This window comes from Rhinatrema bivittatum, chromosome 2, assembly GCF_901001135.1.
Source record: "Rhinatrema bivittatum chromosome 2, aRhiBiv1.1, whole genome shotgun sequence".
In the NCBI taxonomy this organism is placed as follows: Eukaryota; Metazoa; Chordata; class Amphibia; order Gymnophiona; family Rhinatrematidae; genus Rhinatrema; species Rhinatrema bivittatum.
Genome location: NC_042616.1, coordinates 457,285,323 through 457,357,078, shown reverse-complemented (window position 1 = coordinate 457,357,078; position 71,756 = coordinate 457,285,323). Strand labels below are relative to the sequence as shown.

The 71,756-nt window shown below is 47.2% G+C and overlaps 2 protein-coding genes across 2 annotated transcripts in view; both read right to left on the bottom strand.

The window, feature by feature from the left end:
• The window catches only part of NDUFA6 (NADH:ubiquinone oxidoreductase subunit A6), a 16,783-nt gene extending 3,791 nt beyond the window's left edge, over nt 1-12,992 (bottom strand). The window contains exons 1-2 of the mRNA XM_029590420.1: nt 12,803-12,992; nt 10,584-10,699 (exon numbers count right to left, since the gene is read on the bottom strand). Coding sequence (XP_029446280.1) covers nt 10,584-10,699; nt 12,803-12,932 — 246 coding nt within the window. The 5' untranslated portion in view covers nt 12,933-12,992. The remainder of the gene's footprint in view (nt 1-10,583; nt 10,700-12,802) is intronic.
• Nucleotides 12,993-25,173: 12,181 nt separating this feature from the next.
• MCM5 (minichromosome maintenance complex component 5) lies at nt 25,174-69,424 on the bottom strand. The gene is made up of 16 exons (XM_029590419.1): nt 69,079-69,424; nt 67,825-67,951; nt 67,601-67,729; nt 66,733-66,905; nt 64,347-64,502; nt 60,789-60,955; nt 57,070-57,241; nt 48,316-48,427; nt 35,372-35,515; nt 31,883-31,948; nt 31,537-31,713; nt 30,388-30,500; nt 30,096-30,224; nt 29,656-29,798; nt 27,968-28,095; nt 25,174-27,093 (listed from the first exon to the last, which is right to left on the bottom strand). Exons 1-16 carry the CDS (start codon nt 69,249-69,251, stop codon nt 26,992-26,994), a joined length of 2,211 nt encoding a protein of 736 aa, XP_029446279.1. The 5' UTR covers nt 69,252-69,424; the 3' UTR covers nt 25,174-26,991.
• Nucleotides 69,425-71,756: the final 2,332 nt, after the last annotated feature.

Below are 71,756 nucleotides of genomic sequence, written 5' to 3'. Positions count from 1 at the left end.
ATTATGAATGAAATCATATGTAATAAGGACCAATCATATCTAACATGAGTGAGGTAATCTACGAGACTTTTCTGAACAGAGCAAATCACACCGTGCTAGCCACTAACACATTGATCCTGGTTTCTTTGCCATGTATTCATGTTTCTGCTGGAAAGGTTTTTCAAATTTTGAGCACTCAAGATCACAAATTATTGCAACACCACGGGTATTAAACAGCAGTTACCGTATTTTTCACTCCATAAGGCGCACTTTCTTTCCCCCCAAAAGTGGGGGGAAATGTCTGTGCGTCTTATGGAGCGAATATAAAAAAAAAACACCTGCCAAAAGTCCCTGGTGGTCCAGGAGCAATCTCCTGCACTTGGGCCATCGGCTGCCAGTAATCAAAATGGCGCAGACAGCCCTTTGCCCTTACTATGTCACAGGGGCCAACCAATGGCACCGGTAGCCCCTGTGACATAGTAAGGGCAAAGGGCTGTCTGCGCCATTTTGATTACTGGCAGCAGATGGCCCAAGTGCAGGAGATCGCTCCCGGACCCCCGCTGGACCACCAGGGACTTTTGGCAGGGGGGGGGGGGGGGTCAGGAGGGTGGGGGGTTGTAGTTAATTAAATTTAAAGGGTTGGGATGGGGTTTCCCATAGAAAGCGAATGATAAAAGTTTTCTGATCTGGGGAGTGGACTGAAATGGCCCTCCCCAGACCCAAAAACAGAAATGGGGACAAAAAAAAATTTTTTTTATGCACCCCCCTAATTTGCTCCATAAGATGTACATACGCCTGGGAACAGAGCCGGTTTAGTACACCCCCCCTTTTTTTTCCCATTTCTCCCCCTCTGAATGCTATATACTGTCAACAAGCAACCAAACATTGTTAAACATCAAACAAGAGAAAGGAAAATTGGTTCTTACCTAATTTTCGTTCCTGCAGTACCACAGATCAGTCCAGACTCCTGGGTTTTGCCTCCCTTCCAGCAGAAGGAAAAACATTGAAAGTTTCACTGACACTGGCATATAACCTGGTGTGCCACCTGCAGTCCGTCAGTCGTGACCTGTACCCAAGCCAAGGGTGCTACTGTACCTAAACCAATATGCCTACACTTAACATCTCTCATGAACGAGCAGCAAGATATGGAAAAACCTCTTAATGGAAATGTCCCTGACCAACCTTTAGATCAAAAGGAAACCAAAAAGACAACCTGTGCCAACCTTCTGCGGACAGATCGAACGGACTCTCCGAATTTCTCACCCCAAATTGGGTGGGTATCTGGACTGATCTGTGGTACTACAGGAACGAAAATTAGCAGTTAAGAACCAAATTTTCCTTTCCCTGTATGTACCCAGATCAGTCCAGAATCCTGGGATGTACCAAAGCTTCCGTATACAGCGAGGGACTGTGACCACTCGAAGTCGACTTTCACCAAAGCCCATGGTATCTGGAGCATGGACACCCAAACAGTAACGTCTAGCGAAAGTGTGCAACGATTTCCATGCAGCCGTCCTAGAAAACTCTTGTGGCAACACCTGCTGACATTCAGCCCAGGATGCCACTTGTGACTGAGTAGAGTGAGGCCTCAAGCCGATAGGAATCACGTGGCTCTGACATATATATGCTGAACTTATTACCTCTCTCAACCACTGCGCAATGGTGGCATCTGAAGCCATCCGACCCTTCTTTGTGCCACTCCATTGCACAAAAATATGATCAGACAGCCTAAAGCCGCCTGATCTGAAAATACGGGACCTTGGAGCAAGAGGTTGAGGAGATGAATGAGCCACTGTGAGATTGAACAAATCTGCAAATCAGGCCACTCTGGCACTACCAGAATCACTTTCCCTGGATGAATCTCTACCTGCTGTTAGAATTTGCCCACCAGTGGCCACAGCAGAAAAAAATATACAGGAAAATATCTTGCGGCCAAAGGAGTACTGTTTCTGTCCTCAGGAACAAGGTAGAAGAATGACCATTGCCTTGCCTCCTACTCCGCTCCCCCTCCAGAGACACCATAGGCCAAGGGGATGTCACAACATGGGCAAAAGCTGTAGTAGTCAAATCGCTGACCCAAACAAAGAGTGAGGACTGAATTGCTATCAGATGGCAAGTCTTACAGATAGCAAGTTCGCTTGGAGCTGTTAATCCCCTGCACCTAGCTCCCTTGAACTTCAGCTCTAGGTGGCCTCCTGTGCACACACCAATGCCACTTGGGTGTACCCGCACACACATCCAGGATGTGCACAAATACGCGCTCAAGACTAGATCATGGTCATACGCGCACAAGTACATGCGCAAATACGCGCTTGTATAGTCCATGCCCGCATGCACACAAGTAGCTGCGCAAATACCCGCTCTAGTCTAGGTTGCGGCTTTTCGCACACAAGTACCTATACGAATATTTGCTCAAGTACCCGCGTCAATACATGCTCAAGACTAGGTCGCAGACGAATGCGCGTAAATCTAGGCTAAGACCTTATGCACACACGTGCCTATGCATGCGGAAAAAGAACCGCTGCCGTGGACTACCACATGGCTAAGTAAAGCCTGCCTGCACTTTCCTCGCGTTTAGACCCAGATGTTTATTTTATTTATTTGAAGTTTTTTATATACCGATCCTCGTTAAGAAACATTGCATCGGTTTCCATACAACGTGAACTTGGCCAACAGGGCCTTACAATGTAACTGATAACATAACTGAGGGGAGGGAGAGGAAAGGGGAAGAGGGACAGGTAAACAAGGGTTTGGAGTACATGCAATAAACACGAAAACAAGCTTAGATACATATATACAAGTTATATACAATCAAAGAACAAGGATGAGCAGGGGGGAGGGGTGTAACGGGACTGAGGATGGAGGAGATGTTTAACATCCAGCATGAAAAATCATCGGCCTGAAAAGCTTCTTAACAGCTTAGGCCTCTTGACTGGCTGAGAATCCATGGAGACTGAGGAGCATCCCGCTAAACACACTTTGTGCATAAGCCAGTTAAAACCAGAAGATCTCTACCAGAACCAGAGACTCCTCCTCAGTGCAAGTGCCTCTCTGCATGACAGGGAATCATCATCTATATTTGAGGAGGGGATTCCCCTGCCTCTCTTGCCAAAGCTGCTAGGGTATCAAAAATGTCCACCATTTCCGCACTGATGAGGAAAGCTTCGGCGCTTGGTCTACCAGTGTTAGATGCAGACTTCTGCATGCACACACTGTTCCTGCACCTGCGGCACCATCAGCACCTCAAAGGCAAGCAAGGGGACAGACCCTCAGCACCACAGAGCCAAATCTGGCCTCCTCCGCAGGCAGAGAAGCTGCTAAACAAAAAGCCCATCACTGAGCTCCCTGAGCTGCTGAGGTAGCTTCCCCCTCTAGAACCTCGCTGCTGCAGATTCCTCTAACTGGTTCCTTGTTCTCTCTCTTTTTTTTTTTGGTTTACTAAGAACAAAGATATATAATCTCCTTTGGTGTTCCAGGAGCGCAGGCCACATGGCAGAACAGAAAGGAGCCAAACCAATGGCTATATCAGTTGCTTTTTGCCAAACTTTAACAAACAAGCCCAGGCCAAACTGTATAAAAGGGATAATTCCCTGCTCCACTGGGCTTGCAGTGCAGAACTGCCAGCAGATTCCACCGCTGTCTCATGGGGATGAGGGATTTGGACCACCAGATGTCCACCCCACGGACTTCCGGACCGGAAGGGTTATGAATCCCCTACTCGTCTGACTCAAAATGGGGGGGGAGGAAATGGCCCCTCCAGGACCTCACAACCCCCTGGGAGTTCTTGCTCAGCTGCTTTACCAGGTTTTCACCAAAAAGCAGCTTCCCCTTAGAAGGGTAACGCCCCAAGCTGAGACTTCGACCAAATATCCTCAAACTAGTCTGGAAACAAAAGGAGCCGCCTGGCCAAGACTGCAGACATCCTAGCCCTGGAGGAAGTGTGGAGGTGGTCACACAATGCATCTGGTCCATAGGCCACCACAGCTTCCAGCCGCTCAGCCTGCTTGGACCCTGCCGCTGACATTCCATTACCAAACTGTAATTGCCACACCCAGCGCAACCCAGCCCAAAGCATAAAGCTGCTGCATACTGCGCTCTAATGCCCAGGGCAGACACCTCAAAAATCATTTTGCATATCCTTAAGCGCAGCAGAACCAGTCACAGGAATAGTCGTCTTTTTCACCGAAAAAGGAGGCATCCACCTTCCGTAGCCGCAATTAAATCCAATGTGTCCTCTGGCAAGGGATACAGCTTATCCATAGCTCTGCCCATCTTTAAGCCTGCCTGTGGAGTCTCACACTCCCGAAACACCAGCTTCTTCACAGACTTATGAAAAGGAAAGGCCTTTGTCGGATCTCTTAGGTGAACGAGTTCACTTCCTCATGGTCAGATCCATCCTGCAGTGCCTTTATTCCACGCTCCTGCAGGACAAGGATTTAGTGGCCATAGCTCTTCTCTGTGAAACAGACAAACCACCATCGGATTGTCTCTTTCCACAGTAGGGGTTTGACCCCCTGAAGTACCTCCATCAGAGGCTCCCGACCATCCGACTCTCCCAACGGCTCATGTGTGTCCATGGAGTGGGTGGTCTGACTTAGGACTCACTGAACAGTGGTTTACCCATCCGGTTGCATTTTTTGGACCGTTTGCTAGGACCCTGAAGCTTCGGACTCCCGCTCCTGGAAAATCTGCATCCCCTGGCCTTCCTGGTGAGGTACGCGTGTGAAGAAGCAGCTCGAAGTCAGGAGAAAAAGCAGCAGTATCCTCAGAATCCTGACCTAGGAGGTCCTCGGGACCCCTGGGCCTCTGCTGGTCTTCTGTCGACCAGGGAGAGCGGTGAGGGAAGGGCTCCTCCTTCTCCCGCCTTAACAGCAGCTGCAGAGAAGGAAACCAAGATGGCTGCTGAAAACGGGAAGACACCAATCACCTGCATCGGCAACCCTCGCAGACAGAGAGGGAGCCCGATGCCTTTCCGCTGGTCCCTCAGAGCAGCATCAGAAACAGATTCTGCTTTGAGAGAGATGCGTGCGCACCTCTCCACAGGCTGCACCATAACTGCCTCGTGGCATGGCCCCCATCAGTCTGCTACCACGTGAAAACGGCCGCCGCTGCAAAAAGAAACATGAAGAGGAACAGATCCCTCACCGAGCTGCCTGCAACTCCCCCAGCCACACTGCTAACGAGCTCCGATCACAAAAAGAAAGGGAAGCACTTTGCACTTTACTTTTTTTTTTTTTTTTTTTTTAAATCAAACTTTAAAAGATAAACAAAACACTTCCCTGAAGCAGGTCTGCAGTGCTAGTCATCCTCTTAGCGGGGCGGGGGTGAGGGTACCAGCACCACCGGTTATCCCGCCCCTTGGCGGCGAAAGGACTGAAGCAAAGAAGGGGCTTCCAATTCCTTGCTTGTCCAAGCCTCAACCAGAAGGGATGGTCCCACCAGGACCTACTAACTTTCTGGGAGGCACTCTTCCAGTTTTAAAAAAAAAAGAGGATTACAATTTAAAACTACTCAGACTGCAGGTTTTGCACCACCATCTGCTGGAGACAGAAATACTGGCGGTCTGCAAGTGGCACACCAGGTTATATAATACATATATGTCATAGGGTTCAATCGCAGGTATGTTCATACATGAAACACAAATAACACATACCTATATATCTACATTTTAATCAGGTTTATTTATATCAAACATTTAGAAAGTTCTTATATTCACCATGATACAATAAACATGTATATTTTTAACCTCAAAAACACTCACTCATCACATTCATTCTGCATATATATATATATAGAATACATAAAACATTTTTCAGTTTTATCTCAAAATGTGCATTGTACATTTATCAAAGAGAGTATAGACTTTCCCACAACTATTAAATTCTTAAACCACTTCCTCCAAGTTCCTATGGTGTAATCCTTATATTTTTATTTTATCACTCCTCTTCCAAGTGATTCCTCATATCATTCTTCTCTTCCCGACAAGAGACTCCTGTTTCACCTACGGATTCATCAGGGGATTCAGAAACTTATCTAGACTGATCACCACTCTTAAGTAGGAGCCACTTTCCCCAAATGTTTCGCCATCTTTGAAAATCTTTTATAAAAAACAATTACTAATTACTCCCACAATAATATCTCAAATATATGCACATCATCTCAAAATTATTCCAATCACGAATTACCTTGCCACACTATTAACAAAAAACATATACTCTCATACCACAAATAACTCTCCTCCCAAAGTAAACATAATCCCTATGACTACTCACCTGGAAGCTCAACTCTGAACCTTCTTCACCATCATAAGTCCAAAAGTACAGCACCCTGGGATTGTGGCTCTTGTCTGTGGCTGAAGAACTTGGGAACTTGGGCGTTGGACCGTGTTGCCAGAAGATCCATGGCTGGTGCTCCCCAGTGGTTTACTATCAACCGGAAGGCTGAGGTCGACAGCATCCATTCCCCTGGGTCTAGACTATCTCTGCTGAGGAAATCCGCAGTGACGTTGTCTTTTCTCGCGATGTGGGTGGCCAAGATCCCTTGTAGGTTTGCTTCCACCCACGCCATTAGGGGGTCTATTTCCAGGGACACCTGTTGGCTTCTGGTTCCTCCCTGGCTGTTGATGTAGGCCACTGTTGTGGCATTATTTGACATGACTGACAGATTCGCCCCGGAGTCTGTGACTGAATCATAGGCAGGCAAGTCTGACTGCCCGGGCTTCGAGTCAGTTGATGTTCCATCCCGACTCTTCCTTGTCCCATTGACCCTGGGCCGTCAGTTCCTGGCAGTGAGTTCCCCACCCTCGTAGGCTCGCATCTGTGGTGAGCAAGACCCAGGTTGGTGGGGATAGCTTTACTCCCTTGCTCAGATGGTCTTCTTGTAACCACCATTGGAGCTGGGTCCGCACCTCTGCCGGTAGCTGGAGGCGAGCGGCGTAGTTCTGGGACATCTGGTTCCATCCTTGCCCATGGGACGACTTCTAGGGTCGATGTCATGAGGCTGAGGACTTGGAGGTTAGTACCATACCTTGGGGCAAGCACCGTTCAACAGTTCTCTCAAGTCGTCCAATTTCCTTCGCCTTGTAAGAGGAAGAACAACCTTGTCTTGTTTGGTGTCGAACTGGACTCAAGTATTCTAGTGATTGGGAGGGCTGCAGGCAGCTCTTGGTTGTGTTGATGACCCATCCGAGATACTGCAGTAAATTCTTGACTCTGGGGGTCGCTTGATGACTTTCCTCTGGAGATTTTGCCCTGATCAGCCAATCGTCCAGGTACGGGTGTACGAGGATTCCTTCTTTCCTCAGTGTCGCCGCCACTACCACCATGATTTTGGTGATCGTCCAAGGGGCAGTAGCTAGTCCGAAGGGTAGTGCCCAGAACTGGTAGTGATGGTCCAGGATGGCGAAGCGTAGAAAGCGCTTATGGTCGTGATGGACCGGGATGTGGAGATAGGCTTCTGACAGATCCAGAGAGGTCAGAAATTCTCCCGGCTGTACTGCCCTTATGACTGAGCGTAGGGTTTCCATGCAGAAGTGTGGTACCCTCAGGTAGCGGTTGACGGACTTGAGGTCCAGGATGGGCCGGAACTTTCCCTCTTTCTTGGGGATGATAAAATAGATGGAATAGTGTCCAGTATTTTGTTGGTGCCTGGGCACTGGTGTTATAGCCTTTAGGGCGAGTAATTTTGTCAGTGTGGTTTCCACTGCTGTCCTCTTGGAGAGGGGGTGGCAGGGGGATTTCACAAATTTGTCCGGAGGGATGCTGTGGAAGTCCAGGTAGTATCCCTCTCGAATGATGGTTAGGACCCAATTTTCCGGCGTTATCTTGAACCATCTTTAGTAGAATAGGGCAAGCCTGCCCCCTGTGGCTTCTTCCTGTGGATGGGTCTGTTGATTCTCAATGTGAGGTGTGGCTAGGGCCTGGACCTGCGCCGGCTCCCATCTTGTCGTGTCTGTTCCAAAAGGACTGGCCCCTGCCTGCAGGGTGAGGTGCTTGGTACGTGTTTTTGTATGGTCTAAAACGCTGTGATCCTCTGCCCTTGGATGTTCGGGGAGAGGGGCATTGGCTTCTTTTGTTCTTGTCCTCATGTAGCCGCGGTACTGGGGATTCGCCCCATTTGTCAGCTAACTTCTCCAGTTCGCTTCCGAACAGGAGGGCTCCTTTAAAAGGCATTCTCGTGAGTTTCGTCTTGGAAGTTGCATCAGCTGACCAGTTTCGGAGCCAGGGTTGCCTTCTGGCTGCCACAATGGATGAGATGCCCCTGGCTGAGGTGTGCACCAGGTCGGACGTCGCATCCGTGAGGAAGGATATTGCTGGTTCTAATGTTTCGACAGGTGTGGTAGCGTTCCTGGCAAGTGATAAGCAGGCACGTGTCACCACGGTGCAGCAGGCAGCAATCTGTAGTGACATAGCTGCTGCATCAAATGACTGTTTAAGGATGGATTCCTGACGTCTGTCCTGGGCATCCTTGAGTGCTGCTCCTCCTCCGACTGGAACGGTAGTGCGCTTTGTGACAGCGCAGACCATGGCGTCCACTTTGAGGAACACCAGGAATTCTTTGGCTGAAGGTTCCAGTGGGTATAGGGCTTCTAGGGCCAGTCCTCCTATGAAACTGGCCTCCGGAGCATTCCATTCCAGATCGATCAGTTGTTGTACGGCTTGTAGCAATGGGAAATGGCGTGAGGCCTGACGGCGCCCGACCAGAAGAGGGTTCATCTTTGGCTCTGCTCTGGCGCTGGGATAGCCAGCTCCTTCAGAGGTCTGGTAGCTCGTCTTTGGAGAAGAAGCGCATCATGGTTCGGTATGGCTCCGTTCCTGGAGGGATTTCCCCTTCCTTCGAGGTGTCCGTGTCCCCTAGGGTGAGGCTTTTGTCCGGGGAAGGCACGTCTCTGGGAGGCTGAGAGGGGCCTGGGAGGTTTGGGTCCTCTGGTGGAGGCTGTGGCTGTGTCACCGGTGGCGCAGATTGCACCTGGACGAAGGTTTGTAGACCTTTAAAGAATTCCACCCAAGAAAAGGTTCCTGAGTCTATACTGAACCCAGCGGCGTTCCCAGAGGGCCCTGTCTGAGGGAGTGCCAGCTGGGGCTGGAGAGGTCCGGGGTACTATCGGTACTCCTGTACTGGCTGGGGGGGGGGGGGAAGACGACCTTGCCCGGGTTCTCCCAGAGCCATCTCACACTGTAGGCACAGGGCAATAACCTCTTTATGTTGCGCAGCTCTTATGTGGCAGGCTGGGCAGAGGGCTTGTGCTTTGGTTTTCTTGGCCGGAGGTGTCATGGTTTGTGCATGTAGGGGCGTTCAAACCCAGTCTGTGCGTCTTTATGCGTGCGCCAGGAGGTTTAGATATGCACTCCGGGTGCGCAGAGGATGTGCGTGCAAGCTGCGAAGATATGTGTGCCGGCATGTGCGCTTACGGAGATGTGCGCGCAGCCGAACTTGTGTGCCCGGCTCTGATGAGCGTGTCGCTATGCGCCCGGCACCCTCCTGCGCCTTGCTGGGCACACAAGTATGTTATGCGCCCGGCTCAGTTAGGCAGATAGTACGGTGATCGGGTGTGGGGGGGGGGGGAATGGCACTGGCGACCACGCGAGCAAGGTGGCAACCCCCCCCCCCCCCCCCCAACAGGGTCTCCATGTGGGAGGACCCTCGAGCTGGATCGGGGTCTAGCCCGGGCTGGGCTGATCAAACTGATGGGACAGACACCGGCTGGCGATCTGTACAGATATCCGAGCCTCGGAGACCGGAGACTTAAGAAAGTTTTCTACCTTACCTTGGCGCTTCCCGGTCTCGTGCCGGGCAGTCTCCGGCTGCGGGGGGGGGGAGGGGAGAGGGAATACCTTCACCTTCACCGTCACACTTGGTATTGCACCCGCTGCCTCTCAGCCTCTCCTATTCCTGGGGGCTAAGTCCAAGCCGGGAACCGGCTACCGGACAGAGATTTACCTCTGAGGGATCTCGGAAATCACCTCAGGAATTCTCGACTGGGGGAGGGACCCTTAGGTATCACCTCAGGAGAGCGGGGGATCATCTGCAGAGGTAAGATTATTTCTTCTTTGTTTTGGAATTTTCTAGCGCTGAGCAAGTGTGTGTAGAGTCCCAAACTGCATTGGAGACAGAGAAATACTGAAGAGCAGAGCATCCTGCACGGGTATATGTAGTGCTGACATCAGATTGAAATCTGACTCCGTCTCCAACTGCTATCAGTACACTATACCCATTGGTCCTGAGTCCATCTGCTACACACTAGGAAATACCACATTTAGATTGACCTCTATACACAATACCACCACTCTCCTCCCTCATCACTGTTGATGTAAGCATATCCCGCAACGAACGATTTTTAAATGCAAAAATGGGAAATTGTTGAAATGCACTTTCATTATTTTTAGTATAGACCAATGATTAGTTTTAATATCAGCCATCAAATACACCAGGTTATATGCCAGTGTCAGCAAAACTTTCTCTGTCTCCATCTGCTGGAAGGGAGGCAAAACCCGTTAGTCTAGACTGATCTGGGTACATACAGGGAATGGTCTAAGTTGAGGACCCATAGGGTCTGTACGATGGCTGCCAGTGATATAAAATTCAGAGCGAAAGGGAAAGGTTACCTTAATGACAAGCATATCAATCACCCGGGGATCTGTGACATGAGCATTTTTCATAAACAGCTCCCGCACTTTGTCCCGGCCCTGCTTTATTGTGATATCCAGCTGGTACATGTGAACTGCATTCAAAACAGGAAACAAGAAAGCAAAGGAAAGAAAGGGTCAATGCTTTGCATTAGATGATATAAAATTTCCCTTCTCCAATCCCAATGTAAGTCAGCATGGTCATACCGTGTGGCTCAGTCTCCCAGTCTTTAGGCAGAGTTATAGTGAGAGTACAGTACTGCATCAGTCCTCCTGAGTTCTAGCTCAAGATGTGTTATGTCATGTTGCGATAGTCACCTTGGCTCCCTGGGGAAAAAATAGCCTGTTCCCTTATGTCCCGTTATCAAAGTCCACCCTTCATTTTTCTGAGAGTCTCACATGGAAAATAGAAAGGTCAAAGGGACAATCAGCTGGTAAAATGATAGAAACTAAGAATTACAGGCTCCTCCATTCCAAATAAACATGCTTGCCTTTGTGCATCCCCACTTTAAGTAATGCATTAGAAGGACAATATTCAAGCCATTTACAGAAGTAAATAGCAAGACACAAATAAAATGGCATTTCTAAGAATTGCCTTCCTGTATCTGACTGAAAGTATACATGGGCTTCCATAGTGGGAATTCGTATGGCCGGGCTACAAGGAGGCACTCCTAGAGGTGTGTTTACATTTGGAGTCGAAAATGGCATTTTCACAAATATACGTGCTATCCCCCCACCCCCCAACTGCTCGCAAAAAAACAAACAAAAAAAACAAACCTGGCATAAAGTACACGGGAGCTTTAAACACATGTACTTTATGCAGGGCCAGATTTAAGATTCTGCTGCTCATAGACAGCCACAGAATTCCCTTTTCAAGCTACGGTATATTGGCACATAGCCCTAAAGAATGCAGAGATAGGCTTAGCTGTCTTCTGCATATTTAACACCTTCAAATTTCGGCACCCTAGGCAATTGCCTATGCCTTAATCCGGGCCTGACTTTATGCTAAATTCTAGAGAAACCACGCGCATACTTTTGCTTTAAAAAATCAGTGTAGTGTAAAGTTCACAAGCTAAGTATTCAATCTACGAGCTCACTATACCTTGCAGAAAGGGGAACAATATCTTTCACTTTGGGAATAAAATGGGGAAACATATGGCCAACCTGGTGCGTATGACTAAATCCAACCCTTTATTACACGCATGAGAAGACATAATGGCGACTTAGAATCTCATAAGTGGGATATATGCACGATCTTTTGAGTCATTTATGAAACCCTATATACAGCTGATCCTAGTGAGGGGAAGAAAGCAGAGGATTCCTTTTTTAAGGACCTACCTCTCCCAACCCTTTCAGCATCTTGAAATTCCCCACCCCTACGAGACAAGAAAATTCAGCCAAGCCTTCCCGGACACGTAATCTTCACTTGCAACTTCTCACTCTCAAGTAATCTTTCCTTGCAGACACCTTGTCTAGTTTACTATCCCCAATGTTTTATACAGTTTTCATCTCATCCTTTCTGAGTTGATTAGCATTGAATTATCTAATAAGGTTTATGTGATGTTATGACCTGTTTTACTGTTAATAACCACCTCTGTTATGACCTGTTTTACTGTTAATAACCACCTCTGTTCTCTGTATCGCCCTGAGCGAACGTTGTTGTTTCATTGTAAACCGTTGTGATATGTATATTTTACAGGAACATCGGTATAGAAAAGCTATTAAATAAATAAATAAATAAATAAATAAATAAAAGCAAGTACGCAGGCTATGCAAAGTGCGAACACTGTCCCCTCGCAGACCCTGGTCCAGACGTCTAATGCAGATGAAAATCCTGCATCACTACTTTCTGGTACAATCGTGCACTCCTGGTCTCCCAGATACGAGAATCCAGCGACAGTCTGGCAATGTACAGCGTGCAGTCACAAAGATCTGAGCTTAGCCTCTGCGCCTCGCACGTCACTGCCGCACGCTGCTTCCAATGGAGTCAATGAAAAGAAACTCGCAGGAGAGCAGGTGGCGACTAAGAACAGTGTCAGAGCGCAAGGAAGGGAAGGCAGAGCTGGCGATCAAGGTCTGCGGCGCACAACAGGAAGGGAGAGAGGCCGGACCGGCTGAAGCCTGCATCCTCTCGTGCGGATTTCGCGAGCCGGCGATAAGCAGTGGTGCCGGATCTCCTCGCCCCCAGCTCCGCTCACCAGTGTTGGGCACCTCGCGGTAGAAGGCGCGATACAGCTCCCGCACGCGCCGCTTCGCCTCGCCTAGGTCCCGGCTAAAGATAGGCTTCACCATAGTGGTGGTAGCCCGAGCTGCTGCCGTCGTTGCCATCTTGCATGAAGTTGTCCCGCTCAACCTTGTCCACGGCCCGCCCCCATGCTCTCTCACTCCTCCAATCAGAGCTGAGCGGAAGGTCCCTAAAGCAGCTCCGCCCTCTCACCAGCTTGTGGTATGATTGGGTCGAGCAATACTGCCCCGCCCCTTTCTATCAGGCAACCAATCAACTCTCTCCTACGATGCAGGCGAGTGAGGCTTGGAGCGCAAATACCGGAAAAGTAAGAATTTACCTTGTTTGGCTGTACTGGGTTGAACAAGTTTGACCTTTGTTTTGGGTTTCGTTCAGTGAATTAAATGATTACAGAAGGCTGGGGCAGCGCTTGATTATAACGTAATACCTGTTCCGAAGCAATTGCATTGGCTGCCTGTTTCTCAGAGGGCTGAATGGCCCTCTTATTTAGCAGACATGCGCCTAGCATATAAGTCTGCTCGGCCATTGCAGTCTACTGTAAAGTTGCTGCTGTGTGTACTGGTTTTTCTTGAAGTACAGCTCCATGTTATAGGCCGGCAAGCCATCGTTGTGGAATCAATTGCCTGTTGGGTTGCGGGAGATCAGTGACTATACGGCATTTCATAAGAAATTAAAGGCTCAGCTATTCTAGCAAGCTTTTGTTTAATATTGTAGACATAACTTGCCATTTTATGAACTTTGAAGTCACATTTTAATTGTATTGGGTTTTGTTTCTTCGTTTGTTGTTATTTTTGTTTTATATTTTAATAGGGAGATCTTCACACTTAAAACAAAATGTGCATTTAAGTCTGGTGGTCATACGAGAGACTCAGAGTGGAGGAGGCCTGGAGAATTTCAGGGTTGCCTTGTTTGGAAAAATGTTAAATGCTTTATGTATGTGGTATACTAAAAACCCTGTGGATAGCATTTTATATGAATGAGCAATATATTTAAGGGGTAAGGTGTTTGTGGGAAAATGATGTGTATATTCTAAAGAGTTGGAGTTTTTTGAGTGGGCCACCTAAGGGTCGATGTAATAAAACCCATGCTAAAATCAGAGTTAGATTTTACGGTGGGTTTTATTTTATGCACATGTAAAATGAGTGGCCCTCTCAGGATGCAGTAAGCCAATGACATGCTAATAGACCATGCATGGACAGTTTTTGTTCATAAGCTTAAAACCATGCAATCCCACACTTAATAAATTCACTCAACCTGTGATATGTAAGTGCAGTTGTTTCTTAGTGAAAATTAATAAAAATACTTAATCATAATATATTCACTCCTTCACTGTTTGCTGATTGGTCCTCCATTGTCAGCTGTCAGTGAACAGACCAATCCCCTTTTGCAAGTCTGTCCTTTCAGAATTCTGAAAGGGGATTGGTCCTTTAACTGACATTTCACAGTTGGAGGGGCCAATTGGTTATCAGTTGAGAGAGCAGCCTGCTGGAGGAGGTAGGGCTTTCTGGGGCAGGGAGATGTGGAGGCCTCCAATGGATAGAAGGGGATTCAGGAGGGTGAGGTTAATCTCAGGCTGATTTATTTTTTTAAGATGAGAGGGCTAGGAGAGCTCAATGGATCAGACCAATTTGTCTTTTTTTTTTTTTTATTAAGGTGAGAAGTTTGGCATGCTGAAGCCCCAGCTGTTTTAAGATGGGAGCAGGAGCAACCTATTTGGGAGGGAGGATGTGTGGGAGTGGGGTTTGGTGATGCAAGACGTTTAATGGCTGTCTTTGAGAAGGTGTTAGATTTCCCTTAGTAAAACGAGACACGCTAGTTAGCCTCCCCATTAGCACACCTCCTCGCATTGCAGGATAATAGCTAATAGAGCTGATTACTCTGCACTCTGCTCCAAAAACCCCACACTAAAACTCAGTAAGATCACTATGACTTATTATATCAGCCCCCAAGGTTGTTGCAGGAGCTATAAAGGTGATAACATTTCTCAGGTTTTTGCGCTTTGGTTCCTGCCTTATCGAATAAGGGCAGTTAACAGGGATTTCTAGACCAGCGATTCTTAATCGGTGAGTTGTGACACACCAGTGTGTTGCCAAGCACCTGCCCCAGTTGTGCTCTTTTTTTTTTTTTTTTTTTTTCCTGCCACCACTACCCAATGGGAAGCCTCCTCCCTTCTTCCTGCCAGTGGGAGTAAGAAGAAGGGAGGAAGCCTCTGAGTGACTGGTGGGGCAGGAAGAAGGAGCATCACATAGCCTGGAGGGGGGGTGGTTTGAGGGGAGGTGGGAGGAGTGGCAGTGATCAGGCCAGTGGCGGCGAAGAAGCCCAACTCCACCGAAGCAAGGCCACCATGGGTGCTCAACCACGTGGCAGCGAAGAAGAAACCCGACCCCGCCAAAGCAATGCTCCCATGGGAGCCCATCCCCATTATGGCGAAAAAGAAGGCCTGCTGGAGTAAAACCATGGTGGAACTGGAGTCCATCCATGCAGCGAAGGAAGAAGAGGTTTGTTGGTGAGGCCCAGTGCATGCATGTGAGAATGGGAGCCTGGTTGTGGGTGTTTGTGTGTGTTTGTGTGTGTGAACAGGAGCCTAGGTGCGTGAGTGAGAGCTTGTGTGCACGTGTGTGGTAGAGTAGCTGCGTGACAGAGAGGTTGTATGTAAGTGAGAAAGCGTGTGTGAGACAGAAACAGGTCAGGGAGGTGACTGGTGTGTGTGTGAGACAGATGGGTCAGGGAGGTGACTGGTGTGTGTGTGAGACAGATGGGTCAGGGAGGTGACTGGTGTGTGTGTGTGAGACAGACATGTCAGGGAGGTGACTGGTGTGTGTGTGTGTGTGAGACAGACATGTCAGGGAGGTGACTGGTGTGTGTGTGAGACAGACGGGTCAGGGAGGTGACTGGTGTGTGTGTGTGAGACAGATGGGTCAGGGAGGTGACTGGTGTGTGTGTGAGACATGTCAGGGAGGTGACTGGTGTGTGTGTGAGACAGACGGGTCAGGGAGGTGACTGATGTGTGTGTGTGAGACAGACGGGTCAGGGAGGTGACTGGTGTGTGTGTGAGACAGACATGTCAGGGAGGTGACGTGTGTGTGTGTGAGACAGACATGTCAGGGAGGTGACTGGTGTGTGTGTGAGACAGACATGTCAGGGAGGTGATGTGTGTGTGTGTGAGAGAGAGACAGATGGGTCAGGGAGGTGACTGGTGTGTGTGTGTGTGTGTGTGAGAGAGACAGACGGGTCAGGGAGGTGACTGGTGTGTATGTGTGAGAGAGATGGGTCAGGGAGGTGACTGGTGTGTGAGAGACAGATGGGTCAGGGAGGTGACTGGTGTGTGAGAGACAGATGGGTCAGGGAGGTGACTGGTGTGTATGTGTGTGTGAGACAGAGACAGATCAGGGAGGTGACTGGTGTGTATGTGTGTGTGAGACAGAGACGGGTCAGGGAGGTGACTGGTGTGTGTGTAAGAGACAGACATAGGTCAGGGTGGTGACTGGTGTATGTGTGTGAGAGAATCAGAGACATGTTGAAGGTGACGTGTGAGAGAGACAGACATCAGGGAGGTGACTGATGTGTGTGAGAGACAAACAGGTCAGGGAGGTGACTGGTGAATGTGTGAGAGAGACAGGTCAGGGAGGTGACTGGTGTGTGTGAGAGACACAGGTCAGGGAGGTGACTGGTGAATGTGTGAGAGAGACGGGTCAGGGAGGTGACTGGTGTGTGTGTGTGTGTGAGTGAGAGACAGGTCAGGGAGGTGACTGGTGTGTGTAAGACAGAGACGGGTCAGGGAAGTGACTGGTGTGTGTAAGACAGAGACGGGTCAGGGAAGTGACTGGTTTGTGTGGTGTGAGACAGAGATGGGTCAGGGAGGTGACTGTGGTGATTCTGCCCCGTTGGGCAGTATCTCACTTCCTTTTTCTCCTTTCCCGCAGCCCGGAGACCACCGACACTCTCTTCACACAGCTGAGCCACACTGCTGCTACACCTATGTGACCCGGAGGCCGCCAACGTGATCCTCATGCGGCTGGAGCCGCGCTACTACACCCAGCATGGTCTGGCCGTCACCGACCCGCTCCTCACGCGGCTGGAGCCATACTGCTTCACCTCACGCGGCCCAGAGTCCGCTGACCTGCTCCTTACACAGCTGGAGCCACGTTGCTTCACCTCTTGCAGCCAGGAGGCCGCCGTATGCAAATTCTATGCGGCATGGAGCCGCCAGCCGTTCTTCTTTAGCGGCCTAGACGTTGCTGCTCATTTCGAGGCCTGTCCTGCAGCTTGTTTCCTGCTCTGTGTCGCTGTGATAGTCGGTCTCCAAGGTCCTGCCCCTTCTTCCTAAGGGGCGAAGCTGCGCCTCCTCTCCTTTCTTAAAGGAACAGCCAGGGAGTGGTGCACCTCTGATGTCATCAAGGGAGTCTCCTCTTCAGCCCTATAAAAAGGGCCTGGCTTCACTTCCACCTTTCCTTCGCAAGAAGCCAGTCCTCCTTAGGACTTCTCTTCATTTCCAGCTTCTCGTTGGCACTCTGTTCTTCGTGGGATCCCGTGTCTTCGTCTAGATGTTCTTTGTCCATGGTCCTTGTCTTGTCTTCATCATGGTCTCTCGTCTCATCAGTTCCAGTTGTCCTGATGTCTCCTTCATCCGTCTCATTGGATCTGCTGATATGTTGTTCGGCAGATCTCCTGGACTTCTCTTCATCTTTCAATGTCCTCATTTTCTCAATGGACAATTTTCTCAGTGGAAGGGAGTGGACAGTGGAGTGCCTCAGGGATCTGTATTGGGACCCTTACTTTTCAATATATTTATAAATGATCTGGAAAGAAATACGACAAGTGAGATAATCAAATTTGCAGATGACACAAAATTGTTCAGAGTAGTTAAATCACAAGTAGATTGTGATAAATTGCAGGAAGACCTTGTGAGACTGGAAAATTGGGCATTCAAATGGCAGATGAAATTTAATGTGGATAAGTGCAAGTGATGCATATAGGGAAAAATAACCCATGCTATAATTACACAATGTTGGGTTCCATATTAGGTGCTACAACCCAAGAAAGAGATCTAGGTGTCATAGTGGATAACACATTGAAATCGTCGGTTCAGTGTGCTGCGGCAGTCAAAAAAGCAAACAGAATGTTGGGAATTATTAGAAAGGGAATGGTGAATAAAACGGAAAATGTCATAATGCCTCTGTATCGCTCCATGGTGAGACCGCACCTTGAATACTGTGTACAATTCTGGTCGCCGCATCTCAAAAAAGATATAATTGCGATGGAGAAGGTACAGAGAAGGGCTACCAAAATGATAAGGGGAATGGAACAACTCCCCTATGAGGAAAGACTAAAGAGGTTAGGACTTTTCAGCTTGGAGAAGAGACGACTGAGGGGGCATATGATAGAGGTGTTTAAAATCATGAGAGGTCTAGAACGGGTAGATGTGAATCGGTTATTTAATCTTTCGGATAGTAGAAAGACTAGGGCGCATTCCATGAAGTTAGCATGGGGCACATTTAAAACTAATCGGAGAAAGTTCTTTTTTACTCAACGCACAATTAAACTCTGGAATTTGTTGCCAGAGGATGTGGTTAGTGCAGTTAGTATAGCTGTGTTTAAAAAAGGATTGGATAAGTTCTTGGAGGAGAAGTCCATTACCTGCTATTAAGTTCACTTAGAGAATAGCCACTGCCATTAGCAATGGTAACATGGAATAGACTTAGATTTTGGGTACTTGCCAGGTTCTTTTGGCCTGGATTGGCCACTGTTGGAAACAGGATGCTGGGCGTGATGGACCCTTGGTCTGACCCAGTATGGCATTTTCTTATGTTCTTATCTCCAGGTATCTTTATCCTTGTTCCGTGGACATCTCCCATGCCTGGCCTTGCTTGGCTGTGCATGGCGCACCTCGGTGCAGGCCTCATCTGAGTCTTCGTTGGATTCTTCTATCAACCTGTGTGGGGAACCACTGCATGGTCTGCAGCCAGCCCTCCTCGGCTGATTAGGGTGCGTGATGTGGCAGTACCTATTCAGTATGGTGGTTTGTGACTCTGTTGGAGTCCTTCTCTTCTAGCAACTCTGAGTTCGTCTCAGTCCTTCTTCATTAACTCTATGTATTGATTCAGTTTCTTCAATCAACCTGCATCTCGTCACAATCTCCGTGAAGCCCTCACGTATCCTGTCTTCGTTTGATGTTTTCGTCCTTCAACCACTATCCGTCCTGTCGCAGTTGCTGCTCCCGTGCGGCAGGTCTGAAAGGGCTATCGAGTGGTCGGAGGACTACTTCAGAGACCAACATTGCATTGTTGGGTCTCTTTTACTGTGTACAGGTTCGGTACAGGCCAGGGCTCTACTTCCAGTACTTCTAGGAACACCAGCCTACACTTGGACATTCTTCACCTGCCTCGGCGCTCCTCTGCAGCTGTGTCGTGGCCCAGGGGCACACAATTTCTCAGAAATAGAACCACCTCCAGCGTTTCCACAACAGTGACTGGTGTGTGTGTGTGTGTATGTGTGTGTGTGTGTGTGAGAGACAGAGACATGTCAGGGAGGTGACTAGTGTGTGTGTGTGAAAGATAAAGACTGGTCGTGGGGTCCAATTGGGGGGTGTATATGTGTGAGTGAGTAACTGGTTGTAGGCCCTAAGGAAGAGGACTGTGAGGACAGAGCTTCAGCAGCAACTGCTGCTTCTGGGGTATGCTTTTGGCCTGTAAGGGAAAGGAGTAGGAGAGCTGCTGGAGAAGATAAGTAAAGGTGGCTCGATCAATAAAACAGTTGAAACATAAATTAATTTTTCTTGATTGACTGCCATTTTAATTATTGGGGATTATGTGATGGGTCTGCTATTTTGAAATATTTTATTGATATTTGCATAATTTTTATGAGTTTTTAATTGTTGGGTGTTTTTTCATCAGCTGTTTTCTAACATTTATTAGTATAGCTTTACAATTATTTCTGTGTGTGTTCTATAGCAGCTTGGCTTATTGGTGTTTAGGACCTGATTTAATATTTGTAGTGTTACCTTTTCATAGATAGGGTTGTTACTGTTTGCGTGTGTTCCACAATACAGGTGTAACTTTGTGCAGGTTAGTTTGTGTGCATTATTGCAGATCCTGAGAGTCTGTTAGGTGCTATATTTCTCTTTTCATTTCTCCAGGTTTGCACTGCATGCAGAGTGGCTTTTTTGATTTTCCATTCTAGTTTCTGTCTCCATACTTATAATTTGTGGTTTTTCTGTATTTGGTGAAGGTCAGTTCAGCGTGTGTGACAGAGATGAGGTATTTTACTAGCATGTAGGCATTTGAATCAATCTTATTTATTGTGATTTCTTAATAGGACATGCATTAGTAGTAAATTACTGCCTTTTCATAAGGAGGGGTATTGTGCCTGGCAGTAATGGGAGTTTTTGCTTTTACTGAAACGTAATCAGAACCAGAATATTTTTTTTGTAGGGTGCGTTGTATGGGTAATGCCCATTTCTGCTCTGCACATATTGTTGGGGGTCAAGGGGGTTCCTGTGGATGCAGAGTGTATGTTTACATTTAGCCCCATGACGGTCACATGTTCAGTGTGTCACACATGTGAGAAGCATCAGTCAGGGGTGTCCTAGCCAAAAAAAAGGTTGAGAACCACTGCTATAGTATGTGAACGGCTGGAGTACTTAGCATGTAGACTGGCAGGGCCCAGGGACCCTCCCAAGTGAAGTAGGACCTTAAGGTGCTCTTCTCCTCCTCATGGAGCAAGGCTTTTGGCCATGGAGTGTCATTTAGTGGGTTTCTGCCTCCTCCCAAGGAATTAACCAAAACGTTGAAGGAGAGACAGAATCAGGAGGCAAAAGGAAAACACGATCATTCCTTCCTCTGAGGAAGTGGGCCAGTTCAGAAGAGGGCAAGTCCTGGAAGAGGATTGCTCCAGTGTCCCTTACTGTGTAGTGATCAGTGGAACCTGTACTAGGAGAAAGGTGTGAGTAAAACATGTAAACAGAAATTGCATTTGGTCCCCATTGGATGTTAATGTTCATATGGGTATGCTACAGATCAAACACCTGTCCTTAACAGGGTTGGGAGTGTGATATTGTTTGAGAGGGTAGACCATCCATTCAGGTTGTCCCATGGAGTTATGTGAGAAAACAAAGAGAAGGAATGTACCCTTATGTTCCTAAATAAATTGGCATTTTATGTGATTCTGTTTGGAAGCCTGTGAATTTCAGATATATTCATTTAACAAAAACATTATCTTGTTTCACATCCATATACATAGTTGACTGACTGATTCATCCAGAGAATAAAGTTAAATGTTTGGAAGTTTGAAACTCTGAATTGTCTACACTGATTTAGCCAGCCAATAGAGATAAATTAGGGATTAGAGTTTATGGAGGGGTATTGAAAGCTATCCTCCCTGTCCAGTCAGTCAAAAAAGAGACATGGTGTTATACTCTACTCTTGCTGTTACGTATAAGGTCAAATTCTCCATCTGCATGACCTAACTCAGAATTCACCAAATAAATTTGGAAAGGATAACCTTTAAAACAGTGGAGGAAACCCCATTTCATGATTTTATGTACCTTGACTGGAGTTACAGTTGTATTTATTATATGTATTTTATGGATTCCAGTTGTTGGGTTTGTGGCATAGTGTAGACTCTTAGTCACGGTGGAGATGACTCCTCCCTCAGGGAGGGGCCCCGTGGGAATAACTGCGATAGGCTAGACTCAGAGACAGACTCTGTAGATGGAAAGCTTTATTGTACTGCTGTAGAAAGATGGTAATATGGCAGGAAGAGAGGGCACTGTACTCCAGCAAGATGCCAATACTTTCAGACAGCCTCAGATGGAGAATCTCACCCAGATGCACAAGGTTGGTAGTGTTCCGCTGAGCGGGATAAGCCGAACCTGGTGGGTGGAAATGGAGAGCTGGATCACAGAGGTACTCACTGAAGAGTAGTGCAGGAATCCTCCTGGTGGGTGATGAAGGTGGGACCCAAGGTATGTATTGTAGGATATGCGGAGCTGAATAGGCCCTCGAGGCGCGAGTACCCGGTTGCACAGATGATCCTGTAAGAGAAGAGAGAGAACCCGAGGAGCAGTTGTCTAGTTAGAGAGAGAAACCCCCGAGGAGCGGGTGCCCAGAGCTTCTTCAGGAGCGAGATACCTTGGAAGGTAGCGAGAATTCTAAGCGAGCAGCTTAGAAGTGGTCAGAGTAACTAAACTGAAGTCCTTGCTAACTTGTTCATTAGTGGTAAAGAGGAGGCTTAAATACCCAGAGGTATTGACGTCATGCAGTGGGGATGCCCCCAAGGTTCTTGCCATGATGTGTAGATAAGCGTAGGCAACATGCGCGCGCGCACACGCACGCACGCCCTAGGAGGCCACGGGAAGGAGCATGGCGGACGGGGACGCCCATGTTGAGAGTTGGAGACGCCAAGGGTTTCAGCATCAGAGGTAGCCATCTTACCCATGGAGGAGGAGAAAGGCAAAAAAGAGTTGAGGCAGAGTGGTCGCAGCCATCTGTGACCGACGGATGCAACAGTACCCCCTTTCAAAGGGCCCCTTCCAGGTCCCTGGTGGTCTGGGTTTACGTGGGTGTGGAAGGTAGAATTGGCTTACCATGTCCTTGTCCATGATGTTGGCCAGCGGCTCCCATGAGTTTTCTTCTGGTCCATAGCATATTTGATATTGTCCTCATTATCCAGATCTTTTTCAAGAACTCAGAGAGTATCAATGGTTTTAACAGAGAGACATGGAAGGCATTGTGTATCTTCATTGATGAAGGTAGCTTCAAACTGTATGTCAGATTACCCAGTCGCCAAAGGATAGCAAAGAGTCCCACATAGTGAGGTGCAGAAGGTAGTTTAAGACGGAGAAACTTGGTACTCAACCAGACTTTGTCTCCAGGCTGAAACTGTGGTGCCTGTTGATGGTGAACATCATAGATGATCTTTGCTTTTTGTCCTGCTTTAAGGAGTAGCTCCTTTGTTTGCTTCCAAAGTTGAGATAACTCTGCTACAGTAGCCTGGGGGGCAGGACAAGCCCCTGATATTGGAATTGGCAGAGGAGGAAGCTGTTGTCGTTCATAGACGTGTTGGAAGGGAGATGACCCCATGGGAGTAGCAGGATATGAGTTGATAGCAAATTCTGCCCACGGCAGTAGTACAGCCCAGTCGCTCTGCCTTGAGTTGACATAAGATCGCAGAAATTGTTTCAGTGTTCTATTCATCCTCTCAGTCTGTCCATTAGACTGAGGGTGGTAAGCAGAGGTTAAGTCCAATGCAATGTCAAATATTTTAGATAAAGCTCTCCAAAATTTAGTAGTGAATTGTATTCCTCTGTCGGATAGAATGTGCTTAGGCATCCCATGCAGGCGAAAGATGTGTTTAATAAAGAGTTTCGCTAACTCCACAGCGGAGGGTAATCCTGGTAATGCTACAAAATGTGCCATTTTGGAAAAGCGGTCAACTGTGACCCAAATAATGGTGTTTCCATTGGATGGTGGCAAGTCTGCCACAAAGTCAGCTGCTATATGTGTCCAGGGTTCATCCGGAGCTAGTAGAGGTTGTAACAAACCCCAAGGATGTCCGGGGGGCGGCTTTTGCTTGCCGCAAACAGCACATGAACTCGCATAAGCTTGAACGTCTTTTTTCATGGTTGGCCACCAATAGTACCGCTGTAGCATTGCCAAAGTACGACTCTGTCCCGGATGGCCAGCCAGACAGGAATCGTGTACCCACTTTAACAGTTTCTTCCTTTGGTTTCTGGCCACAACCTTCTTCCCAGCAGGTACCGCATAAGTGGCTGCAAGAACCACTCTCCTGGGGTCAATGTTGTGACGGGGCTCATCTGGTACATCCCGAGGGGAGAAGGATCGTGAGAAGGCATCAGCCCGAGTGTTCTTCTCTCCCAGACGATACTTCAAAAGAAAGTCAAATCTGTTGAAAAACAGAGACCCTCTGGCTTGATGGTGATTGAGTCGTTGAGCATTTCTGAGGAACTCGAAATTTTTGTGATCGGTGTACACTACAATTTGGTGTTGTGCACCTTCTAGCCAAGGACGCCACTCCTCAAAGGCCAGCTTGATTGCGAGTAATTCTTTGTCTCCGATTCCATAATTTCTTTCAGCAGACGAGAACAGTCTTGAGAAGGAGCAAGGATGGAGCACATTAGATCCACTATACTGGCTTAAAACTGCTCCCACGCCAACATCCGATGCGTCGACCTCAACGATGAATGGGCGATGTGGGTCAGGATGACAGAGGCACGGCTTATTTTGAAAAGCCTCTTTGAGCACCAGAAAGGCTGATATGGCTTCTGGAGACCAGTTGGTGGGATTGGCTCCTTTTTTTGGTCATAGCAGTTAGAGGGACTGTCAATGATGAGTAGTTTTTGATAAAGGAACAATAGTAATTGGTGAAGCCCAAATTTTGAGGATTCTGCCTCAGATTTCTTGCTGTGGCTGCTCCTTCAGTCTGATGTGCCTGCAGTACTAACCTTAAGGCTGGCTATCTTTGCTGCCCTGAACATGATATGACCACAGGGACATGTCTTGAAGCCACTGGTTGACTTGCTAGACATCCTAAGAAAGATCTCTCATTTTTTGTGGGTAGCACTGAAAAGTGCTGTTGTGGGCGACTGAAAATAGAAAAAAAAAATGAACACTTCTTCCTATCTAAGAAGACTAAAACGTTTATGCAAAGTGCAGACAAAAAGACCAAAGAGATACACAGCAGCCTGCACACAGAACTCCCACACTTACTCAGTACAGCAAAATCTCTACTAGCTTGGAGAGAGAGATCCATTCGATGCTGCTACCCACAGATCAGGTCTAATTCAGCCCTGCTTATCGACAGAAAAGGGTTTTCTTTCACTGTTTGAAACTTCGACCCTAACACCAATGGTTAAACATCTTTTATAAAGTCACTGAAGATGAAAGGTAGGAGCCAGATGTAAAGGTTGATAGAAATTTGTCATAAATAAAATAAATCCAAAGACAGATCTGTGACAATAACTCTTTCCTTGGCTGCTGACTTTATGAAATCATCACTGCCGGGAAGTGCCAGTGGGCAAGTTTTGAAAATGGTCATTGCACAGGCATAGACACTTGAAGAGTGACCAGCAGCAGACCACTCACTTATAAAGCTATATACACCAGTGTCAAGCAAGCCAGTCAGGCCCAGAAAGAGTTGGTAGGGAGCACTTTCCCCTCTTACCATCGCTGTACTGCTTCCTTAGATGTCTGCTTACCATTTCATTGAAGTCTTCCAGTACCCCAATATGATCTTGTAACAGAAGGCAGACAGAGGCCTGTGCTGGTGTTCATGAAAGTCAACACTTGTCAAATCAAACATACAAAGTCTCCCTCAAATTTTTATTTATTTATTTTTAAACATAAAATGTACAGTTTCACCCCATCCAGTTTAGATAGCCACCAAACTGTCGATCTATACTTTCTACACACCCTCCCACCAGAGTGGGAAAACCTCGTTTAGTCATCAGGTTGATATGACCTGGGTTGCACCACCATGATCAGAAGACAGCAGAGATCACCAATCACAGGCCTGTCACTGTCAAGTAGAGTGTGTTCTGATACATTGGTCACTTACATTACCTTAGGTTTTTAAATCAGGGTAAACAGAGAATGTCTTATAACAGAGGTGCTCAATCTGGGTCTATGAGGCAGGCCCCCCCCAAGCCGGTAAGGTTTTCAGGATATTCCTAATGAGATTTGCATGCAAATATTTCTCATGCATATTCATTAGGGATATCCTAAAAGCCTGACTTGCTGGGAAGGAGCCCATAGGACCAGTTTGAGCACCCCTGCCTTTTAATACATATTAAAATAAACTTTTGTTTCTATCAAATGGTTGCAACAGGTAGGGTGGGGGAGGGGGGGGGGCAGGTCACAGAACAGATTTCCTCCTCTAGCAACATGCAGAGAGAAGAGCACTGGGTAGGACTGCAGTCTATGGCAGGGACAGAGGTCATGCAAGTGGCTCAGCTGGACTTCACAATAAAACATCCTGTACAGGCAGGAGCAGGCGACACTGCTCTGCTACACAGAGGTCCTGGGTACCCCCTGACATCACTATGGGATGCCTGTTTTAGAGGCTGGGGAAAGATTAGAGGCAACTCTTCCTAGCACTGGCCTAGGTCCCGGTGGAGGAACAGACATCAGAGCCAAAAAAAAAAAAGCTCACAGCCAGGTGGGGTGAAGGAAGAAGCACTAAGGAAACAAGGCCAAAGTCACAAAAATGGTCAGAGGGAAATGGCTTCTTTCTTCCCGACCTGTGGACAGTGTTTATGAAGGCATGCCCCAGGGAGGTGTGGAGCCTGAGGAAAGAATGGAAAGGGGGCAGCTGCCAACACACCAGGATGTCACCGCCCACTTGCAGGCCCCACTGCCTGACAGAAATGAGGCTGCACACAACAGCCGATTAAAAAAAAAGCAGGACCAGGGAACCAGTCCATGTGGGGCCTGGGGTAATTGTCCTGTTTTCCACCCATTCTATTTACCTAATCCAAGATCTTTGAAGGTCCCTCTCCTGCCATGATGAAGCAGACCCTTTCCTCCCATAAAAGAGCAGGCAGAAACACACATGCCACTTCCAAACAAGTAACTACCACCATCACACGTTTCTTGAATGAAGGGAGGGGTGCAGAGTCTCTACCCTCTCCTTCAGCTTTGGCAGGATTTACTAGAAGGGAGCTCTTTACACACTACACTACAATCATGTGGCAGATTTTGGACTTTCGAGACGTGCTGTACACCCCTGCTAGGGAGCTCCTGACAGTCACAGCCAAAGAGCATCAGAAGAGCTGCAAATCTCCGTAGCAAGGTTTGCGATCCTCCACACACCCAGAGGAGCAAGCTGCACCTGTGGGAACATTCAAATTCTACCACATGACAATCCTCCTCTAAGATCAGATCTTTGCGACTGATCTCAGAGGAGAAACACAAGGGGGGGAGGAAACATTAGAAAAGCAGTAAACAGAAAAGCAAACGAGCTAAGTCACGTTACAGTGTGGGAGTTTCAGCAAGCAGTGCTGCAGGAATTCCGCTGTGACCAGGCATCTTGGCGCTGTCGCCGGGCCTTCCCTGGTAAAGCAGTGCAGCTGCTGGCGCTCCACCTATGCCAGCCGGTCTCGCTCTGGGGCTGGGAGCGTTGCGCCCCTTATTTGATACGGTACAGGACTTTGCGCTGCATGCGGTGCTGGATCTCTCCCCGACGCATCATGAGGTGCAGCACTTTGTAGATGGCATGCTCAGGGTATTTCTGCAGCCACAGGCGAGAGGAGGAAAAGTCACAGAGTCAGAAGCTGGCACAGCTGTAGGCCTCAGTGCAGACAGCCAGCTGGACCAGAAGGCACATCCAAAGCCTTTTCACATCTCAGGCACCAGTGAGAGGCACAGAAAGAAACCGCTTCTAGAAGGCCCCCTTCCACCACCACAAGTACCAGGCCAGACTTCAGTACTGTGTGGTTTCCCCATTGTCTCCATTAAAAAATGGAATTTGTACACACACCCACCCCTGACTCAGCAGCAGCAGCAGCACATACCACTGCCATGAGAAGGTTCCTGGGTTGGCTGATGATGCAGAGGTAGCACGCTCAGCCCCTTGAGGGGACGAGTTGGGGATGGCTAAAGCCATCACACGATGGTGACATTTAACATCTGGATTTAGGGCTGACAGGTGCAGGGTTCTATAAGGAGTCCTGCTGCGTGGCTCCCAGCTGGGGACTGGGTATGCTGAGAAAAGACACGGGAGGAGTGGGGAATGCAAGTGAAGGTTCATGTGCTAGATCCCAGCTCTGGTTCTGTACTACACTGGAAACCCAAAAAGCACAAGAAGGTGGGAGATAGGGGGGAAAGGGCATGGAACAGAGTACAGTAGCACTGTTGTATGCTTTTATCTTAAATTTCAACGAATACTGGGGCTTGTAGTCCCAGTTTCTCTGCAGGAACAGCAAACCTACATTCCCGGTATGCTTTCAGATAAGAAAAGGGGTGGAAACAATATTTAAAAAAAATAAAATAAAAATAAAAGCATAGAAACTTACAAAAAAAAAGCTCTGGTAATCTTGGAAACCTATGGTTGCTTTGAATCCCAAGCAGACCTCCTACTGGCACCCCCTTTCCCTTGCTCTCACCTGCTTGAGAAAGTCCTGGACAATGCTGTGCTCAGACACCTGCGAGCCAATGGCAAAGCGCCTCTTCACCTGCTTCTCTATGCGAGAGAGCATTTCCTGGTCCTCCTGAGTCGTGAAGCCTTCCACCCCTGAAAAGGAAAAAAAAAAAAGACAGGGCCAGGTCAGACTTAAGCACGCAACAGACCCCCATTCACATCCCCAAGCTCCACCCTCCTCCCACCCCAATACAGATTCCATTCCCTTTCCCAACAGAAGGGCTCCTCGCCCTGTCCTCATTCCAAAGAAACTAAAATAAAGACAGAAAAACGAGAGGCCTAAAATAAAATCAAAAAGGTGGCAGCACTTGAGCCAAGGAAGCTGTCTTTTGAAGGCTCTAAACAGCTACCGCTCTTCTGTGGCTAGACTGCCCAGGATGATTTCCTGGCCAAGGAAACCAAAGCTTTGTCCTTCCCCTGCAGCTCAGATCTGAGCAGAAGCAAAGGGATCCTGCGCCCGAGCTGCTTTTTCCTCGATGCTCACAGCCATGGAGTGATAGCTTGCGACGTCCACTGGTAAACTGGGCCTGCAGTAAATGGACTTTAGCAAGCAAACAAGATGGAGGTCCCCGCCCCCCTGCTGTGCACACTGCCAACAGCTAGTGTACCTATTGGCAAAACGGGGGTTTTGCATGCTTTTTGTTGTATTGTTCTGCCTGTGACTTTTCCCCAGAGTTCATTTCCTAAACTGGCCTGCAGGTGGTGTTTGATCTCTGCAGTGCAGTTTAAACAGAGGCTTTGAGGCTGCTTTGACTCAGCAGGAAGCTTGAACAGCCTATGCATCCCTGAGGACATGTAAGATTGAAACATCCTGCAGTGTCATTGGCCAAAAATCTATTACTAGTCAGGCAGCCATTGGTGATAAAGCCATTCTTAATACTGTGTGCACTGATTGGCTCTACAGAGAACTAGCCCTGAGGGGGATAGAACCCTCTAATCTTGGCTGGGAGTACAGAGAGAGCAGATCTCTGTGCTGAGGCCACTGCTGGAGGGGAGGCATAACCAGCAGTCTGGACTGATCCTAGTACGTACAGGAAATGAAGCGCTTAGATAATTTTTGCAGTTCAATCCTTGTTCTTTTACCCGTTTGTTTGCAAACTCACTGTACCTACATTTTGTTAATAAACTTGTTAGTGTGTTAGCTCTTCTTGACTTGGACAGACTAGCGATCCTGGTATTATATGTTTTTGGTCTATGGGTGTTTTCCTAGGAGCTCTGTAACCCTTGGGTCGTGTGGAGTCCTAGTGTCCCTAGAAACCACCAGGGAATAGCTTGTGGGCAGGAAAATTGCCAGAGGCAAGCAGGAACCCAATCGGTGGGCAAGAGGTGGCCAGTTAAAAAGCACGTGTGTAGGTGCAGGCGGGTCTGTGAGGTGCTTGGGCAGGACCCTCCGAGTGGCCCCAGGGTTACCCTGCATGGGAGTGGCTCTGCGGCATTATGCAATAGTACCACATTAGTGTGTAGGTGTCTGTGTGTCTCTCTCTGTGTTACAGCAGATAATCCTGCACCTGAACCAACTGCATTTGGCTAGGGTTCAGCTAACATGCACTGCAAACTATTTCAGGTACATTAGCTACTGGTCCACAGAACCATCCTTTCCCTCCCTTACAAACACCACTCCTCCACCAAAGGGCTACAGCTGCCCATACTCACCAGAGAGGCTGCCCGACATGGCCGCATCCAGCGTGGATACCTGGAAGAGCCGCAGCGCCTCCTCCACATCAGTCTCCGTGGCAAATGGCTGCAGCTTCATCTTGCTGAGGGATTCTGAGATGCGCACGATGGCTTCCAACTGCCTGTGATCAAAGATCGAGCAAAAAAAAAAAAAAGTGTCACCCAGCACACACACTCCTCAGACATCTACATCCCTAGACACACCACTCACAGGTATAGATAGAAAGGGGATGCCGGGGCCACTCATACACTGCTTTGCTCTCGGATTGGGGGCAAGGCCAGCGAAGCTACACTCCCTAATCAGTGATGGGGATGCTAAGGCCATTCCTCCCCTCTCCCATGCTTTTCCCTCCCCGGACAATGATGGGGATGCAGGGGCCAGGTCTCCCTTCCTGCGCCCCCCAATGCTCTGCTCTCACCTGACGGTGATGGGGATGCTGGAGCGTCGCTCGCTCTCCCGCTCGTGCTCTCGGGCCCCGCTGCGCATTAGGATGTAGCGGTTCTTCAGCTTCTCGGCAGCCGCCTCAGAAAGACGGGGGCCACACTTCCTGCAGAGGAGGAGGAGAGTTTGTTACATGGTGCTCGCCGACAGGAAGGGGGAAACTGCTGTGGCGAAGCAGAGAACGAAGGGAAGAGAATGAGTTTGTTCACGTGGGAGCAGGGCAAGGTGGGGGGGGGGTTTGGGGGTCTGTGGAGCCGCGCAGGACGTACGTTCTGCAGTAAGCGATGTACTTCTTCAGTGTCTGCAGATCCACCTCGCCCGCGACGGAGGGAGCCTGGGTCAGCGCACTCAGGTGCACGCCCATCACGTGCCGGGCCAGCGTCTGCGGAGGCAGGGAGCACACATGACCTACAATGTGATGGTATCTCAAATGCGACGAGCGCCTAGGCCAGCTTCATTCTCACTATCTGCTGCAATACTGCAGACCCTATAGGGCTTTCTCTCTGCTTTTACCCTCTCTACCTGCACTGAGACTGCTTCATGCATCCTCAACCTTTTCTGTGAAAAAAAAAAAATGTCTCAGTTACTCTCAAGCCTGCCCCCCTTCCTGTTTCTTCTCATATCGTTGAGATATTTGAAAGGAAAATTGGTTCTTACCTGCTAATTTTCGTTCCTGTAGTACCACGGATCAGTCCAGACCGTGAGTTGAGCCTCCTGTCCAGCAGAGGGAGACAGACCAAAACTGAAAGGGTATCCCATATCAGGACAGCGCCTACCCTGCTTCCCTTCAGTATTTGTCTGTCTCCAGCAGGGTAGGCGCTGTCCTGATATAGGATACCCTTACAGTTTTGGTCTGTCTCCCTCTGCTGGACAGGAGGCTCAACCCCAGTCTGGATTAATCCGGGTACATACAGGGAATGTGTATTTTAACCCCCTCTATCAAATTGGTATTTGGGTCCTCAAGTCTCACTTCATAAGGTACACGACATCATTCAGGTAGGCTCTCTTTGGACAGCCTTCTCTCTGTCTTTTTGGAGATGAAGGCTCCAGAATTGGACACCATCCAGAGGAGATCATCCCACCTGCCTTTCTGCTGGCTATGCCTATGTAATATTCTTCTGTCTTGTTTCACTGCCACACGAACCCGATAGATATCACCACCCACCCCCCCACCCCCCCCGACATCTGCTATTTGGTCATCTGTAAACCCCCCCCCACCCCCTCACACCACCATATACTATTCCCCTGGACGGTACAAATAGGAGGCACATTCCTCAGGACTCTCCAAACTCCTCCCAGGAGTCCCCATCTCCCTCACTTGCTTTCCAGCACTTTTCTGCCTTTTCCACCCCACAGACCAGTCACATCCACATCCCTGCTTGCAATCTGCATCCCCCCTCAGCTGCTCCTCTCTGTACCATGTCCCTCTGCTCGTTGTGCTCATCCTTGACAATGAAGATCATGTCGAATCGGGAGAGGATGGTGGGCATGAAGTCAATGTTCTCCTCCCCTTTGGTGTCATCCCAGCGCCCAAAGACGGAGTTGGCAGCAGCCAGCACAGAGCAGCGCGAGTTCAGCGTGGTGGTAATACCCGCCTGGGGACAATAAAGACCATTTTTATTTTATTTTTTACTACTAAATTACATTTACGAGGACTCTGTACTGGTTCTTTGCTGTGCTATTATTATTCCCAGCTTCTACATTAAAGACTTAACATTAAGCTGCATGCCTTTTGCAGCAGGAGTCCCTGAAGCAGGGTCTTACCTTAGCAATAGAGATGGTCTGTTGCTCCATAGCCTCGTGGATAGCCACCCTGTCATCTTCTCGCATCTGTGTTAAGGAAATACACATGGACGGATGAAAGGACATTTGCTTTGTGGTTCACTTCCTCTAAGCGCAGGGCATGTTGACAACACATCCAATCCAGGATTGTGCATTAAGGTCGTTGCTTTATTAGCCACGCATCTGCTGGTCCCTGTAGGTTGACCCTTCCTTTCATCCCTCCTCACAGATGCCGGTGTTAACATATAAATCAGGGTAAACTCTGGGTAACAAGGCCAACATCTCTTGCTTAATAAGCTAATCTTGACATGGACATTGTTTAAAAATACAATCCTAGACGTGCAGTCCAGATGTATTCCACACATTAAGAAAGGTGCCCGAGGAAAAACCGCTAACAGACTAATGTAATATGGTGTGCCGACTGCAGCGCACGACTCAACATTTTTTATATTTTATTTGGAGTTTTTCTATACCGGCATTCGCGATTAGAAACCACATCATGCCGGTTTACATATAACAAGGGGGTGTGAACGAAAAACGGAACATAAACAAGTGCAAAAAGATCTTAAAGTTACATTACAACAAGGATCATGTGGTTGGATGCGCATTTTGGACACACGGCTATAACCCCCGATGCAAACACAGGGGTTAGCGCGTCCAAAGCGTGCACCCACCCGCATAGATAATAGCGCTCATCACATGTAAATTCATGTTGATGAGCGCTATTATGTATTCCCCTCAATGCAGAAAAAAAAAAATGTGCACCGAACCCACATATTTATACACACTCAGAAATTAACACCACCACAGAGCTGGCACTTGATATTACTTTATTCACTCCTTCACTTATTGCCGATTGGTCCATTCACTGTCACATGTCAGTGAAAGGACCAATTACCTTTCAGGACAGCCTTCTGAAAGGTAATTGGTCCTTTTCTCTGTGAAATGTCAGTGGAAAGGACCAATCAGAGGCCAGACCTTGGGGGGGGGAGGGAGCTTAGGGCAGGTCAGACAGGGCTCCCAGCCACGTCTCCTAGGTACCAGAGGCGCTAGGGATGCACATTTTTCCCTAGCATGTCCTTTTTAAAACAGCAAGTCATTTGAATATTACATCGGGTCCCCAGGAGAGGTGGTTGGGTGCACGGTAAGAAAAACGGGAACTCCGCATTGAGCGCCCGCTTTCGACACGCTGATACTGCATCGGCCTGTTCCCACAATCTAGGGGTGGCAGGCAGTGCATCCGAATCTCTCTCATGCATATTCATTGTAGACATCCTGAAAACCCAACCTGTTTGAGGCACCAGGACTCAAATTGCCTATAACCTGCCACAATCAAAATGGAAGCTACCCCCCCCCCCCCCCCCCCCCCACTACCACCACCATTCAATTATCTTAAAGCTACAGGGTACCTGCCTTCAATCTTAGCTCTGCTTCCTGTTCCAGCCCCTCCCCCTCACAAGCAGCCTGCAGGGAAGGGTAGAGCAGAGTCTCAGCCTGGAGGGGACAAACCAAGCCACTGTGCACCCTAATCTATCCTGAAGGGAAGAAAAGTGGGTGGGATTGGAATGGACAGTGCAAACCAGTGTTTGATTCTTCAAAGACTTTTTTTTTCCCTTCAGTTAAACTAAAGATCAGTTTGAGTGGGTACAGGACTTAAACCTCCACTGGACTACTAACAATGGAAACAATGTTTTACTAACCTTACTCAACGCTCTATTTCCGCCAACATTGTGGAAACAAATTATAAAGTGCTGTCTTGTTGATACCTTACACCCTTCAAATTACATAAAATCTACCCTACTCAGGGGTCTACCTGCTGGAGGAATTGCAATCAAGCAGGTACTTTCCTACATATATGGTGGGAATGCCCTAAGATTGTGCCATATTGGACGTGGATACAGAACATGATTTTTCAAATGCTGAATATTACAATCTCTCTTCAGCCGGTGGTCTATTTGTTATCGGACTACTAGGCAGCCTGGCCTTCGCCCGCGAGAATTCTAATTCATCAAGTGATCAGTGCTGCGCGTCAGGAATTGGCAGCACATTGACGTAAGGATTGGCCTCCTGCGGCATTGTCTGTTATAAACCGCTTATGGCACATGCATTATTGGTACTATGTTAGAGCTAAGCAGCTTGATAAAGTGGCACACCATGTAACAATTTGGGAACCATTCTTACATTGGTATAAAGATTATTGAGGCATTTCTGGAACCAAGAACTAGTGGACAGCCGGAGGAGAGGACACCGGCGGATAATAAGACGGGGCAGACTGAGGGATATACAAAGGGAGACCATTTCTGTGAATGATGCTGAGCTTCAACTGCCATCATGGATCTATTGGACAACATGGATTTTGGTAGCCGAAAAGCTTGAGCACCTATGTACCAGAGGGAAGGAAGGGGAGGGGGAGAATATATAAAAACAGTACGGCAATCCTGTATTTTGTGCAAGGTTTATTGATGCTTGTTTTCGTAATATTAATCTGTTCATTGTTGTCATGACTTTATTGCTATTGCCAATAAAAAATTTAAATTTAAGAAAACCCCCCCCCCCCCCCAAAAAAAAAAAATAAAGATGATTTTGATGTAATTCTTTAGAAGAATCTTTATATTTGTAGCTAACCATAAACCCAACTGACAAACCTGCCTTGATTTCTAATTTATTAGTCACATTATGTTCTAGGTCTCGCCCCAAGCCAGTTCCCCCAATCCCTTGTATTTTGTGGTCTTTTCAAGTGGTCCTATAACTTTATAATATTACCAGTACAATTATGCTATTTTTGAACTTTGCAGAAATGTGTACTGTTTTTCTTTCAAATATGTATATTTGATTTTGGTTGAAACTTGATAAAAAAAAAAAAAAAAAAAAAAAAGTAAAAATGTGAAAGGATTTTCAGTTTAAAAAAAAAAAAGTTATATTTTTGCATAGTGAGATGTGAATCTTATACAAAAATTATCCAAGTTCACTACACAGTTGCCACTGAATCCTAAAAAACTCGGCCACAGGAAAGCAGGTGCCTTAGGGTATTCTTTTTGGGGGCTACACAAAAAGTGGTGGGGAGAAGGGGGGGAGGGGAAGGTGACAGCAAGGGAAGAAACAGGAGGGACTGGGAGTCTAAATGAAGTTTCACGGGGCTCAGGGTGGTCAAGTCTCAAAAGCACTGGCTTAGCTCCAAATTTCTCCTACGCATTATCACCAAACCTTCCCAACCTAACTCCATTCCTGCCGACCACAGCTCACTGTACAGTTCTCAAATTCTCAGATGCACTCTTAAGATGCCCTGGGTCTTTTGTTGTTGGTTTTTTTTTTTTTAAAGCAGAACTAGGAGACTGGGACAAGGCAGCAGACTCCCGCAGGAGCCGAATTATGTTCACAAATATGAATTTTCACTTCCAAATCCATCTCGACAGACCACATCCTTAGCCACCACCTCCCCCCCCCCCCCCCAAAGTTAAAAACCGCACTCACCTTGTCAAACTCGTCTATGCAGACCACGCCCCCATCTGCCAGAACCATGGCCCCTCCCTCCATGATAAAGTTCCGTGACACGGGATCCCGCATGACGGAGGCAGTGAGACCTGCAGCGCTACTTCCCTTCCCGGAGGTGTACACCTGCAAAGAGGGGGACATATATATCAAAATCGGGGTCCCTAGGGCAAAAGGTGGCAAGGCTCTCATTTCAGATCTCGCTTTATGTCAGAAAGATGATCTTGTGAATTTTCCCAATTTTAGACATGCTCCTGAGCTAGCCATTTTTATTTACTTATTTTTAAAGTGCACTTAATTTTGCAGCCAATTCTTGATGGCACCAAAAAAAAAAAAAAAAGAAAGTTATTTCACTAAGCAAGGAATGCAAACAAAATTTGTTAAAAAGTTATTCTAGCACAGCCTTGGCAGCAATGATATTTCTACAGACTCAAGTGACATCAAACAACCCTCTCGTTCCCATCCCATGTCATCTATGACACTGCAGGGAACACGAACCAACCACAAGGCCCGACAGCTGGATGGTCCATATGGCTCTTCCTAATGTCAGGAGACCCTAATTTAGGTGCACCCTGTTTGAACCTGGTAACCCTATAAGAGGTTTTTGGCGGGGGGAGACCACTCTATGTTCAGTGTTAACCATGTTGAGAAAATGTTTGCTAGGTCTGTGGTGTGGTACCCATAAATGATTACTGGATGATGTTTATATATGAGTGATCATGCATTTAGTGGATAATGGGAAATTAGGAAAGTGGAAGATGTTTCCTTTAAGTGTTTGGGGTCAGTGATTGCATGTTCAGAGGAAGCTTTTGGTGGTTTGGGGGGTTTTTTTCCCCTTGCCAGTATAGGATGGGGATTAGGGGCCTCCAGATTTTTTATTTTATTTATTTATTTTTAATTATTTAAGTTTTATTACTCAACACAGAAGAAATACAAAATTTCAGGCTACAATGATTGCCCAACTATGGCAAAGTTAACATCAGCTAGCTACATGACAATAAAACAAATGAATACAAAAGTCAAAAAAATCGAAGTCTGCTGGAGTTTTTAATCACTTTATACCTCCCCTTACCTCCCCCCCCCCCCCCCCCCCCCCCCCCCGGTTAGTCCGCAATGTGCATCGTGTAACTATGATTACAATATAGGAGGCTTTAGGGCGTGAATAAAGATCATGAGGCGTTGCATATAAAGCATGACATAAAGCCAGGGCAAATTCCCACTTAATCCTAGAGTGCGCCCAAGTGTTGGAGAATGACAAAATAATTGGAATGCTACAAGAATACACCAAATAAAAAGCAAAAAGAACTGAGAATACGCTCTACGATGAGTAGGGTTACTGCCAAAAGTATATAATTAGCCCAATTTTCCAGTAGGGCATCCAAATCTTTTCATGAGACGCTAATTTATCATTACGAAGGGCTGTGAGTTTGCTCAGAAAATACACCCCGTCTAATCTAGACTGTACAGCGCTAATGGAGGGCACTTCTAGCCTGCGCCACCATAAAGCTATTTCGCATCTGGCAGATGAAATTACTTGTTGGGCCCAGTGTTGAGAGGGGGATGGCCCCTGATCAGGGAACATATTAAGTAAGCAGATTCCAGGATCCCTAGGGACCCCAAGACGAAAAACTAAGTGAATAAAGTCAAGAACTGCTTCCCATAGGTGCAGAATGCTCGGGCATTCCCGCCACTGATGAAAGTCGGTTCCTATGGCCCCACACCCTTTCCTTGGTACCGCCCCCTTGCATCTCGTTGATGCGCACGGGAGTAAAGAACCATCCACACAGTACTTTTTTTTTTTAAATTTATATTTTATTGCGTTGAAGCAAAGACAAGCAAAAGTGAACAACAAAGCAACACATGACAAACGTATTGTCCTTCAACATTTTCAAACGTGATAAACATCTTTTATCCCCAGTCCCCACCCATCCCCCCACCTCCCTCACCATGAGTTCCCAGCTAATGACTTATAAGTAATAGCCACTGAAAACGGGCCGCTGCTGGTGATTGAGCAAATACTCTGTTATAGTTCTGTTGTCCGAGAGAGGTAACATCACAAGTTAGTAAGATTAGGCAGTGTCCAAACTTTCCCAGGCCAAAAAGGGTTTCCAAGTATCCCGAAAGAGGGTTTGAGTTCTATGTAAATCCGCTGTGATTGCTGCCATCCGACATATGTAATGGACCTTTTGCTGTACTCGTGGAAGTGCAGGAAGCACAGGCTGCTTCCAATGTTGTGCTATAACCATTCTTGTAGCAATAAAAACCTGCTGACATAATAAAGTTTGGTGTTTGGTCATATCTTTGTGTGGCAAGCTAATGAGCATGAACCCAGCATTTAAGAGATCAGGGACTTGTAGTACCTGCTCCAACCATCTCGCCACCTGGATCCACAGAGAACGCACCTGTGGACAGGACCACCACATATGCATGTACGTGCCACAACTGCCACAGTTTCGCCAACATTTTGCACTGAGGGTGGGATAACGCTTATGGAGAACATGAGGAGTTAAGTACCATCTGGTAAGCATCTTGTAACAGTTTTCCTGCATACTCGCTGAGACAGAACACTTTTTTACTATAGTATATAATTGTAACCATTCCTCATCCGTAATGGCCCTCTCCAAATCCTGTTCCCAAGCTTTAGTATGTGGGAAGCTCTCACCTGCACCCTCAGACAAGAGAACATATATTTTAGAAACCATTCCCCGCTTCTTATCCACATCATCACAGTAATGTTCAAATAGGGTTTTACCCTGGGCAATGGAGGGGTGTACAGGAGCACTTGTGAGAAAATGGGAAATTTGAAATCCTGTAAGAAAGTCTGTGGCAGGTAGCTGATATGCGCTCTGAAGTTGAGGCCAAGTCATAACAGAGCCGCCCCCCAAGAAGTGCCCAATTTGGAACAGGCCTCTAGACTTCCAACCCCGGAAAGAGGGATTATGATGCCCGGCAAGGAAGTTGCATAAATGAGTAAGGTGCGTAGAATAGAAATACTGGCGGGTGCCTATAATTAGTTTCTTCCACTTATCCCATAAGCGTATAGTGGTGTTAATGGATGGAGATAATGCATCCACGAAAACCCATGTATCGCGTGGTTGCCAGGCCAAGGCCGCTAGTGGCATATGCCCCAAGATGCGGTCTGCAAAGGCGACCCATTGTTTGGCTGTGGTGATCCTATGGCAGTCTGTGATCACAAGTAACTGAGCCGCCACATAGTATTTCGCTAGATGAGGCACTCCCAAACCTCCCCTGTCCCTAGGTAAATATAACAAACGACGTGATATTCTTGGGGGTCGCCTGCGCCAAATGAAATCAAATAAGATCTTCTGCCAGGACTTCAACAAAGCAGAGCTGAGATGAATAGATAGGGTGATAAACAGATATAAAAATCTGGGTAAAATGTTCATTTTTACAATAGCTATGCGCCCCATCCACGAATGGTGACCCCTGTCCCAAGCCTGTAAGTCTTTCCTAATTTTACCCAAAAGGGGTGTGTAATTGAGGTCGTATAAGGCATCAAGGTCAGCCCCAATATGCACCCCAAGATATTTAATGGCACCTTTTGCTATCTTAAACGGGTATAGCCGTTGTAAGTCCTGTATAGTGTTAGGGTCGACTGATACATTGAGAATCTCGGATTTATCTAGATTGATTTTAAAACCGGAGACCGCACTAAAAGCAGTGATCTCAGAGGTGATTTCCCGGAGGGAGGTGTTAGGGTTGGTGACAGTCATGAGAATGTCGTCTGCAAAGAGAGACAATTTCATGTGGAGATCCCCTAGACTGACACCCGTGATTTTAGCAGAGTTACGGATTCGCGTTGTAAAAGGCTCTAAAAAGAGGGCAAACAATAAGGGCGAGAGCGGACATCCCTGTCGAGTCCCACGTTGTACCGGGAACTCAGTTCCATATCCCCCATTAACCTTTATGCGCGCAGTGGGAAGATGATATAGTACATGAAGCCACTGTAGATAGACAGGCCCAAAATTCATTTTGTCTAAAGTGGCAAACAGGAACTCCCAGTGCACTAGATCAAATGCCTTTTCTGCGTCAATAGCCAGGAGCAACAACGGCATGTTCTGTTTCTTAGCCCACCACAGAATATCAGTGACCTTACGCACATTATCTGCCGCCATTCTTTGCGGTATAAACCCTACTTGATCCCTGTGGACCATCCCCGGGAGGACTATATTGAGACGTGCTGCTAGTATCTTCGCCAAGATCTTTAGATCCAGGTTAATGAGGGATATCGGTCGGTAGGAACTGCAGAGATTGGGGTCCCTACCTGGTTTTGCCAACACAGTGATGCCGGCTGAATTCGTGTGTGGAGGTAAAAAATCCCCCTCCCGCAAACTATTAAAATAAGTCACTAAGGGCGTAAGAAGGGATGCGCTGCATTTCTTATAATACGCACTAGAGAAGCCGTCGAGACCCGGGGCTTTGCCGGCCTTTAGATCTCGAATGGCCGCCTGAACCTCCGCTACATTAATCGGCTCATCAAGAGTAGCCTGCTGTGCTACAGTAAGACCCGGTAGTTGTAAATCTGTAAGGTACTGCCCAATGGACTGGGCTGATATAGTATCATCTTTTTTATAGAGGGACTCATAGAATTTGGTAAAACACTCTCTAATCCCCGCTGAAGAAGTGACATACCTCCCTTCTGGGTTCTTTATCTTGGCGATATTGTTCTGTATAGAACGCTGTTTCAGCTGGCGAGCCAATATGCGGCCTGCTTTATTGGAGCCCTCAAAGAATTTTTGGTGAGTACGCTCCAGAGCGTGTGCAACCCAGGCGGCATCCAGCATGTGCAATTCTGTGCGTACTGCACTCAACTGTCGTAACAATTCAGGGTTTAAGGTGCATGCATGCTGACGAGCCAACCCGCTCAACCTACCAAGAAGTTCTGTTCTGCGCTTTTCTCTGGCTTTTTTCCCCGCAGTGGCAAGTGCAATGAGCTTCCCGCGAATAACTAATTTAGAGCATTCCCACAAAGATCCTGCCGCTGCTACGGAGCCCGTGTTATTTAGAAAATACTCTTCAAGGTATGCATTAACTACCCGACACTGCTCCTCGTCCCCCAGTAGCTCCTCTCGTAACCTCCAATATCGAATGCCCATATCCACCGTGGACAGAGTCAGCGTCACCCATACCGGAGCGTGGTCTGACCACGTGATGTCTCCTATCCCCACGTCCGCTACCTGGTTCTGCAACCCCTTGTCTACTAGAAAAAAGTCTATCCTGGAGTAGGATGTGTGGGGGTGTGAAAAGAAAGTGTACATTCTTGAAAAGGGGTTTCGCGAGCGCCAGATATCTACTAACCCCCAGAGAGAAATCACGTTGGTCAATTCAGAGGAGGCTGCCCAACTGTCTGCTTTCAGGCGATGGGATGTATCCATTCTCGGATTGCGTACTAAATTATGATCACCCCCCCACAGTACCTGACCTTCTATATAGTGGTTCAATTTATCCACTAAAGAGCGCAAGAAACATCCTTGGTCCCTATTGGGGACATAGATATTAATGAGCGTGTATACATGCTGGTCTAGCTTGATCTTTAAGAAAAGATACCTCCCATTGGGATCCGCTATGTGAGATACATATGTATATGGTATGGAGCTGGCCATCAGAATGCCCACCCCAGCATACTTATTGCCACGGGTGCTGGCTGCTAAATACACGTGTGGGTAACCCGCCAGCTGCAGCAGGCGTTCATGGTGCCTACGCAAGTGCGTTTCCTGGATAAAGGCTATTGATACCTGTTGTTGTTGCAAATCCCTCTGCAAAAGGTGCCTCTTTTTGGGGGAATTAAGGCCCTTAACGTTAAGGGACCACACCTTCATCGCCATACAGATAACACGACACTCCCACCAGCGTCCTTACGATGTCCCCCCCCCTCCCGCCAGACAGCAGATTGTAGAAAACTGAACAAAGCATAACAATAGTGCGAACTCATGGTCCCCCTACCCAACCTTCCCGATCCCCCCAATACACATGTATCCTCGCCCTGGATACCTACAATCTGAGAACGTGAACACACCATCGAGCACTAAGCTCAACCCGCTCAATATTCGCATACTAGAGCGTATTTGTCCCGATCATCATGTTAAATAACAAGGTTAAACTTGAGGGAAAACAAATCCTGCCGGGGACTTACGCAGCAAGATAATGTCCTGTATTAATGAGAGATGAAGCGTTGCAATTTCTGAAAGCTGCAAGCATCAATGCGGCACAAAGAATCAATCGTCCAATCGCAGACCTCAGGAACCAGAGCCCTGATTAGACTTCTGTCGAGCCAGGCGGTTATTATTGCCCACTCTCCGCCACCCGGGTGTAGTAGTCATCCGATAGGGTAGTTCTTCCGGCTTACTGGCAGGCAGGGCATGAGGGATGTTAGCTTTATTGAAGGCCTCCTTCGCTTCCGCCAGTGTCTTGAGGCGATACGTGACCCCCTCAGTAGTGAATAGAAGCCCAAAGGGAAATGTCCATCTGTAGCGGATCTGCTTCTCCTGCAGGATCGTTGTCGCAGCTCGCAGTTCATAGCGCTTGCGGAGTGTGGAGGCTGCCAAATCCACGAAGATGCTTACTTTGTGGCCTTCCCAGACCCACTCACGCTGCTTCCTGGACACCAGATAAATTCGCTCCTTCTCCCGAAATATCTGCATACAGAGCAGTATGTCCCTGGGCCGATCTCCGTTGCGAGGGCCTTGCACCCGATGCGCTCTTTCAACGTTATAGGTGAGGGAGGGCCGTTCCTCGTCCGCACCAGCTGGCGGCTCCGCCTGCATAATAAAACGAAGCAATCGAGTAGCCACCTCCCTGCAGTCTGTGAAAGCTGGCGTCTCAGGGATCCCCCTGATACGCAAGTTATTGCGACGTGACCTATTCTCTAGGTCTTCTAATTTTTCTTCCATACTCATGTGCTCCGCCCTGCTTACTTTTTGCAATTCGCGAGTTCGATGCGTAAATTCCTCCTGTGCTTCCATCCTGGTATCCAGTTCATCGACCCGCCGGCCCATTGAGGCTAGATCCTCCTTAACATCCGCTATCAGGGTCTGTAACTCCTGTTTGTGTTGCCGCATATCGGCACGTAGTTCTATGAACCATTCTCGCAACTCTGAGCGAGAAGGTAGATCATGCAGAGACTGCGGCGCCACGTGTTCGAGCTCGTGCGCCACGTCTCCCTCAGCGGCCTGCTCCGCTGCAGGGGTGTCGTCTGCGACGTCCATTTTCTCGTAGGCGAACTGTTTTAAGTTCACATTTTTTTTCTTCCCCGCCATCTCGAACCGTCGGAGAAGCGGGATCGCCGATTTGCGCGGAAAAAATAGAGCGTTTGCAGCTGATCAGAGCGCAAATGTACAGGGCAGAGCCGGGAGCGAACGCCTAAGCCGCCATGCCCGCTGGTGACGTCATCACGTCCCTCTGCCCGCTGGTGACGTCATCACGTCCCTCCACACAGTACTTTATAACGGTTTTCTTTTATCGCCGAGGAAGCTGAAATTCTGCCGGTGCTGGTAAAAGATTGTTCCCAGTCACTGTCCTCAAATTGCTCTCCAATGCCTCGTTCCCAAGCTATTTGAAAGGACATTTTTTCCTGTGGTGAGAGCCATAATCTTGGAGATGGGTTTAGTAATCTTATCTGCATGCGAGCAATAGTTTTCAAAAGAGGGATTTATCCCGCTTTAGTTCCGTTCCTCTTTGTGCTGTGGAAAAGAAATGAAGGATCTGGCTTTCTGCGAATAAATCCTTACTAGATAAATGATGTGTGTGTTGTAAATCAGCGAAAGGGATCAGTTTTTGACCATCCCATAATTGCGCCCACCTGCATAAATCTCTCTCATGCCAGCACCGTACCATCCCTGGATTCACACCTGGCGGAAAGGATCTATCAAATAAAAAGGATGTTGGAGTAAGGGGATAGACCTGATTTGTCCAACTTCCCTCTTTGCCAGGCTCTAATGGGTAGAGGTAGGCCCCCTGCACCTAAGGAGACTATTCTGACCAAAGGTTTTAAGACACCCAGGTGTGCCACTGAATAAGTGCACTAAGCTGCAAGGCGCCAAAGTATCATGACAAATTTGGCACCTGGAGACCACCCTTAGTCTTATCCTGATACAGAGTTGAATGAGCTACCCTGGGAGGTCTGCGCGTCCAGATGAACCTGAATAGCTTTCGTTGCCACAATGATAAGAGGGCATCAGGGACTTGCACTGGTAAAGTCTGAAAGCTATAAACAGAGGCGGGGGGGGGTGTAGAATATTCATTTCAACTATAGCTATCCTCCCAAACCAAGAAAGGTCCCCACAGTCTAAGTCTTTTTGGATAGCAAGGAAAAGGGGATCGTAGTTCAGTCGGAAGAGATCAGGACCCTCTGGTCCAATCTTCACCCCCAGGGATTTTACCCAGTCTTTGGCAGCCCAGAATGGTAGGGTAGGTCTTATTGCCTCGAAGTATTCAGGCAGCACAGAGATATTTAAGAGTTTTGACTTATCCTCATTTACTTTGAAGCCAGAGACTTTGCTAAAAGCCCACATTTCCTGCAACAAGGTCTGAAGGGAAGGAAAGTTTATAAGTGAAGGGCCCCACCTGCAATCCTCTGATCAGGGGATTGGATCTTATTGATAATGCAAAGGGTTCTAAGGATAACGCAAAGAGGAGGGGTGATAGGCACCCATCAGGGATGCCCTCTAACTTCACAGGGAATGGTGAAGTATATTACCCATTAATCTTTAGACACCCCCTGGGATTCTCATATAAGCGTTGAACCCATCTAATATAGCTATTTCCCATATTGAAGAGATAGGCTCCACTGGCCCTATCAAAGGCCTTTTCAGTGTCTACTGCTAAAAGGACCAAGGGGGTACCCTCCTGTTTCGCTCTCCAAGTTAGTTCGAGTACTCTTCACACATTGTCTGAAGCCAAGTGACCGGGCACAAATCCCGACTGATCTTCATGGATCAGCAGAGGGGCCACCTTTCCTAGTCTGGTTGCTAATATATTAGCTAATAATTTTAAAATAGACATTAATCAAGGATATAGGGCAGTAAGACCTTTATCCTCCCGCTCTTAGCCAATATGATAATACCTGCCAGGTTTGCATCTTGAGATATCGAGCCCTGATGCCTCAAAGCATTGAACATGTGAAGTAAGGGTGGAATCAACTCAGCCTGAAGTCTTTGTAGAACTTGGCGGTAAAGCTGTCTAATCCTGGGGCCTTCCCTAGCTGAATCGCCTGATAAATCTCAATGTGCATGATTTCGGCATTCAAAAACTCACTTGCTTCTTCCGTGAGAAATGGTAATTCCACCCTTTCCAAGTACTCATCAATAATTTGATCTCCCCCCAGGTCATCTGATGCATATAATTCTTCATAGAAGCGGGTAAAGCGAGTGCAAATCTTACCCGCATCTTATAAGATCAGTCCTTGATTCTAGTGATAAGGGATTGTGCTGCTCTTTAAGTTTCTTAGCAAGCAAGCGTCCAGCCTTATTGCCACATTCAGTGAGTCTGGTGTAGCAAATCTAAATGAAATGCTGTTCTTTCTAGGTCAAGAGCTTGCAATTTTCTTCTGGCAGATTCCAGTTCATCAAGCTTCTTGGGATCTAAGGAACACTTATACTAATTTGGCAATGTGATGCATGAGATGTAAGCGCTTAAGTGTTCCTTTTTTTTAATTTTATTTTTTTTAAGAAAGCTGGCCCTTGAGATTAACTTCCCTGAACAACTGCCTTTAAGCAGTCCCAAATCGTTCCAGGTGCTATGCCCTCTGTGCTATTTAGAGTTAAATAACCTTGAATTTCACTAGTTAAGGACTCCACGAAGTTTATATTATTTAATAAACTGTCATTTAAACACCAATATTGTTTACCAGCAGTTCTAGTTGGCAATCGGACCTCTAGCCATATAGGAGCATGATCTGACCAAGTAATGAAACCTATTTCAGACTCTGTGACTAACTCTATGACTTCCTTATCAATTAAGAACATGTCTATACGTAAGTAGAACGGGTGGGCATGTGAGAAAAAGGTGTAATTGCGCTGGGCTGGATTCTGCAAATCGCCAAATGTCAACTAATCCCCTTTCAACAATTAAAGTTTTTAAAGCCTGTCTGTGAATTTGACTTCCACACCCCCCTGCACCAGTATTGTCTAGGTAGGGATACCTAGTGATGTTAAAATCGCCTCAGACTATTACTTGCCCCTCTGTCCAAGTCTCCAATAAGGAGGAGATAACGATGAAAAAAGGATTGCTGATCGGTGTTTGGGCCACATAGCGTTAGCAATGTAAACAGGGTGTTGTCAATTAAAACCTTTAGGGAGATATATCTACCCTCAGTGTCGGACTGGGTATCTTTAACATCTATAACTAGAGAGCTAGCGAATAAGCTCCCCACATCAGAGTATTTCCGGTGAGCAGAAGCTGAGGAAAAAAATTGTTGGGGGAAGGATCTATCCCAGAGTAAGTGTTCTGTTCTTTCAGCAAATTCAGCAAAAGATTGCATTTACCCTCCCTATTTTCGCCTCCTGGAAAAGTAATTTCCTCTTAGTTGGGGAATTAAGACCCTTTACGTTAATAAATATTATGCACAACCCTGCCATCTAATGTGTATTGAGTAAAATTGAAGTGCTTCCTCCCGTAAGACACCTCCCCATAAGTAAGCTGTTAATCATTCTACTAGAAAACACGACTGTGCAATAAATGTTACACTTGGAAACGTATGATAACCAAGTCCTCTCCTACTTTACCCAACCTTCCTCTCCCGTATTCCCCTTACCACAGGCCCGTATGCCACCCATGTGAGCCTTCTCCTCTGGGAGGAGTGAGATCATTGTTAAACCCAACCCCCACTCTAAGGCTTGTATAACAGCAGAAAAATAGTTGAGACCCTCCCCAACTGACAGTTAGAAACTGGAATACTCGTGTACAGAGCTCTATTAAATTGAAGCACCACTCTTATACTGTCCACTAGCGAAGATTAATAAGGAACATGGATCTGGCTGCTCACTCTGGAGGATCGCCGAGCTGGAAGTGGGCCGCTTGATTGTCGTCACAGTCGCCTACTTCCCTTCTCCACTTGCTGCCATCTAAGAGTGTCGACGTGAGGTCTGTTGCTTGGGCCAGGACCTAAACTGTCTTCTGATGCTGGAAGAGGCATACCGGCTGCTCGCAAGATGTCAGCTGCTTCCTCTATAGTGGATATCCGGGAGGTTACTCTGGCAATGTGAAGCTCAGGCCGAATGGGAACATCCATCGGTACTTGGTATTATTGATGTGTAGAGTAGTGGTAACGTTCCGTAGATCTCTTCTTCTGCGAATAGTGGTTGGAGCTAGATCTTGCCTTGCAGCTCATTTTTCAGCCTCTCCATGTCCCCAAGGAGCTCCCCGAACCAGCTGACAAAGTCAGCGCGGCTGCTCACCTCTTCAGCCGCGTGTGCGGCTTGTGACTCGCTGTCCAGGCCCACCTCCAGTTGTGCCGTGGCGGCAGCAAAAGAAAATGTTTGCAGGCCCGGCTTTTTTCGTTGGGCTGCCAAGGTGTTATTGCGAGCAGCCTTTTGCAACGTTTTTGAGGGGGACTCTGCACCAGAATAAGCCGATGGGGAGAGATTACTTTTGGCCGGGTCAGGAGCTCCGAACTCATGCGGCCATCGCGGAAGGTGACATCACTTCCTCCGGCCTCCAGATTTTTTGATAGACTGGAGGCTGGGAAGCCCAAGGACCCTGCAGGAGCTCTTCCCCCCCTCAAAAGGGAGAGGCCCACGGCTATGAAGAGTGAAGTTTTACCCTTCCCCCTCACAGGTTGGCACCAGACTGGTGAAAAGGAGAGGTCAGTGGCTGGAGAGTGCACTGATATTTTGTCTCCTCCAAGGAATTACCCAAGGAGGTGAAGAGCTGGAGTGCACAAAGGTGTCTGATGTGTGGTGTCCAGGGAGCACTGCCCTATAAGGACAATGATAGGAGACTGAACGGAAACAGAATGGAAAATTTCCAATAACGTTATTGGAAATGTAATACTGTATTTGGTTCCAATCAGATGAGAAAACCTGGCCCCCAGAGGGAAATAACCCATGCTAACTCTTCTGGTCAGCAGTAGGGGCAACATTTAGGATGTATCGCCTATTGCTATTCGTGGTTTAACTGTTATGGACGCCCATGATTTTGACTTGTTCAGTAGCTCTATATGTAGAGAAATCTCATTCATGTAAACAGCTGTTGGCCAAAAATTCCAGAACAAAGTTACTGTTCTTGAATTTTGGATATAGAATGTGCCAGCCTATACTCATGGATGGAGGGGAGTGGGGGGGGGGGGGGGGGGGGGAGGATTTCCTCCCTGTCTTATAGTAAATGGGAAATAGAGTGCTGATGCACGCTGTCACCATCAAAGTCCATACAGCAAAGATGGAAGGGATGACCCTTACACAAACAGGGAACTTATATTAACATGGCCACAGGGGAGGGTCTTCAAGATAGTGACAAAAAAGTTAAGCCTCCCCCATCGATATAGGGCATAAATCAAGCAGGGATCTGGCCCAGTACACACACACACTTTGAAATAGAAAATATGATATTAATAATCAAACACAGAACTATAGCAACAAATGAATGATTTAAAATTTCTTTAACATGCACAGAAAAACAGAAACAAGTCAAGATCATAAAATTAAAAAAAAAAAAAAAAAGTACCTCAACAGAACGAGCATGCAAGGTGAAAGTTTGGAAGCAGCAATACCTGCACAAGGAAAGGTTCAATTAAGCGGGCACCTGAGTAACTGCCCCTACTATAAGGAAACCTAACAGAGGGAGTTTCACCACAGCTACACCTCTGTAATATGGTTTTCCCCCATTGTATCTCAGTGCCACAGGTCATCGCCATTTCACAAAACATGAGAAGGAAACCATCTGTCTCCTGAGACAAAACATATGCCCCTTACCCCAATAGGAGAGCAGGTCTCAACAAACTTCAGCAGCTGGGACTTGGCCGTCCCCGGGTCCCCCAGCATCAGAAGGTTAATGTCCCCTCGGCGGGTCAGGCCGTCCGGGAGTCTGCAGAGGGAGGAAGGGAGAAGAGAGCTGCATCAGGACACGTTACACACGCAACACTGCAGAAGAGCAGCAGGTCCCTTCAGTGTACCTCCCTACATCCCAGAACATACATACACACACACACACACACACACACAGGAGAGGTAGATGAGAAATTAAATTGGTACAAGGGAAAAGTCAACCACAGGACATCAAGGCAGGGCATATCGGCACACTTAGATAATAGAAAATGGACAGAACACACAAACAGATTACAGGGCTGTGACCACCAGGAATTAGCCTGCTTTAGATCAGTATCTTTAGAGTGCGTCTCTGTATAGTGCTAGTAAAGAAACACATATGTATATGTAAAAGACACTGTTTCTCTTACCATTAAGCCACGTGTGAATCCTGTCCATCCAAGAGCAGTGCAGGTTAGTGTGTATACCATTCTTTGAGTGCGCTGGAATGGCCATCCCCTTTGAGGGGCTTTATAGCAGCTCTCTACTGAGAGCTTCTGGGGGCAGTGTGCTTAGTTTCAGCATTAGAAGGAAGTGTGTAGCTTTCCCTGAGTTACTTTATGGGGCCCAGTGGGTTTGGACTCCAGGCAAATCCTGTCTGGAGGCTGGGAGTTTTCTGCCCTTTCACTCCCTGCTGGGACAGAGACCGATTTGGGGGGTTTTGAGACTTTTCTTGGTAGGAAGCCTGGAGAGACCCGGCACACCACTTGGACTCATGGAATGGGGAACCCTGTTTTTGGGGGCTGTGAAGGTTAGGGAGACCTGCCCCTCTACACCCTCAACAAGGATGGAGGATGTGGTGACCCAAGGCCAAGATCTTCCGGTGTTTGCTCTATTTTGAGGAAAATGTTTTGTTGAAAGATCTGGGAGGAAGTTTTAGCTGCCCCTCTTCCTACCCAGACCATTGGAGCTGTCATCAGCTTTGGATCCCTCCCATCAGGGATTCCAAACTAAGGAAACCTGGTTTTTACCTGCTAGTTTTCATTCCTGTAATACCACAGATCAGTCCAGACAAGTGGGTTTATGCATCCCTACCAGCAGATGGAGGCAGAGAACAAAACTTTGGGTCACTGCTACATAACCAAGACTGCCACCTGCAGTCCCTCAGTATTAACCTGTACCCAAGCCAAGAGTAGACCCCATTCCCCCCCTCTTTAGGGCAAATGGGACAAAAATCCCACTTAGGGTTAGAAACCCCTGAACTGACAAGCCAAACAATACCAGGCAAAGTCCTGCTAACCACTTGCTCAGAAAAGGAAATCACTTTTTTTTTTTAAAACCATGTGGCAACCAAAGGCATCTGATGCACACTGGCTAACCTGCATCAGGAAATTTAGTCTTTTGGCTGCAACAACGGGTGGGACTCTGGACTGATCTGTGGTATTACAGGAATGAAAATTAGCAGGTAAGAACCAATTTTTCTTTCCTGTACATACCCAGATCAGTCCACTCAGGTATAGGGGTGCTTGGGTACATCCTACTTAAGACCCGCTCTTAACACTCTCACCAAATGCTCATCCTCTTGCACTCGAACATCCAAATGGTAATGCCTGGTGAAAGTATGTAACAAGGACCACACCGCGGCCCTACATATATCCTGAGGAGACCCAACTGACACACTGCCCAGGAGGTTGCTTGTACTCGAGTTGTATGTGCCTTGAGACCTGCTGAAACTTCACGACCTGTACAGATATAGGCTGAACAAATGGTCTCCTTCAGCCATCTAGAAATCATAGCCTTAGAGGCTTTCACCCCTCTTCTTGCTCCACCAAACACCACAAACAAGTAATCCGACCTTTGAAAACTATTAGTGACCTTCAAATAACGCAACAGAGTTCGGCGCACATCCAGGAGATGCAGATCCCTATCCTGAGGAGATCCACGCGACCAATCTGAAGAGGCCAGCAGCTCAACCATCTGATTCACATGAAAGGACGGCCCCACTTTCGGCAAAAAGGAGGGAACCATACAGTCAGTTACCCTGTCCTCCGCAATACGCAGAAAGGGATCCCATCAAGAAAGCACATGAAGCTCAGAAATCCGCCGGGCCGAGCAAATAGCCACCAGAAAAACAGTCTTCAACATCAAATATTTCACAGAGGACTGTCTCAAGGGCTGCGCTGCAGAGAACCTGCAAAACTACATTGAGGCTCCAATTCAGACACACCTTCTGAACCAGAGGCTGCAAATGCTTAGCCCCCTCCAGAAAACACACGACATTGGGATGAGCGGCCAAAGACCTACCCCAGAATTTGCCCCGAAGACAACCCAAGGCAGACACCTGAACGTGAAGCAAACTATAGGCTAGGCCTTTGGACAAGCCCGGCTGAAGGACAACATTTGCAGAACTCCCACCGACAACGGGTCCAGATCTTGTTGTAGACACCAAGACTCAAAAACCTTCCAAATTCTACCCATACACCAAAGATGTAGGTCTCCTAGCCTGAAGCATAGTGAAGATCACCGATTCAGAATATCCCTTCAGGCACAACCGCCGCCTCTCAAAAGCCAAGCAGAGAGACAAAAATGATCCTCCCAATCCGAAAATATGGGTCCTTGCTGCAGCAGATCTGGCAGATAAGCCAAGCGCAGAGGCCCAGCGATCACCAGATACACCAGGTCTGCAAACCAAGGACAAAGAAGCCACTCCAGCGCCACTAGCACCACGGTCACTGGGTGCACTTCAACACTCAACCAATGAGTGGCCACGGAGGAAGCACATACAGCAGAATCCTGATTGGCCACGGGCATCAAGTCCTACTGATTCGGGCTCCCTTCAACAACTGGAAAATCTCAGTCTTTGCACTGGCTCACATTGCCATGAGATCCAACTGAGGGACACCCCACCTGGGGCAAATGTGATTCCAGGCTTCCGGGGACAGTTCCCTCTCCCCAGGATCTAGCTGTTGCCTGAGGAAATCTGCCTGTACATTGTACACTCCCGCAACATGCAAGGCCACAATCCCCTTGAGATGCCAATCCGCCCACACAAACAAAAGTTGAGTCTCCCAAGCAACAGCAAGACTCTTCGTTCCTCCTTGTTGATTGATGTATGCCATTGTCATCGCATTGTCTGAGAACACTCACATCCGGACTACCGACAAGAACACCTCCAGTGCTCTGGGTACCACCATAGCCTCCAGACAACTGATCGACCAGGACACTTTCGTCAATGACCAAAACCCCTGGGCAGACCGACTCAGGAACACTGCTCCCTAGCCCTTGAGGCTGGTATCTGTGGTGACCACCACCCAGTCCGGAGGCTCCAGATTCACTCCTATCTCCAGACTGCTCCATGAAAGACTGGATATGGATTCTCCTTGCAGAGGCAATGGCAGATGATACTCTTCAGACAAGGGGTTCCACCTGGAAACAGCACACTTTACAAAGGCCGCATGTAAGCAAAGGCCACATTGGATTTGGTTCCATGGGAGGCCATGGAATTCAGAACCTGTAGGTAGTCCCAGACCTTCAGCACTGACAGACTCAAGAGTCGCTGCACTTGCAACTTAGTTACCCTGTCTGCTGTTAGGAACACCCTGCCTTGACGGGTATCAAAACAGGCGCCTAGATATTCCAAAGAATGGGACGGAGCCAGGTGACTCTGTTGCATTGATCACCCACCCCAGAGACTGAGGGTGTTCATCGCACGCTGCACTGACTGACCGCACTCTTCCACCAACTTTGCCTGATTAAGCCAATCGTTCAGATATGGATGTACACTTCCTGTCTCTGCGCTGCCGCCACATCTACCATCACTTTTGTGAAGGTCAAGGAGCAATAGCCAAACTGAAGTGCAGAGCCCGAAAATGGAAGTGTCGTCCCAACACCATGAAACACAGAAACATCTGATGGTCTTCCCGAATGGGAATATGCAGATAGGCTTTGGTGAGATCCAGGGACACAAGGAATTCTCCTGTTTGGACCGCTGCTATTACAGTACGTAGAGTCTCCATCCGGAAACGTGGTACTCTCAAGGCTACACTTATCTTTTGTAAATCCAAAATGAGATGGAGATGGAAAGTGCCCTCCTTTTTTGGCACCACGAAATAAATAGAATACCTCCCCTGTCCACTCAGAGGAACTGAGTGATGGCCTCTCTAGAGTCTGTTCCACTGCGACCCTTTTCCTGCAAGATGAACAGTGGGACTCCATAAAGGTCTCTGACCGGGAGCAAAAATTCTAAGGCATAACCCTGTCTTACAACCTTCTAGCACCCACCAGTCTGCAGTGATCTTGGTCCACTCCTCATAAAAGCAGGACAACCTGCCCCCAACCGCTTCCAGCAAGGAGTGGACGGGCCTGGCTTCATTGTGAGCTCTTACTGCCTCCAGATCCGCCGGTGCCCCGAAAAAGCTGCTAACGACTTCATGATGGCTTAGACCCTGAAGTTGCAGCCCCTCTTTCGGAACAAAACCTCTTTGAATCCCAAAACCAGAATCGGGGTGGAAATACCTTCTTAGAACTCTTCTTATCATCGGGCAACCTGTTTCCCTTGGATTCTCCAAGGGACCTCATCAGCTGATCCAGCTCCTCCCCAAAACAGCAACTTTCCCTTAAAGGGGAGATTACACAGCTGGGCCTTGGATAACAAATCCGCTGACCAATTGATTAAAAGAAGCCGGCGCACCAAAACCGCTGAGACCATACTCCTGGCAGAGGTACGCACTAAATTGTACAGTGCATCAGCCACATAAGCCACTCCAGCTTCCAGTCAAGCCGACCGAACTGGACTGAACATCCCACTAGGCTCCTGCTTCTGAAACCAGCACAAACAGGTCTGCTGCATCATACTGGCACACACCGTGGCTCGAAGGCTTAAGGCAGATACCTCAAGCATGCACTTCAACTGAATCTCCAATTTGCAGTCCTGCACATCCTTAAGCGCAGTCGAACCCGCAACTGGAATCGTGGTCTTCTTGGTTTCAGCTGAGACTGCCCCATCTACCTTAGGAGTCTTTAAGCACTCCAAATGTTCCTCCATCCAAGGATAGAGCTTTACCATGGCCCTAACAACCATTAAGCTTGCCGCTGGGAAATCCTACTCCCAGCTGATCAGCTTCTGTATCTTCTTAGGCAAAGGAAAAGCTGTAGGCAAGCCCCGCAGTCCATCCAGGACCGGATTGACACCTTCATTATCCGGCTCCCCCTGCGTCTGTTTAAGCCCCAATTCCTCATAAACTTGAGGAATGAGACAACAGTTCTTTTTTCTTAAAAAGCCAGACCCCATCTGGAATGGCCTCATCAAGATCCAGATCATCCTTATGCACATCAGGATCCGGCAAGCTGACCTTCCTCAGGATCCCCATCCAGATCCACCCCCTGCAGTGACGCTAGATTTGGCGTCTCATTTGACTCTTCCAGGTCCCTGGAGAGTTCGTTTGCTTTAGCACAACAGCCCCAGGCTCTTCAAGACATCCCCTCAAATGCCCACTGAAGCCATCCTCAGTCTTTGGTTTGGGGGGGGGGGGGGGGGGGGAGACTGGGCGCTGCATCCTGGATCTTTTGACTCCCACTCCCTTCCTAGTCAGGAAGGCCCCGTAGAATAGTAGGACAAATTCTGGGGAGAAATCCTCTGGATCATCCACCTTCTGGAGGAGGCTGTCCCCAGATTCTGCTCCCTCCTCCTGGTCACCCTCAGCATCCCGCACCGCAGGAGAAAAGGATGGGGAGAGAAGAACCGGTGTCCCAGCCCGGAACAGCCCCCAGACCATCACCCTCAGCAGGCCTAGCAGGAGGGGAGACCCCCCCCACTACAATCATAGCTACCGACATGTGGGAAGCCTCTCTCAACTTCAAACACCACCCCACCTTCCCCCCACGGAGGAACCCTCCGCTCCTGAAGCACAGCCTGTACATAGGGAGTGGATCAGAGAAGGGCTGACGTCTGGTCGGCCCTTCTCTACTTCCACTCCCTATGTACAGGCCCTGCATGCCGCTACACCTGGTTTTGTTGCCATGGTGCCACGCGGTCGTACCTCTGTGCAGGCAAAAATGTGCCTCTAACAAACAGGCCACACCATGAGGGAGCCTGTCAAGCCTGCATACTCGAAAGTGGCGCACATCAAAAGCACGCACTCAAAAGCGGAGCAGTGGCAGACCGAGGAACGTACCGAATTTCAGCCGTACCGTCTTTAGTGGGGGGGGGGGGGGGAGACAAATCTCAGCACTTGCCCCTCCTCCTCCTCCTCCAGCAGACCGCAACAGCACCCGCTGGCTAATCACTTTGATAGACCCAAAAAACAAAGCGGAAGCCGATCCAATACTACTGAGTAGCGAAGAAACAAAGAAGATCGGTGTATCAAGGGACTTTTATTAGAACATGCCCGACTCTGGCCGAGTTTCACTCACACAGGAGCTAGCAATCAGAGCAGAGACAGTCTGTGCCGTGATGGGTATACAAGGAAAGTCCATATGATATAATCTGGCATACGAGACTGATCTGTGAAACTGACCACAAACAGAATCACTATGTACAAAGTATGTTGGTTTTGCACTGAAGTATCTGTAATCAAAAATCCATCTATACAGTAGCCCCTGAGGCAGCTCCTGTGTGAGCGAAACTCAGCCAGAGTCTGGCAAGTTCTAATAAAAGTCCCTTTATCTTCTTTGTTTCTTCGCTAATCGCTTTGATAGACACAGACGGCCAAACCTCCTGGCTGCACGAGCCGCTGACCTCTTCTCTGCTTTTTTTTTTTTTTTTTTTTAAGCAAACAATCCCAGCTAAACAGAGAAACAACAAGGGTACTTCCCTTTATAGAGGCAGCAGAGGGCAGGAGGAGAGCACAGAGACTCAGAGGGAGCCAAATCCCCTGGCTATCAGATTCTCCAGTATCACGGGATAGCACAGCCAGGGCTATCCAACTTCCCTTTTGCCTGGCTCCAACTCAAGGGACAGCCCACAAAGGAACCTAACACCTCACGGTGCTGCTCTAACATTCCAACAATCAAATTGCAGCCCTCAGTAGGAACTGCAGGGGTTGCACATCTATCATCTGCTGGAGACAGAGAAATACTGAGCGACTGTAGGTGGCACTCTGTTATGTCCCAAATTTTTGGTCTCTGCTTCCATCTGCTAGTAGGGATGCATAAACCCACTTGTCCAGACTTATCTGGATATGTACAGGATCTCCGAAGCAAAGAATAAACTAACAGTGAGTAAGAGACTCTTAAGATCATTGAGGACATCCATCAGGAGTCTTCACCCTGGTGAGAGTGTGGTTGGGGCTCTTTGTGCCTGTTTACCAGTTTGGAAAGGGTTTTGCCCACCCGGAGACTCTACTCATTCCAAGACCTGGAGGGTAAAGGTTTTCCCTGGTCTTGGAATCAGAATAATTCCTGCACAGATTGAGGAAAAGAACGTAAAACTGAGAAGATACTGTAGCACTGAGGAGTGAGTTTGTGCCATAAGCCATGTAACTTTTGGGACAGTAAAAGGCTGGTTTTGGACACTACTAACTTGCCTCCAGTGTGGTTATTGGCACTTGCAGCACACAGTGAGCAAAGAGAAAGGTACCCCTCTTCCAGGGAAAGAGAGTTAATAGTAGTCACCTTTAGCACTCCAGGCCCAGAAAGTAAAGCTCCCCCACCCCCAAGGATCCCGTCCCTAGGGAAGAGGGACTGTGCAAAAAAAGCTAGCTGGAGTGGTTCCAGCCTTAAGCTCCCAGGAGTAGGGTTACATATACAACCCATATGGAGCATAGCAAACAGGCAGGAGACAGGTGTTATTAAGTTACCGAGCTGAAGGTATTAGTGCCATTTTCATAGTTATTTCAGGCAAGAAAGCAAGAGATGTCATTCGTTTCTGCCTGCTCTTTCTGGCGGGATGGGTGGAAATGTTTCCATGTGCAGAAGCACACTGAGGCAGGCAGTCCCCAGCCAGTCCCAGCCAGTAGGGGCAATGGAATGCTTATTTGGTTGGGGAAGCATACAAACGTCCCAACTCCGTCCCCAGTGTTTTCCAGTTAATGTCAGATAAGAGAGAGAGGAAGGGATAGGGGAAGCTGAAAGGGGGCTGCTCCCCACAAGAAGGAGGAAAGTTAGACAGCCCCAACTTAATACCACCCGCCACAAAAATAAATAAATAAGTCCTCTATCCCCCCCACCAGCCTCTTTCCACTGCTCCCAATCCTCTCCTCTCACTCCAGCACCCACCTCTCCCCCCCATTATCTCTCCCCTTGCTCTCCCCTTACTGCTGCTATACCCCTCCTATCATCCCCTACCTCCCACCCTTTCAACTTGCTCCCTCTCCCTCCTGCGCTCCTCCAACCTCCCCAACTCTCCCCATCCTCTGCTTATTGTGAGACTACCCCCACCCCCGCCAGATCTCTAAACACAGGAAATGCAATTCCCATAGCTGCCAGCGGCAACGAAAAGGGGTCCAGGCAGCCACAGTGGTGGCAAGAGAGCAGGTCAGGCAGCAAAGAAGGCCTAGCTGTACTGCTGCTTCTTTCTAAGCTTGCTCATGGCAGAAACACATCCAAGACATAATTCCCACCACGAGCAAGCTGCAAAGCGCTCTTTCCTTTCAAGCAGATAATAGGAGGTGGTGCTGCAACTGAAGAAGAAATTGTGCTTGTGGGCCCAAATTTTGGTGGGGCTATGTTCCCTGTAGACTCATCCCCATTCTGGCACTTGCTCACCTCTTCCTGGAGCCCCCAAAGAGAAGACAGGCGATGGCCTTCTTAATGTCATTGCTGCCATAGATAGATGGGGCAATGCTCTTGGCGATGGTTTCATAAATGTTGGGCATGGCAGAGAGGCGGCGGAACTCCTCCTCCTCCTGAGGGGTGACTGCACCCAGCACGCTGCGGCCTGCGAGAAGTAGAAAAAACATGTAGGAGGAGATAAGACCTACTGGAATTTTGATAGGTTGACATTACAGGCGCCTCAGGCTTAGTATCCATGGCAACTCTTCATTCTGTATTAAGCAGGGTGGTCCTGGAGCTGTGAAAAACAGCTCAGTTCTATCCCCAATGATGGAAAGCACCAATCAGCCATTTGAGCAATCTTCAAACACTTGTATTATCTGAGGAACAGCAAGCAAGCAAGCAGGCAAAGGATTACAGACACACATTCCTTTTCACAACCCAGATCAGTCCAGATGCTTGGGTTTTGCCTCCCTACCAGCAGATGGAGGCAGCTTTACAGACACCGCTACTTAACCTAGTGTGCTGCCTGCAGTCCCTCAGTATTTCTCTGTCTCCAGCAGATGGAGAGGTGTAAAACCTGCAGTCTGGAGTTACTTCGAAAAATCTATTTGGCTTTTTTGTTTTGTTTTTAAGTGGGAATCCTTGCTCCCTGAGGTGCTAGGCTCAGAGGGGGGCCATCCCTTAGATCGAGTGGGCTAGCAAGGGGTTGCTGACCCTGATAGCAGGTGGTCTGGCTCCCTCTTCGTCCTCACACAGCCCTCTCTCTCATCTCTCCCAAGGACCTGTCTTATTGCGGTTGAGAGGTTGCAAAATATTATAGACACATCGGTTTATTTTTGCCTTATTCCTACACATTTTTGAGCGAGATACGCTGCCAGTTCGCGAAGAGAGCTATTTGCAGGATCAAGATTGAAATTTGACTTGATAACATTACTACAAAAGAATATACTTATGTAGTTTCTTTTGCCATCAGAAGTCATCCCCTGATGCAGCCTTAAATTGGCGAAACTCGGCCGGAGTCGGGCTATGTATTACAATAAATTAATAAATCTTTCCACGGCATAAGGTTGTCTCTGTTTTTTTTGCCTCTCTCATTTGGAGTCAAGGGCAGTTTGTAATGCATTATACAGTTTTTCCAAGGTTGTGCAGGCGAGTTGGGTCAGTCCTAGTGGACAATGAAGTGACGAAAACTTGTATCGATCGCCACGGAGTGGGGGGGGGGGGGGGGGGGAGAAGAAACAGAAGTGTTTTGGTCTCTTGGAAAGCCCAGAACATCAGATGATGCCGACAGCAATCTCATGGCATTTGAGTCATCAACATTCAGGTAGACTTTGTAAGTTAACAGGTGCTGGACTCCAGAGAAGGGGAGCTGGCGGAAGAGATCATGAGGCTCATTTGCTCCAGGTGAGGCATTCTGCAGTTTGACTTGATGGAATCAAAGCGCAATGCCACGCAACCCACATTTCTTCAGTCATGGGCAGGAGGTCTGAGCAGAAGAACTCAACACCTGGCTCTCCCATGGGTCTGTGAGATTCTGTTGTGTGACCTTCCTTCTTGGATACAAGTAGGAAAGGTGCTAAGGCATATCGTGATGCAACCTGAAGGAGAAATCCTGGTGGCTCTGGAGTGGCCACACTGCTTGTGGTTTCTGTCTGTAGATTGCCTCTAAGGCTGAGACATCTTTCTAAGTTGCTCCATCAAGGAGCAAGCTTTTTGGATCAGGCCACATGCTTTTGCCTTGTGGCAGGGTGTTTGATAGCAGCCATTTGTGATGGCGAGACTATTCAGAGGAAGTCATTACCATTTTGCTGCAGGCTAGGAGACTTTCCACTTTGACCCACATTAGGGTTGGGAAGATCTTTGAGACATGGTGTCTTAGTAAGGATGTGGCACCACTTTAAAATGTGAGACTCAGACACCTCTTTTTGCAGAAAATTCTGGCGAAAGGTGCTGGCATTCAATTCCCTAGTTTTACAGACAGTAGCCTTGGGCTGTTTTCTAAGGTAAGATGCATCCCAAATGTGGTCTGTTTTCTTCAAGGGGTGAAGCATTTCTGTCCTTCAGTGAGGAGTGTGTTTCCATCATTGGCCCTTACTCAGTATTTTAGATTCTTGATGCTTCTTTATTCAAGCTGTTGAGAAAGACATCACTGAAGGACCTTATGTTTAAAGTAGTCTTCCAGGTGGCCATTTCCTTGGCAAGGATTAGTTCAGAACTGCAAGCGTTGTCTTGTCAGGGTCTTTTCCTTCAGTTTTGGAGGATGGAATGTCTTTGAGCACAGGGTCGTCCTTTTTACAAAGGTAGTCTCCGACCTCTACCTCACTCAGATAGTAGAACTTCCCTAGATTCGGAATGAGGCTCTTCTGTTCCGTATGTTAGGGAGCTTTGCTTGTTGGATGTCTATCAGGGACAGTTATGCTTTCTGAGAGTCACCACAGTTTTCGGAGCTCCGACCATCTTTTGTTCTGTTTGGGGGAAAAAAAAGGAAGTAACGCTTCAAAAGCCTTCATTTTCCAGAGAGGGCAGGGCTCTGGTCTGATCTGTTGTATTCCAGGAATGAAAATTAGGAGGAAAGAACCAAATTTTCTTTTCTGTTCGTATCCCAGACACATAGGATGTACCCAAGCTCCCCTAAACTGGAAGGAAGTCTGAAAGACCCACTCTCAGCACACTTTCTCCACAGCCAGCCGCTTCCGGTGCCCAAAAGTCCAGTCGGTAATGCCTTTTGAAAGTATGTAGATGACCAGGTTCGCCACCTGATCAATCTGAGGGGAAACCAAAAGACTCTCCCGGACACTGCCCGCATCCTTGTAGAATGGGCCTGAAACCCTTCAGGAATCAGTACCCCTGCAAACATAAGATGACCCAATGGCCTCCTTTAGCCATTGAGCAAAGTGTGGCGTCTTACAGTGGTTATCCCCGTGTTTACAGATAAACAGACACGGTACTCAAGTCAGGTTAGAAGCATTTACTGAGTATCGGGAAGGAGGAATAAATGACCTGACAATCACTGTCTGAGCTCCTTCAGTTTTCTGCCTGCACATTAGCTCCTTATCTAGAAGATTTCTCTCTTTGTTTACCAATTTCTTCTTATCTCAGCATCTGTTTCTTTTCATCTTAGCCCACTACAGGCTGTTATCTCTCTTCTATCAGTTTGTCTTACCACAGCACCAGTGGTTTCGTCAAGTGTCCCTTTTGTCTAGTTATTAGATATCCCCGCTGGCAATGTTTCTTGAGCAACACCATTGCAGTTCCTCACGTACACTGTTTACTAGAGCTGTCTCTTGCTCTGCAGATATACAAAAAACTGATTTCTATGTGTAGAAATTAAAGACATTTGTGTTAGTTTAGGAGTTTTCAATATCCTTTGAAGACAAAAGGGCTCAAGCTTTCTTCTGCTCGATCTGGGGTGGGGAGTACATTTATTGGCTTAAATACAGGTCATACTGAGGGACTGCAGGTGGCACACTAGGTTAAATAGCAGTGAGAGTAAAGCTTTTCTGCTCTGTCTCCATCTGCTGGTAGGGAGGCAAAACCCATGTGTCTGGATTGATCTGTGGTATTCCAGGAACAAAAATTAACAGGTAAGAATCAGTTTTCCTTTTTGCTAGTCTCTCCCCCAGTCCATTTTGTTCCTCTTTCAGCCTCGCTCTGCACACACCAACCCTTCCAGGTCTCTCTTAGCTCTGCAGAGGACACAACCCTCTCACCTGCGCCTTCCATGTCCACCTGGATTCCCACCACCCTGACGTAGGCACTGCGAATGCCCACACCCACACGGTCCCGTCCTTTGCTGGAAGTCTTGCCGGTCTTCTTAATGGAGTATATGCCCATGACGGCAACTCTGTTCCCAGGCACCACCTTGTCACAGAGATACCTGCCGGAAGAAGAGGCATTAGAATACAGATACAGTGCATCACACCCAGTCCCCGTGCGAAGAGGCAAGGTTGCAGGAAACTGCACTGCTGATGTATTCTCGGATATCCACACAGGGACAGACTGACTGTCTCTAAGGGGGTTTGGTTTGGGATTTTATTTGGCTTGGCAGTTTCTTCCTCCTGCTCAGTCAGAACCAGGGTACAATGAGCATTCACTTGCAACTACTTGGGGGATTTTCCCTTATTTTATAGCCCCGCCCAACTTAGAGTATTGACACTGCAGTGACATCCCTGGGCTCTGCAATCCTAGGCCCTAAATCTTGTCCACAACAACATTTGGAAAATTCTTCAAATCAAGAATTGAAAAAATCATTACTGGATTTCCCTCAATTACTCCACTATCTCCAGTTATTCAGCCGACTCAATGCTGGGACACATTCAAGCTAGTTGCCAGCACCGAAGTTACAGGAATTATTTCTAAAATGAAATCCTCCTATCATCCGCTATCTCCTTGCCCTACTGCTCTCCTAAAAACAATTAAAGACTATATAGCTTTACCCATTGTCAATATTGTTAATTCTTCTCTCTCCAAGGGCATACTACCAGATTCACTTAAGCTTGCTGCTGTTACCCCTATCATCAAATAGAAAACAAACGAACCAGACTTCTGCGACTTTCGTCCAATTTCATCTCTACCACTCCTTGCTAAGATAAATCGAACCTGCTGTCCTGAAACAGCTCACTACATTCTCAGATGATTATTCTCTTTTAGACCAATACCAATTTGATTTCAGATCCAACTATAGCACTGAAATGCTCTTAACCTCAAGTACAGACATCGTTCACCGTGGTTCAAACACAGGAACTTCATACAATTCTGTTTTCCTAGATCTCTCTGCAGCATGACACTATTGATGAGTGTGCCTGAACAGAAAACCAACATGGAGAACGGTAACCGACCCAGCATCCTCTGCTCTCTTAGCCTATGTGACCTCAAAGTGACTTATCGAGCATGACTTGCAGAATTCCCAGGATATCTGCACAGGCAGTCAAACTGGCTCCATAAGGTGACGCCTAATCAGAGGGTCAAACAAAGCAGAAACCAACAGCGGGAACTTCAGGCTATCCTTCACAATAAGAGGCACTCTCAGAGGTTTCTATAAACACAACCTCAGATAAATACTCAGGGGTAGCTAGGGATGATCTTATCATGCTGTTGACATGACAACCAATGTAAATTATTCTCTAAGGCAGTCACGCACACTATAATCTTCCACAATATTGTATGTTATCTATAAAAGAAGGATCACTTCCTGTATACGATGAGATGCTGGTGAACTGTTTGTCAGAGGCATGGCATCAGCATCTCCCAAAAATACTTATTGAACAAAATAAATTATGCTTTCAATAAAAATCATAAGTGTTCTTATATCCCTGGCCATAAGCGTCATAAAAAATGGCATCGCGCTTAACACTATAAATCCAGTTATACTCATCAATATTGGTATAACCGGAAGAGCATTATCCTATTTTCAATCTTACCTCTCAAATAGATCACAGTAGGTTTTTATACATCACACTAGTTCAAAATCACTTAACCTAAAAACAGGAGTCTCAAAAGGTTCTGCACTTTTGGCCATACTATTTAACATCTATTTAGTACCAATTTGCCAATTACTATCCACCTTAGGTGTATGATATCAATTATATGCTGACGACATATAATTTTACTTTCCAACCAAAAGCAACTGGAATTCTACCCTAAAATACCTTGAACTTTGTCTATCCACAATTAAAACTTGGTTATCTCATAATAAACTTTTTTTAAATCTAACAAAAACTGAAATGATTCTAGGACATCCTCAATTCGACAACATATCACAATCCATTTCAATTAATAAATCCATCAATATCACTGAATAAGTTCGCAATCTTGGCGTCTTTCTAGATTGCAAATTAAATTTCTCCAATCACATCAAATCCATAACTAAATCCTCCTCCTACAAACTCTGGCTGCTAAAACACATTAAACCTCTAATTGATTTGTCTCTATTCCATACAGTACTTCAGTCCTTGATTTTAACTGGCCCGGATTACTGTAATTCTCTTTTTCTAGGATTACCACAAACTGTCGTGCGTCCTTTACGACTCATCCAAAATGCCGCAGCAAGACTTCTTTCTAAACAAAAGCTACACAACCATATAACACCAACTCTTTTCCACCTTCACTGGCTTCCTATCAAACGGCGAATTCAGTACAAAACCTTTACTGTAGTACATAATCTCATTCATAACAATCACAATTCATGGCTATTCCATCCATGGCAAATTCCATCCCCAAAATCCACTAGATTAAATATAATATGTGAACGCACCTACTCAATTGCAGGTCCTATCCTTTGGAACACTTTTTCTTGAGACATTTCCAACTCTAAAGAATACAAAAAGGCACTAAAACACTACCTTCTTTATATTGGCCTTTCCAGAATTTTGCGATCCCACAATTCCCTACAAAGAGTATTTTTTCCTTCTTTTATGATCTTTCCCACATAAAATACTATCAGAGTAAAGTGTGTATTTTACTGTGTTATGTCATTTTAAATTTCTTATTCTGTTTTTATGACTGTTTTTCTTTTAAACAGTCATGCCTATGATTTCAGTTTTATATGTTATTTTAATTGTTTGTTTAATTATTATGTTTGTTGTTACCTGCCCCGAACTTTGGAGGGCACAGGATATAAATGCTCTAAAATAAATACAAAATAAATAAAATTAAAATATAACTGGGACACCCCCCCCCCTCTTCTAGGGTCTGAATGCTGCCTCTGCCGCATCCCCAGCCCCCCTGAAGAGTGGAAAACCTGCACTGGGAAGCAAACCAAGATCCCTCTGTTAAGCAGTACAGAATACTACTGCAGAACTGTTTTTTTTGTTTTTTTAATAGGAGGTGGGCATAGCTCCCTTGCTCCACTTCCAACAGAGAGGAAAACCCAAACTGGCACAGTTCAAATCAGTCCACTAACCCCTTCAAGCATAAAAGAAAAACGATAAAAAGGAACACCTTGAGTGCACCAGACACCTGCATTTAAATAACCTCAGATCTGCGATCTCACGTTCCCAACTGCAAGCCAGGCCCGAAAGTACTCTGAGGGCGAACGCAAGGGACAGCGGGGCCGGCTGAAGCACCCTCCCCTCCTTTGCTACTTTCACTGGGAGCAAGTGGGGCTACAAGTCAGGCAGCCAAGGTAGTCAATGGAACCAAATCAGAGGAAGGCTCCGGCTGCCAATCGAAGCTGTGCTCGGCGCTGTGTGATCACTAGCACGTCACTCACTGCAGATACTCTGAGCCAATCTAGCCGTCAAAGGCTGGGCTGTGCTCCTGGCCAGTACCTGTCACAGTATAGCTGCAGGTGGCGGGGTAACTCCCCATGGGGCACCGCATCTGGAGACTCTTGCATCTTCAGTGTCTGGAAGTCCACGCACTTGCATTTGTCCGGGATGATGAAGTAGGGGTCTAAGGGGCACTTGGGACGCCCCATCTGCTCCCTGCGGAATAAGAAAGTCACTGAGAATCCTACTAGAGAGAGGTGGGTAATCGCCCTCTCACTGCCACAGCGGCCCCTATCCTACACCACCTATTCTGTGCTCCCCCACAGGCTTGGAAACCCACAAACGGGGTACAGGGTCTCGGAGCTAAGGGATGTGCAGAGCACTACCCGGTGTCCATCCCAGCCCCATGCTGCCTCAGCTATGCGTTTCCTAGGCTGACTTAAAACAGATAGAGCTTCACTGTCTTTTCTAGCAGAGAGGTGGCACTTCAACTCAAAAAAAACACAAAAACAACTTTATTAACAGGCAAAACAAAAAACAGAGTCTTCCTGTGTACAAACTAGAGCTAACAGTGACTAGTATAATCTGGGCCACAAAAATAAAGACAGGGAAGAGAAGAATTATTCTGCAGGGCTGGCCAGGATTAGCTCCCAATGCACACAGGCCTGGCCAGAACAGACTTGACATGAAGAAAAAAAAAACACTCAGGAGCCTCTGCTTCCAAGTCATAGGTTAACCTTTTAAACCAGGGGTGGGCAATTCCAGTCCTCGAGGGACACAAACCTATCGAGGTTTTAGGATATCCTAATGAATATGCATGACAGATTTGCATACAACTGAGGCAGAGTGCATGCAAATATCTCTCATGCATATTCATTAGGGATATCCTGAAAACCAGATTGGTTTGTTGCCCTCGAGGACCGTAAGTGCCCACCCCTGTTTTAGACCTAGCTACACCGAATACAACAGAAATGGTGAATCTGCAGGCTGACCATCTGCTGGCAGTATAACAATAAACAAAAGCTATGCAGAGAATAGCATGAGCAATGGCATTAGTAACAGAAAATGCTACTGTGGAAGCAGGACAAGAGTGAACAACAGAAAAATGCATGTGGAGCCCCTCTCCTCCAAAAGATATCTACAAAGAGCCATGATGCCCAGCTGCTATCACTGCCCTTACCCCCCCCCCCCCCCCATCAGTGGGCGAGAAGCACAGGCAGGAATTGCCATCCACAGGACAGTGTGCTCCAGGCTGTGCAGTCGGAGTAAGGCAAGACTGCCCCAAACAAAGAAAAACCCACTTTCAGAGATACTTAAAAAAAAAAAAAATAGGGGGAGGTGCTAGGATATTAAGTGATGCTTCTTACTTTATGCTGGCTGTGTGTGAGGGGATAGGGAGAAGGCATGAGATGCCTTTATGTTTGGACCTGGCAGGTTTTTCCCCACTGCTTTGTATTTCCAGCTCCACGAGCTTCATTCAAAAATACCCAAGAGGGGGGAGGGGGGGTGTTTGCCCCATTTTTAAACATCAGTCCCTTCCCTGCTAATCCAATCATCACAGCAATAGCCCTAAGCCAGGGACCACAAATCTTAACTCCTGGAACCCATCAGGGGTCTCTCCCCCTTGAGCAATATCCGTGACTGCCTCCCAGCCCCAAGGAGCAGGCTCGGGAATCAAACTCAGAACCAGACAGCTTTGCCAGCGCTCCGTTAAAGTTTTTATTTGTTTTGTTCCCCAGAACATTCTCACGGGGCTTTCAGCTCCAGTACCCTTAAGTGCTGCAAGTCATCACTCACAAGCTTTGGTGTTTTTGCCCAACCCAGCAGCAGCAATGGCCCTTGGCTGAAAAGACCCAGACCGCAGCTCTCTCCAGAGCCCCACACAGACATTGCCATGAAGCTACAAGCCAGGCTACCTCCTTCCCTGGGGCGCTCAATCCATTGCTTTTGAAATGGACGTGAAGGAGACGGATTGCCAACATTGGTTTAGTTTACTGTGGTAGCAAGCCCAGCAAGAATCCTACCCCCTGTCCCCATTCTGCTGCTGGTACATGAGGGATTTAATCAATCAATCTGCAGGTCACCCTCACACCCCGATAGTGAGCCTTACTCTGGGCCAGGAGGAAAGATTTAAAGAGGCAGAAACTCAGGGCAGCCGATCTGACCATGTTCTAAGCCACAGATATCATTTACCAGACTCTGGGGAGCTCGTAGGCCTGTACAGAGCACCGCTGTATAACCCAACATGGAAACCAAGCTCCCCTCAAACTCTGCATCACCACTGCATAGCACAAAGGGTTTGAGAAATTCCATAGACAGCTCCAGAAGGTACCAAGAGGCCCTCCCTGCACTGCTCATTCTCCCCATGGGAAAGCCAGACCGAGGGGCAGTAGCAGCAGCCACCATCCCCCACAGCAGGTGTGTAGAAGCACCACACAGGACTCACGTGTTGCACTTGCGAGGCATGGCGTAGCCCTCCAGCCCCGGCCGCACGGGGATGTTACTGATGGTGTTGCGACAGCCACGGCACTGCAGGGAGATCTTGGTGGCTTTGGCCCTCACAGCTGTGGCAGCAATGATGATGCCAGGTATCTTCACCAGTCGTGACATCTGCTCAGACTAAAAGCAACAAAGAGAAGCCAAAAAAATAATAATAGGCATCACCAGGATATTTAGGAAAGGAGTTAGACATGGCAAGCCTCACAAGACAAGATGAGCTCCATAACAATAGCTATAAAATGGGAAGCCAAATATCCTCAGGATCCCCCTACCCTGGAAGCACCACACGGCTCAAGAGCAACACCTGGTGGCCACAGAGCAGCACTAGCAACAATGACAGGAGTGCAGCCTAGGCCGAGCAGCACTCAGCTCAGCCTGGAGTGGAGATTTAATGCAGAGATGCCACACTCTGAAATTAGGCTCTCTACAGGAACCTTATTAAAAGGTATCTGCCATCATGAAGAAATGCCTGGTGGGAAAAGGCTACCCAAGTTCACAGCTATTATTCTGTAGGTTTACTTAAAGAAAAAAAAAAAAGGTACCAATTTACAGCAACCAAAAGAAAGGTTAGAATTGAACATTACCAGGCCAATACCTTTGTCTTCTGACATTGTACACTACAAACCTTAGTCCAGTGATACTTCTGCAACTACAGGCACCAGATACTAGAAGTGTGGGTGTTCTTTAGAAATTAAAGGTTTCTAAAGAGATAAAATCCTGGCAGCCCTCCCCCATATATTTCTCCATTCCTTAGATAACTGCCTCGGCGCCTCCTGTCAGCCATCCTATAGAGGGATCAGAGTCAGGCAGCTCACCTTCAAGCTGCGAATGTTGGCCGGGTTGGCACCTGATCTCAGCATCACCTGGATGTCCTGGGGGGTCTCCTCCCCTGCAGGGCGGGGCCGCGTCACCTCATCTGCCACTTCCTGCGCTGCCTCCTCCAGCTGTGGGGCAAAAAGCACATGCCTGGTCACAGTCCATATAAGCCCTGATCACCTCAAAAACTCTTTCCCCCTCACAAAACATGCTCCCTCCTCACCAGCTGCAGGTGCTCGGCGGGCTGCTTGTACAGACTGTCTGCCAGATCCTCGTCAAAGCTAGCCAAGTCCTCCATCTCTACCTCAATCCAAAACTCTCCCAGGTTATAATGCCGCTTCAGCTCATCCCTGCGGGGCAAACAGGTACAAAGAAAAGAAAGCGGAGGGCAAAAGGTCAAGTACCGGACTCTAAAAACACCCAGATATAGGTAGAAAGTAGAACTACAGTACCGATGGGGTACTAGGGCTAATCCTGGGCCAGTGGCAAGTATTGCAGATCAATCAGGTCCAGTCATTTCTGCACCATCAAGACATACCTGCCCCAGAAACAAGGGTTAAAGGACTTTCATGGCTGATGTGCCCTTTCCTATCCTCATCTCCTTCACACTAAACGGGCACAGCACTGTAACTTCTCAGTCTTAATGCAATCCTACCACAAAGAAGTCTCTTTATATCATTCACTTTGCAAAGATTGTTAAAATGCTCCCCTTTTTTTGTTCCCCTCCCATTTCAGAAGGTTTTTGGAAGCGCCACCCACCTGACCACGCCCACAACGCTAGGCAGGGTAAATAGGGGCAGGATGGAGCATAGCCTCCGATTGATAGTGACATACCCCCTTACAATTATTTAGGGTTCATAAAAAAAGGTGTCGAGAGGTGATTATTTTCATAGATTGGATGACCTTTTCTAATGCATAAAATGGATGTATTTTTCTTTTACAATATTATAATATGCATCGAGTAGATTTTCAATCATAGAAAAGCAGATTAATTTTAATTAAGTCAGTAAACTGAAAACAATCTGTTATACGACATAAGCTTCTGAGATCACAAAAAGGTCCTATTCTTAGAGCTCTGCCATACACATAAAGAATTTTAAAAAAAGAGCCCAACTAGCTGGAATTCGCACACAGAAACAAAGGGTGGTTGTATTAATGCGAGCATCTTGTTTCTATATGTATTATATTATTATATATTATATTTTAAATGAGATATCCTGGATAGCATGAAAAGGCACACCAGCCCTCCCGGTTCCATCTTCTGGTAGGATTTGTCACCTGCCCCCTCCCTATACGATCTCGCTGCTGTAAGAAAAGTTCGGAAGCTAGTCTGCAGTCACTTCCCACCCTAAAAAAAAAAAACCAAACCCCTCAATATTATTGAAAATTATTGATTTTAGTCCGGGAGCATACTCCTTTTTATTGGAACTATAGCAGCACCGATCACCACAATGCCTGCGCCCCGATTCCGCTTAACCTGTATTTGAAGGTGAAGCCGGTGCGGTCGGTGCCCTCCCGGTACTGGCGCAGGAACTCGCGGAAGCGCTTCTTGAGTTGCGACTTCTTAGCCTGAAGCTGCCCGTCCTCCGCCGCCGGTTCCCCGCCGAAGCTGTCGCTGTAGTAGACGCCGGCATCGTCGAAACCAGACATAACTGAACGCCCAAAGTCAAACGAAATAAAGATCCCAAACCCGTCACAGAGAAAAAGGCTGCCACTAACACACACACACCAAGGAACAAGCCACGCTGCGATTTCGCGGTAAAAAAAAGAAAAAAAAGACGTATTTAGCGTTCTCCTCCTTCTACGTTTCTCATTGGTCAGCCAGGGTTCCAACACCACCTCTTCGGTAGGCGGCACCCTGCCGTTTCGCGCGCTGGTTTAGGCATCCCTTTTCCGTATTGGTTGTTGGCGGTCTCGTGTGGATTGGCTGGAGGTTTATGAGGCTCCTCCCTCGTCCCCATTTTGTTGTGAATGGCGCGAACATGGGAGGAGGAAGAATAAAAATGGCGGTGGTCTATGGCTTGTCTACTCAATATCCGTCAAAAGTTCTATCTTATCTGAGAACAAAATTGTTATACCGCTTCAGATTAAAGGTCCGTCAAGTGCAGTCTCCTATTTGAAATAGTGGCTAATACAGGATCTCAAGCAGTAGATAGATTTCATGTTGCTTATTCTAGGATAGGAAGTGGATTTCAGCAACTCCACCTTGGACTTTTCCTTTAGAAACGTGGCCAATCCTTTTTTTAAACACAGTTTTATTTAACAGCTTGTACCATGTAAGAAGTGGTATTGCTCCTTTATTTATTTATTGTATTTAACATTTTTTATATACCGAAGTTCTGGTAACAATGTTACCAATCACTTCGGTTTACATAGAACTTAGAAATGACTTAACACAAATGTCTTACAGAGAACAGGGAAAATATGGAACTTGGACAACATTGAATTGAATAAATAATAACTTATACAATTTTAACTAGCAGAATTCCTATAAATTAGGTTAATCATGTAACAAGTGGGTGAAGGTTGGCAGGAGGTAAATTCAGATTAATTCAAGGATTATAAAATTATATAGTGAACACAAAGAGTTGGTGAGACAATCTATTTCTTTATTTTACGAACTTGCAAGTACGGGTGTCATACAGATGTAGGCACACCCACAAAGCTAAAACATCTTACTATTGTACATTTACTCTCTGTTTCAGGCATCTCTTATGTGTTTCAGACTTCCAAATATGGGGATATCATGCTTCTGTGGTCTGCTTCAATTTCTTCTCCTTACATTTTGCTTAAACAACATATTCTAATGCCAAGTTTCAATTTTAACCTAGAAATTGGATGTATGAGATGACCGCTTGGTAGAAGGTCCGGTGAAGAGAGAGCTCCCGATATTCGTTTGATTTCTGCAAACAATATGCCTCATACGAAGAGAAAGGGGAGAATAAGGATGGAGACCCCGACTACACCAATTCATACACTTTCTTAGCCAGTAATTGAGGGGTTCTCACCTCTGAGCGTGATAACTCTGGGAGAAGCGTCCGCTGTTGGCGTCGGGGAGGAGAAAACTCTGGTGCCACTGGATCTACACACCTCCTTGAGTCCTGGAGCATCCATGATGCCTGAGCCGCCTCATCTTGCCCTATCCCTGGAATCTGGAGGCAGCTCTCTGGGAGAGGTTGGAGGCACCCGACCCTATCGGGGGGAAAACTGGGGAAGGAGGAGCAAGACCAAAGGCTAGAGGAGAAAAGGAAGTCCCACTGGAGCAAAAAAGGAGAAATAGTGGAGGGAAAATCTTAAGTCCGGAACCTCTAACCTCAACACCTCAGGGGCACGAAGGCATGGCGGCAGCCCCCGTTGTGAGGTATGAACGTCGCCTACAAGGTAAAGAGAGCAGTATTGTCGGTTCAAGTGAAGAAGTAACGCAGAAAATAACGTTGGAAAATGTCTGGTTGGTTTTGATGGAATTAAAAACCTCAATAGGGAGTTTCAACTCAACTATGACTGAAATCCAGAATCGAACAATGCAAATAGATTCCCTGGTAAAAACACATTCTGAGAAATTGGAATGCTTAGAAAGCCAGATTAATCTGATGCAAAAAATTCAAGTTGGTTTAACACAAGGAGAAATGGCAAATGCAAGAAGGATAGAAATTATGGAGAATAACTCAAGATACAATAACCTCAGAGTTTTGAATTTCCCAAGTGTTAAACTTATTTCACAATTAGAGTAATTAAAAAAATTAGCGTTGGAAAATTTACAACTTTCTCCAGAAAATACCCAACCTATAATTAAGGTTTTCTTTGTATTATCTGGTAAGAAGAAAAGTAATGAAGGGCAAAATATTATTTGCCGTGGACATAGATAAAATACTAAGATTATTTCTTTGAAATAAAGATATACTTTATCTTGCTCAAAAAATCTGGATGTTTCCTGATATAACCAGACTTACGCAAATACATAGAAGAAATTTCCTTCAGATGAGCCAAGAGGTTAAAAACCTAGGGGCTCAGATAATAGTTTATTACTCCTATAAATGCGTAGTTAAATATAATAATGAGAGAGATGTGTTTCTAGACCCGCTCGAGCTTAGAAAATCTTTGGATGCACGTTTGCCTAAGGAATATGCTTACTTTATCTTGGTCATGGGCTATGTA

Excerpts from the sequence above, each read along its gene's own strand:
- MCM5 (XM_029590419.1), bottom strand. The coding sequence starts at position 69,251 with ATGTCTGGTTTCGACGATGCCGGCGTCTACTACAGCGACAGCTTCGGC. Across the intron at positions 48,428-57,069 it reads TTTGGGGGCTCCAGGAAGAG|ACTCCCGGACGGCCTGACCC; the intron begins GTGAGCAAGTGC and ends CTCCCTCTGCAG. Across the intron at positions 30,225-30,387 it reads TACATCGCTTACTGCAGAAC|GAAGTGTGGCCCCCGTCTTT; the intron begins GTACGTCCTGCG and ends CCTCCTCTGCAG.